Here is a 72,089-nt window from a genome sequence, read left to right as displayed (position 1 = left end):
TGGTATCTGACTAGGTGTTGTCTTGAGAAAACCCTAGAGGAAGAGAGGATGGAGTAGGACCTACCAACATTTGTTTCAAGCCAGACGTGGACTTGGAAGAAAGTGTTCACACATGATCTCCTTTAATCTTTACAGCATCCTTTTTTATGTACTAGTCAATGGCCTCGTTTTTTAGATATTGAATAGAGACTAATTACATTTTGCTAATTGCCCTATGTCTCCCACCTCAATAGAATATAAGGGAATTCTTGCTCAATTAGGTAAAACATTCAATGATACTGCTTGCCCAATCAAATATTTCTTAAAGAAATAAAACGCAAGTTTCTGAGTTGAGCTGGGCTGAGTGACCTAATGGATAACGTGTCTGGTTCCCAGTTTCTGTACAGTCAGCGTCCCTATCCTGATGTTGCCTCTCACTTTGTACCAATTTTCCTTTGGCAACTTGATGCAGTTCTGATGTTGGAGCACTGTAGGTTATTTTCTCCTGGCAGTGTCCAGAAGTCTCCGGTGGAAAACAGACATTGTGAAACCAAAACATTTACTTGAAAATAAGAAAAAACTCAAAATGACAAAAAAATTACCTATTATCCCTAATAAAGAATGTAAAGAAAGAGGCTGATGTTAGAGGGGAAAATACGGGATATTTGTACCTGAGTCTTGATGACTTTACTGCCATTTGCCTTCATTTTTCAGAATTCTAGATCCCCTCATAAATGTTCAACAGAATTTTTCATATATAAGTGTTTATTTTTCTTCTCTCCTTGAACAGAAACAGAGATTTGGAAATTCAGACAGGTGTGCAAGGCTGCTGGGATGTCTTATCAGCAAGAAAATTCAAGATGTTCTTAAAATCATTTAAAAATTCAATGATGTTCAACAGTTTTCCTTATTCCAGCAGTTTAATAATGGAGTGGACTCAAGACATAAACCCAGATTTTCTGATGGCAAAATTTTCCTTGTATACACCACACTCACATATATAGACTCATATCTTATAGTGATTCTTTTTGTACAAGACTTCGAAACAGTTCTTTTTATTAAAAACATCCCTCCTCTCCCATACATAACATGAAAGCAGAAATGAATCATAAGTGCAACTAAGACCCATTCCTGTTAAGTCAATTCTGACTCATAGTGACCCTATAAAAAAGGGTAGAACTGCTCCATAGGGTTTCTCCTACAGGCAAGGTAGAATCACCCCCATAGGATTTCCAAGGCTCCAGTCTTTAAGGAAGCAGACTACCACATCTTTCTCCCCCAGAGCTGCTGATGGGTTCAAACTACCAAGCTTTCGGTTGGCAATATCTAGCACTTTAACCACTGCGCCACCAGGGCTCCTTATAAGTGCAACATCATGTACCATACTGGAATTTCTTACCCCAGAATTCCTAGAGTAGAACTGTCCCAGAGGGGTTTCTAGACTGTAATCTTTACAAGAACAGATCGCCAGGTCTTTATCCTGCTGAGCAGCTGGATAGGTTGAACCACCAACATTTAGATTAGCAGGCTAGTGCGTAACCATTTTGCCACCAGGGCTCCTTGCCTGAATTTCAGTTTATTTGTTTCTTAATTTTTAAATACAATATACAAGCTGTCGTTAACACATCATGGAAGACTGGACAAAAAAAAAACCCATTGCCATGGAGTCTCACTCATAGCAACCCTATAGGACAGAAGAGAACTGCTCCATAGGGATTCCAAGGAGCAGCTGGTGGATTTGAAATGTCAATCTTTTGGTTAACAGGCAAACTTGCTTAACCACTGGACTACCAGGGCTCCATGGAAGACTGTAGAAATATGTAAATAAAGAAGAGAATGATAAAAATATGTATGCACACCACCTGGTTGGATTTGCTAAAATCAGTAAAAAAATGTAGTGAGCTATATAGAAATACCTATATCTTTAAAAAAAAAAAAACTCTCAAGGAAAGGACACACTTCCATTGAGCCACACCTCTCTCACAACAAAAAGGTCATGAAAATCCTCCTTGAAATATTAGCCATATTTCTCAGGGGTCTTTGCAGATATTAGTTGGCCAGAGAGAAACTCCAGTGTTTCAAATCCTACTGTACCTCTCAATTTGGTTGAATCAATTGTTATATAAGAAAAAGGATGATAATAATTATGCAAAGCTAAACAAAACTGCCAAGACCCAGGGCTGAACCAGGGACATTTAGATCTTCAGTCTAACACTCTCCCAGCTGAGCTATTTCAGCTGTTCTGAACCCTGGTTTTTAGTTATACCTTCAAAGTATTATTTAACCTTTTTATTTATAAGATTCATGTGTTTTAAAACACTTAATCTTATTCAATATTATCCACTTACCCAAAATTACATGGGCTCTGTTGCCATCCATGTCTGAAAAATATGATCCAATTTTTGGAGACGATAGATGGGCTGGTACAAGAGGAGTAGGAGGGAGTGAAAGTGTCAGAATAGGTAAAACAAGAAGCTTGTTTGCTTGGTAACCTCTGGCTGTTCCATGCTTCAAACACTGCTCAGAAAACTAAGCAAATTCCAAACAAAATGATCGAGACTGTTCTTTCTCTCCTCTTTCAATCCTTCTTTTTCTGTCATGCTTGTCAGTGACACTGGAAAGGGCAACAGAGGATGACTGAGCACATAAGGTGGTGGTGGGCTTCTTGCTTTGGAGTAGAAATGGAGAAACCTTTAAAGGTAATCCATCGAATAATGTGCTGATCTCCATATGAGTATGCAAAATGTGTTTTTAATAGAGAAGATGTTGGGAATTGTAAAAAGCAGATGAATGTGTATGGTTTCGAACTCTCTCAAGAGAAACTCCACTATTTCAAACCCCACTGTATCTCACAATCTGGTTGGATCATAACAAGCAAAACCAGAGGGAATGAGAAAAAATGAAAAGTTTCGGCTCACTTTGGTTCCATTTTATAGTTAACCTAGGAACACAAAAGAAATGGAAGGACTGAAAGAAAAGACATCCTCGGGCAACCTGTTAACGATCTTTGTTAACAGAACCATTTGTGTTCTCAGGTGTGCCTGTATCAATTAAAAGACTGAAGGTTGAGGACCTACTCATTGATTTCCTCCATCTCTTCCCCTCAGTTGGCAGTAATAGTTAGGATCAATCACGATATGTGGTGGCACTTTGTTCCCAACTTCTTCTGAGTGAGGAAAAAGGGAACCACACCTCTCAAGGAATGCTTTCCAAACACGAAAGCTGAGAAAATTATTAGCGTTGGTGAAAGTAAAGGTGTGACAGACAAAGCTCAGTTGGGAGAGTCCTAGACTAAGGTCTAAAAGTACTGGATCCTTTCCCAGGGTTGGAAAGGCCCTCAATTTACATAAAAACAATGTCTCCTTCCCACACCAAGTCACCCGACAACAAACACCCTCCAGCACTCACTTTCTCAAGTAATTTTTCTAAAGGTCTAAGGTGAGGTGAATTGGAATTGTGTGCATCCAACCATCTTTGCCTTCATCAGTGTTAAAAACAATAAGACTAACAGCTAAAGAGATCAACTATTTATTGAGAGAGAACGAGAGAGATATTTGCAAACTGGCAATCAGTTCTAGAGAAATTGCTTCAGCTATCAAAAAGTTGTTTTTTGCTTACATGCCAGTTATAATTTTGTGATAAAAGAAAGAATGTACAGTTGGTACAGTAGGGCAGAAGAACAAGTTGTATGGAATACACAAAATCCTAGGATACAGGTCTTGGGAAAAAGAAACTTTTAAGCTAAACATCTATCATCTGTTACTTCAAAGTGAGCCAGGTCCTTGGGAAAACAAGAAGGGGCGTTATTTAGAGATTAATGAGGTTGGTTTACAGGGGGATATTTCATGATAAAATGCCCGTAAGTCTTGGAGCATTGTCCAAGCTTCAGGGAAGTTATTTAATTTTAACATCAGTAAATACTTATGTTCAATATTTTAAGTATTTAAATAAAGACCTGCCTAGAATACTGTCCTCAATATTATATGGAGAATCTTGGATAAAGAGGCTTTAGACTCACTGTGGAGGTCATCAGCCATACACGCTAAGCTGAAAGCATACCAGTGAGAGAACAGCCCTTACTCTGGCTCTTCGCTCACCAATCCAACCCTATCTGTTTCCTATTATCCAGGATCTCCTCGTATTTTCCAATTCACCAATGGTACCTTTTGATGGTTTCCAGGGCTCTTTGACTTTATTCTTTCAAACATCTATATCTATAGCAAGCTTTACCGTTATGTCAGTGGGTTCTCAGAAAGAAGGGAGTTTGACAGTTTTTCTCTGTCGTTGCTCCACCATTCTGACTCTGCTTTTGACCCGTAGATTCGTCCAGCCTGGAAAAACGTCAGTTCATTTAAAGTTGATGGCGTTTTTAAGTTTCCCGCATAGCTAAAATCCTTTGTAGACATGGTCCTCAAGCGAGGGATAGAGATGTAGGTGTGGAACTAAAACTAAGGACAAGCTCAGAAGGTGTGACATGGCACGAATAATGAGAGTCAGCTGGAAAACATGCTGGCGGGGCGCTGACCCAACAGGATGTGAAGTTCAATTAGCCAGTTTGACTAAAGCCGGTGGCTGCCTGTGGTTTAAAGAGCACTCCATTCGGAGTCATTATCGCTGCAATATACCCTGGAGAAGTGTGATTTTCTTGGATCTTTCCTGGTGGGAAGATCCTAGAACCGGAAAGGATTATTCACACTACAATCCATTTACCCTTCTCCTCGTGAAGCCCCTGGACAGTATCCATTTTAGTGAATTCCGTAATAGTGGAATTTAAACCAGTGGTCTCTAGCCAGCTTTCAGGTTCTCTGAGGGGAAAAATAAACTCACAGTAAAAACGTCAGTATTCTTTTATGAAAAGAACAGTCATCCTGAAACCACTTGGTCATTAGAGGGTATAGCTCATTGGTAGAGCACATGCTTTGCATATACGAGGTCTCTGGTTCAATCCCTGGCATCTCCTCTTCACCTTTTACCAACCCTCATCCTCTTTTCTTTTTTCATGTTTTCTCTGTTCACAGGAAAAGGAAGCTAATGGTCCAACGGGTTGTTTTTAGTGTTCTTCGATTTCTACCTGTTGGGGCTTAGCATCTCCCAGGGTAGGGCATCAGCAGAAGGAAGACAAGAGGGAAGAGAAAGAAAAGTAACCAGGCCCTAGCTCAAAGCAAGAAGGCTGCCACTGCAACAACTACCCGTTAATGTTAGGTTTTAGTTAGCACATCATGTAAGATCAGGACAGAAAAAGAAGGACGGAGAGAAAGGAGAAAATGAAATAGCTTTACGGAAACTCTCTTTCGGTTCTTTCAGTTATCACTGCAATCATATCTGCTCAGTCAGACCACAGAAAAGCTTTCAGCTGGTTTCCCTGCCCCTAGTGGCCCAGTGGTTAAGATCTCAGCTGCTAACCAGAAAGTCAGCACTTCGAATTCACCAGCGGCTCCTTGGAAACCCCATAGCGCAGTTCTATGCCACCATGAGTCGGCACTGACTCCACCGCAACAGGTTGGGGCTGTTTTGTTTTTCAGACTTTCTCTTTTCCCTCCTCCTCCACCCACTCATTCTGCTGTTTAGAGGGAGCAGATCCCAAATCTGTTTGAGTGAGTGAATTTTTTTTTTTTAAATTATGCTTTAGGTGAAAGTTGGCAGAGCAAATTAGTTTCTCATTAAACAACTAATACACATATTGTTTTGTGACATTGGCTGCCAACCCTGTGATGTGTCAACATTCTCCTCTTCTCGACCTTGGATTCCCCATTTCCATTCGTCCAGCTTTCCTGTTTCCCCCCCCCCCCCCCCGTCTTCTCGTCCTTGCCCCTGGGCTGGTGTGCCTATTTACTCTCATATATGTGGCTGAACTACACTTGTTATTGTTTGTTCTATAGGCCTGTGTAATCTTTGGCTGAAGGGTGAACCTCAGGAATGACTTCAGTACTAAATTAAAAGGATGCTCAGGGGCCATCTCTTGGGGTTTCTCCAGTCTCTGTCAGACCAGTAAGTCTGGTCTTTTTTGTGTAAGTTTGAATTTTGTTCTACATTTTTTTCCTGCTCTGTCCAGGACCCTCTGTTGTGATCCCTGTCAGAGCAGTCGGTGGTGGGTTACTGATTAGAGGATGACGGACAACTCAAACCACAGTATTCAAGAAACACGGAGTCTTTCAACACAAACATCGAAACTATAATTTGGAAATTTGAGGGACTGACGCTATCAGCTGGCCAGAATAGTTCAATTTGGGAGGAGATTAGCCTTGAGGTTTTAAAGGTTTCTTGTGTGACTCCAGGTTTTGTCAGGGCGGTTATTCTAGTTGATTGTAAAATGACTTTCATTGGAAGTTTTCAAATACCACATGTAGAAAACATCCCACACCACACACACACCTAGCTAAACTGAAATCACAAGAGTACTGATGAGTGCCCGATTAAAATTCCTTGCCTTCTACATTTCTTACATTCGCTGACAGAATTCCAGTTTCTTGTCTTTAGAACTTTAAATAAAATCATAACTTTGTTATTTAAACTACACCGAAGATTCCTGAGGGAGATGCAGCCAAAGGGCTATGTGTGGGGGTGCAGAGAGGAAGGAAGAGAAGGGTAAGAATAGATAGATGCATCTAAATTGCTTATGTTTCCTAAAATAAACACTGGCAGTATCAACAAGGAGCCATTAAAAATTGTAGAACTGCTTCGCTTATAAACATTGTCCTACACTGATTGTATGAACCAAAAGTAGTTTCATTTTCGTTTCCTTTTGGATACTACTTTGTTTATCAAAGAGGTAGAAAAACTGTAAAAGTCTAATTTCACAAAAGAAAGCCAAGCTTGCATCATGTATAGAAACAAACAAGATCTCCCTTTAGCCTCCCAAAGGCTATGAGAGCCCTAGAGGGTAGGAGTCCACTACTCACAGAAGCCAAACAAAAAAACCTATTGCTGTTGAGTCGATTCCAATGCATAGTGACCTTTTATGACAGAGTAGAACTGCCTCATAGGGTTTCCAATGCTTTAATCTTTACAGAAGCCAACTGCCACATCTATCTCCTGGGGATCGGTAGCCGAGCACTTAATCACTGCACCACCAGGGCTACTTACAGAGGAAAATGAAAAAGACAAGACTCCGCAGACAGTGGAACCCAGGAAAACCTGTTTAATCAGCAGGTGCTTTAACCATCTAAAGCACCAGACCATCCAAGGGTTTTGGTTCCTTTTGGACTCAGCCAGTTGAGAAATGTTTTTACAAAGCGCTGTCTATTTCAGGACAGATGCCAAATGAAGACTGCTTTTAAATTCCTTTTTGAGTGAATTAACTGTTCCCTCCTTGATTTCCATTCCCTTGACTCCTGGCAGAGCCAGTGTGAGAGAGCACAAAAGCTTGCACATCCAGTTTTATGTTCCCCCAGTGCTGATGGTGTTTTTTTCTCTTGCTCTTCATAACGTCACTGGATTAAATATGGAGCCTCAAAAAGACCTCTAGTGAACAAAGTGAGTGGGCAGAAGCCATGAGCAATAGAAAGTCCCCAAAGAGCACTGGGACTCTGGCCACTGTAGCCCACAAGGAAATCAATATTCTGAACACTTTTCCCAGGGAAAGGAAGTCACTAATACCTAGGTCCTAGAAGTCTCAACCTCAACCCTCCCCCTCCTGGAGTGGCCAGCATACCTCACGCGCCTTCAGCTTGGACCTGTGGATTCGATGCTCCTTCTTCAGCCAGTCTCTGCCTTACCACCGGCTTCCCACGTCATCATATAAGGGTTCCTGCACCTTCATTGCTCCTGGTTGCCGGAGTTGCAGCAGAAAATGGTGATGAGGGGGTGAGGTACAAAGAAGAAAGTTCGAAAATGTACCTCTGGAAATTTAGTCTAGATGAAAAGAAAAGACAGTAAACCTTCAGCTACTGAATTTGAAAAGCAACACGTGTCTGCCACAGAGAAGCACTATTCTGGCACTGTGTGGACCTGATGAATTTGAAATGTCCGTGAAGCAAATTCATGAAGATGTCTGCTGAACAATGTCATGCCTGAGTCTGGAATCCTGTAGAGAGCGTGCATCTGGAGGTCTGGATTTTCATGTGGCAATGGAGGAGAGGGCCCCTGAAGTGAGGACCGAAAAAGATCCATTAGAATTGAGGATTGTGAGTCTTTTATATGTTTCTGGAAAACAAAAGAATGACTTGCCCCTAGGTTGATTTTGGACCCTGGGATTCATTTTCTGCTCCAGGTACTGCCAGCTTGCTCCAAGGTCGCTCCCCAGCTGGCTCTCTGCAGGGCACTTACGTTCCATCACTAGGGAGGGTCCCAGAGTAGAGCATTTTTCTTGCACCTTCAAATTCCCTCCTTCACCCAACTTCCTCTTCCTCCGCTTACAAAGCTGCCTAAAAGATGACAGAAGTAACGCGAGAGATACAAAGAAGAGAAACCAAGTACTGCCTTGGAGAATTTAGGGCCTTCCAGAGACAGAAGAAGAAAGAATTCACAAAACTTCACATGAAATGCAGTATGTAACACAGCAACCTGGAGCAGCAACAGTATCCGGACCCAGCAGACGCTTTCCTTGAGGACACAGAAGTTCTGATTTGAAAGACAGAAGGTGGCGTAGGAGGAGGAAGGAAAACACTACCGTTGAATATGTAGCCTTTTCAGATTAAATTCTATCAAGAATGAGGAAAGCGCAAGAGGAATGAAATGAACTAACACTTTGTAGGTCTACAAACGTCTCCAACCTCATCTGACACTGAGACGCAGAGGGTCGACGCTTTCCTACTTTGGCCACTATTTTGTGTGGTAGTCAACCCAGATTATGAGTTTTGGGTGAAGTCCGAATGCATATTCTGGGAGTGAGGTGTAGGGGTGGGGGGCAGCGGATAGTAATTAATTAGAAAGCTTCCCAGATGATTCCGACAATCTCGCAGGTTTAGAAAACACTGGCCTAGAAAGTCAAGAACCCGGATCCTGGGTGAAGTGAGCTGAGTTACTAGGAAGACCTCATCCAGGAGGAGGTGGAGAGGACCAGAGAGAAGGCAGGGAGAGGGGAAGGGAAGGCGGTAGGTGACTGGAGAGAAGGATGAGGCGAAGTTGAGATTAGAAAAGTGGTCGAAGAAGGCTTGAATATGGGTCTTTAAGCACGAATAGGATTTGGACCGACCAGCTGGTAGGACCTATCCAAACTCACTATCTCTTCTCTTTGTCCTCTAGGTACAAGGAACTATTAGAGTCCTGTGTGTTTTAAGGGAAAGGAAGATCTCATTCTTTTTTACCCAAACTTCCTTGACTTTGAAAGGGACTGTTTCCATAGCTGAGCTCTTAGGAGTGCACCCGTCTCGGTGGGTTTTTGTTGGAGGTGCAGTAGCGACTGGTATTGATGGCTTTCTAAAGAGCCACAAGGAAGGCCAGCTGTCCCAATCCCGTGCATGGTTGTGGTGGGAGTAGTTTGGAGACTGTAGAAATAGGATCCACTGGCTGTTATTGGCTTAAGCATGTGAGTTATATGTGCAAGTGACTGGTTTTTAACACGTCTTGAAATGCAAGACAAAGTTGACATTAACCTAATGTATTCACCTTTAATAGACTGTAGTAAGGCATGGACACCTGAGCCCAGATAGCTCAGTCGGTAGAGCATCAGACTTTTAATCTGAGGGTCTGGGGTTCAAGTTCCTATTCCAGTGGAAGGTAAAAAGTTTCCTTCTTATATACAAAAGATGATCAAAAAGTCAGCTTTCCTCTCATCTTGGCATTTGAGTGGTTGGCATGGGGATGCATAGTGATTTTTAGGATCAAAGATGAGTGATGAATTGAGAAAACAGACCCTAAGGTTTTGTTTGAGAAGCAGGAAAGGGGATGGATCCTCAAAAAATAAACTCAGTCTCTTGGCTCACGTAGATGGTGATGTCTTTTACGAAGCTACAGGAGAAGAATGCTCTTCTGCTTGTTGGTAGTTTGTCTTATTTTGCTTTGTGGGTGTTGGATAGGGCCATAAAGGGGAAGAGTTCAGGTTTGAACTTGACTGATACAAGATGCCTGCAAATTTAAGATGCAGTCTTAAAGCTACCTGGCAAGTGTAGTGATCCCTGGAACTGGAATTCTGCAGAGATCTCGGATTGTGAAAATTTTTTAAATTATGTAGCTGCGGAGGAGAAGAACAGTAGGTAGAGTGAGACCTGGGGATGGTTCATTGTGATTTGAAGATTTGGAGCTTATTAATGGTATTCATGGAAAAATCTTGCAATGAGCTTGAGTAATCTTGGGCTCTGGATTCATTCTGAATAGCATTATGAACTTCCTTAGAAATCCCAGGAAATATGAAATTCTGGAAATTTTTAGAAATCCAGGTGAGATTACTACTATCTCCTCATTGCCCTCTTCTGCCCATATAAGACTCTTTCTTATGTTCATGGAAAGTCCATGAAGAAGCACTACTTTGAACCACCACACATCTGTCAGTTTATCGTACTGTGGTGGCTTGTGTGTTGCTGTGATGCTGGAAGCTATACCACCAGTATTTCAAATACCAGCAGGATCACCCATGGCAGGCAAGTTTCAGCTGAGCTTCCAGACTAAAACAGACTAGGAAGAAGGACCCGGCAGTCTACTGAAAAAACTGGCCAGTGAAAACCTTATGGATAGCAGCAGACTATTGTCTGATATAGTGCCCAAAGATGAGCCCCTCAGGTTGGAAGTCACTCAAAATACAATTGGGGAAGAGCTGCCTCTTCAAAGTAGAGTTGACCTTAATGACATGGATAGAGTCAAGCTTTCAGGACCTTCATTTGCTGATGTGACATGACTCAAAATGAGAAGAAACAGTTGCAAACATCCATTAATAATTAGAGAGTGGAATGTACAAAGTATGAATTTAGGAAAATTGGAAGTCATCAAAAGTGAAATGGAATATATAACAATCAATATCCTAGGCATTACTGAGCTGAAAGGGACTGGTATCGGCCATTTTGAATTGGACGATCATATGGTCTACTATACCAGGAATGACAAATTGAAGAGAAATGGCATCACATTCATTGTCAGAAAGAACATTGCAAGATCTATCATGAAGTACAACACTGTCAGTATCTTACATTGGGTTATCTAGAGAAGCAAAACTAGTGAGGCATCTAAATATCTATATACAGAGAGAGAAAGTGAGATAGAGAAAGATACATATCAAGGAAATGGCTCACATGGTTGTAGAGGTTGGAAAGTCTCAAATCCATGGATCAGGCTGGAGGCTTCTCCTGTTTTATGTAGCTGCAGGGACTGGCAAACCCAAGATCCAGACCTTGTAGGCTAAAGAATCCCAAGACTGGCAGGTAAGCAGCTAGCACATGTCCCAAGAACTGGAGGTCAGATGAACAGGCGTCAGCTGCAGGATCCTGAGAGAACAAAATCCAGCAAGCCTTGCCAGAAAGTCCACCTATATTGGATGCAGGCCATGCCACACCCCCAAGGAAACTCCCTTTCAACTGATTGGCTATTCACAGAATATCCTATCATGGAGGTGATCACATTATATCAGATCTCATCATGGAGGTGATTGCATCATTATGCCACTGCTAAATTATATCATAACTGCCAAACCACTGAGAAATGAGACCGAGCCAAGTTGACACAGAACTTTAACCATTATACAGTGACAGAACAATATCCGTACACCTACAAGGAAGTCCAGTTAATATGACTATTTTTCAAATTTAAGCACCAACCACTAATGCCAAAGATGAGGAAATTGAACATTTTTACCAACTTCTGCAGTCTGAAATTGATCAAACATACAATCAAGATGCATTGATAATTACTGGTGAATGGAATGTGAAAACAGGAAACAAAGAAGGATCTTTAGTTGAAAAATATGGTGTTGGTGATAGAAATGATAGAATTTTGCAAGACCAATGAATTAATCATTACAAATACTGGGTTCAACGACATAAAAGACAACTACACACATAGATCTCACTGGATTAAAAACGCAGGAATCAAATTGACTACATCTGAGGAAAGAAACGATGGAAAAGCTCAATATCATCAGTCAGAACAAAGTCAAGGGCTGACTGTGGAACAGACCATTAATTGTTCCTATGCAAATTTAAGTTGAAGCAGAAGAAAATTTTAAAAAGTTCATGAGAACCAAAATATAACCTTTAGTATATCCCACCTGAATTTGGAGATCATCTCAAGAACAGATTTGATGCATTGAACACTAATGACCAAAGACCAGAGGAGATGTGGGATGACACCAAGGACATCATACATGAAGAAAGCAAAGGATCATTAAAAAGAAAGAAAAGACCAAAATGGATGTTAAAAGAGACTCTGAAAGTTGTTCTTGAACATAGAGTAGCTAAAGCGAAAGGAAGAAGTGATGAAGTAAAAGAGCTGAACAGAAGATTTCAAAGGGCAGCTTGAGAAGACAAACTAAAGTATTATAATGAAATGTTAAAGACCTGGAGTTAGAAAACCAAAAGGGAAGAACATACTTGGCATTTCTCAAGCTGAAAGAACTAAAGAAAAAAATTAAAATCTTGAGTTGCAATTTTGAAGGATTCTATGGGCAAAATATTGAATGACACAGGAAGCATCAAAAGCAGATGGAAGGAATACAGAGTCACTGTACCAAAAAGAATTGGTCTACATTCAACCATTTCAGGAGGTAGCATATGATCAAGAACTGATGTTACTGAAGGAAGAAGTCCAAGCTGCACTGAAGACTCTGGCAAAAAACAAGGCTCCAGGAATTATCAGAATACTAATTGAGATGTTTCAACAAACAGATGCAGTGCTGGAGATGTTTGCTTGTCTATGCCAAGAAATTTGGAAGACAGCTACCTGGCCAAATGACTGGAAGAAATCCATATTTGTACTCATTCCAAAGAAAGATGATCCAACAGAATGTGGGAATTATCAAACAACATCATTAACATCACACAAAAGTAAAATCTTGCTGAAGATCATTTAAAAGTGGTTGCAGCAATACATTGACAGGGAACTGTCAGAAATTCAATTCAGATTCAGAAGAGGATGTGGAACAAGGGATACCATTGCTGATGTCAGATGGATCCTGGCTGAAAGCAGAGAATATCAGAAAGATGTTTACCTGTGTTTTATTAACTATGCAAAGGCATTTGACTGTGTGGATCATAACAATTTATGGATAACATTGCAAAGAATGTGAATTCCAGAACACTTAGTTGTGCTCATGAGGAACCTGTACATAGACCAAGAGGCATTTGTTTGAACAGAACAAGGGGATACTGTGTGGTTTAAAATCAGGAAAAGTATGTGTCAGGGTTGTATTCTTTCAACATTGTCTCAGTTATCTAGTGCTGCTATAACAGAAATACCACAAGTGGATGGTTTTAACAAAGAGACATTTATTTCCTCACAGTCAAAGTAGGCTAAAAGTCCAAATTCAGGGCATCGGCTCCAGGGGAAGTCTTTTTCTTTCTGTTGGCCTTTTTCTCTTCGGTGTTCCCCCGGAATTGGAGCTTCTCTGCACAGGGACCCTGGTCCAAAGGACGCTCTCTGCTCCCGGCACTGCTTTCTTGATGGTATGAGGTCCCCCCTTCTCTGCTTGCTTCCCCTTCCTTTTATCTATTGTAAGGTAAAAGGTGGTGCAGGCCATACCCTAGGGAAACTCCCTTTACATTGGATCAGGGTTGTGACCTGGGTAAGGGTGGTGTTACAATCCCACCCTAATCCTCTTTAACATAAAATTACAATCACAAAATGGAGGCCAACCACACAATTCTGGGACTCGTGGCCCAGCCAAATTGATACACACATTTTTGGGGGGTCGTAATTCAAACCATGACAACCACACTTATTCAATCTGTATGCTGAGCAAATAATCTCAGAGAAGCTGGACTATGTGAAGGAGAACATGGCATCAGGATTGGAGGAAGACTCGTTACCAATCTGTGATATGCAGGTGACACAACCTTGCTTGCTGAAATTGAAGAGGGCTTGAAGCACTTACTGATGAAGATCAAAAACTACAGCCTTCAGTATGAATTACTCCTCAATATAAAGAAAACAAAAATCCTCACAACTGGGCCAATAAGCAAAATCATGGTAAATGGAGGAAATATTGAATTTGTCAAGGATTTCATTTTACTTGGATCCACAATCAACACCGATAGAAGCAGCAGTCAAGAAACCATATGACGTATTGCACTGGGCAAATCTGCCTCAAAAGACCTCTTAAAAGTGTTAAAAAGCAAAGATATTACTTTGAGGCCTAATGTGGGCCTGACCCAAGCCATGATATTTTCAATTGCCTCATTTCATATACATGCGAAAGCTGAACAATGAATAAGGAAGACCAAAGAAGAATTGATGTATTTGAATTACGGTGTCGGCAAAGAATAATGAATATACCACCGACCGCCAGAAGAATGAACAACTTCATGTTGGATGAAGTACAGCCAGCATGTTCCTTGGAAGAGAGGATGGTGAGACTTCATCTCATGCATGTACTTTGAACATATTATCAGAATGGACCAGGCCCTGGAGAAGGACTTCATGCTTGGTGTTATTAATTGTGTCAACTTGGCTAGGCCATGATTCCCAGTATTGTGTGGTTGTCTACCATTTTGTAATCTGAGGTAATCACAATCTATGTGTTGTAAATCCTAACCTCTATGATGTTAATGAGGCAGGACTCAATCTAGAAGATTAAGTTGTATCTTAAGTCAATCTCTTTTGAAATATAAAAAAGAGAACTGAGCAGAGAGGAGGGGGACCTTGTATCCCCAAGAAACAAGCACCAGGAGCGGCACTCATCCTTTGGACCCTGGGTCCCTGTGCTGAGAAGCTCCTAGACTGATGACCAGAACCAACAGACAGAAAAATCCTTCCCTGGAAGCTGGCGCCCTGAATTCGAACTTCTAGCCTCCTAAACTGTGAGAGAATAAACTTCTGTTTGTTAAAGCCATCCACTCGTGGTATTTCCCTTATAGCAGTGCTGGATAACTAAGACACTTTGTAAGGCAGAAGGTCAGCGAAAGAGAGGAAAACTCTTGGCAAGATGGATTGACACACTGGCTGCAACAATGGGCTCAAACATAGCAATGATTGTGAGGATGGCACAGGACCAGGCAGTGTATCATTCTGTTGTACATAAGGGCGTTATGAGTCAGAAGCAACTCGACAGCCCCTAACAATAACAAGTCTTTGGGTTTAGGAGTACCTCATTTGTCTGGCAAAACTTGTTTTTCAGTTGGCCCAGAAAAAGTCTTATCAGAGGTAGAATGTGAGAATAGGAAACAGAAAAGTGTCAGTTCTCAATGAGGAAGAGATTTCAGGAGGTGTCTCATCCAGAGGTGTGTAGGCATCTATGTGTGGGGTGGAGGGAATAGGACTGGTTTTAACCTGGCCCTGGGTCTTGATATGAAACACAACTAGGTTGGTAGTAGTGTCCCTGGTATATCATTACTCTACATTGTGAACAGAGAAAACTGGATTCAAAGTGGACATTTGTATATTCCTGGTATGGAGGGACTTTTTTTTTTTTTTTCTGTTTGCCTCTAGCTATACCTCAAAAATTATTTCTTTTTTTTTTTTTTTTTGTCAGAAGATCCAATCTTTCTTCGCACTGCATTGTTGCAACATGTATTTAATAAACAGCTATGGGATTAACTCTTAAATCACAGAATTTTCTGAGGAACTCAACATTTTACTCAGAAGACAGAACACGCCCGTGCCTAATATACCTTATTCACATACACATATCAAGTGTATGTCTGACCCATTCAAAAATCCCGATAGGTGAACGGAATGCTGCAGATGTACTTTGCTAAGTATGGTAGATCCTATCTGGCTCTCACTGGCTGTCCCGGTCGCTGGGGAGGCAGAAGAAGGGGGTCCCCGACGACGGTGGACGACTGCCTGTCCCACTGCACTCGCCTCAGGCAGGGACAGCGCAGACGCCGCCCCAGCCACCGAGTTTGATGCATTGCGAGGCCCTGCGAGGCCAGGGCGCCCTGTGCATTATCCGGTCTGAGACTGCTGCTTCTCCGGCGTTGACAGCCGCAGAGCGGTCTGGGCAGGGCTGGAAGAGTTTAAAGCCTAATAGGGGATCAGGGAAGGCAGGTAGGGAGAAGGTAGGGAAGGGAGTCTGCGGTACGCCTGGAGGTGTCCGCAGCCAAGGGGCCTGGGCGCAGCTCGGGCAGCCACCACGCACGACCAGCAGCGGCGAACCCAAAGTTTTCCCTCAGTCCCTCCTCTAACCTTCTGGGCGCCTCTCTTCTGTATATAATATGGTGTTTGCACAATGTCCCAATCACATAATGTCCTATTTCACAGAAGGTATTGTGGAGGTTAAGCACTGCATACCTGTATAAGTATACCTAGAATCGACCCAACGGCAAGCTAACAACAAAGACTACCTGATTTTTTTCTGATTTAGTGCACAATATTTCATATCCTTCTACCATCTTTTTTCTTTTTCTGTCTGAAGGCTAATATATTTTTTCAGCAGATGATTCTGTGAATGACATAGAATTGTCTTCTATCCAAATCGCTCACTCATAACATGAATATGTTAAGACTGAGAGGAAGTAACCATCTGACTTCCTGTCAATGGATATTCTTTCCATTACTTCCCTTATGCAGAAAGCCATATTTAAATTTTTCAAATCTGTGGTCCTATTTCCTCAATGCTCTGAACCCCTCAGCTTTCATGAAATTACTCTGGAATCCACTAGGAAGAAAGATTCTTGTGTTCACAAGAATCCAGTTTTAAAAGGTTGATAATATACTTTTTGAAAAGTGATTCAGTTACATGTATGCTTTGGAAATAGAATGGGTAACAGTAAAATGTCAAAATACATATCTGAAGAGAGATGCAGACATAGATATCAGCAAGGGGAGTGAGAGTAAACAAGGTAAAATTTACATTTGCAAGCAGATTAGATAGACATTTGAAAAGAAAGGGAGTCACAGTTTCTTTCAGGAGGAAAAAAGAGGAAGGAGGGCATAAAACTAAGAATTTTTAGTCTCACTTTAACCTCTTAGTATAATTGGCATAATGTTATTTTGATTGTGAGGGACCTCTGTTCTCATCTGACATTTTATGTATATCCATTAGATCAAACTTGTCAATTGTGCAATTCAAATATTCTATATCCATACATGTTTGTGTGTGTAGATCTGTAATTATGAGAGTGGTGGGTTATAATCACCCACTCTCGACAGCAACGGGTTTGTTTTTTATTTTTTGGTTTATGGGTAAATATGGACTGTTTAATAATTGATGTTACAAAATCTGGGTAATCATTTGGAAAACAGTTGATTCCATATTTTACAACAGACAACAGAGTGAATTCTAAATGGTATCAGAGATTTATAAAAGAAAAGCTTAGAAGTACTCCAAAAATACAAGTAATTTTTTTCATAACTTTGGAATGTGGAAGGCCATTTTAATTGCAATTCAAAATGCAAAGTTCTTTAAAAGAAAATATTGATAAATTTGACTTCAAGAAAACTTCTGAAAGAGTAATGAGAGTATATATAGGTAATTTTTCTTAATTTACCCTTTTTATAGTTTTCAAATTTTCTGCAATAAACACATTAATACTTGAATAATCAGAGAAAGAAAACAAAACAAAAACTTCTGTATGACAAAATAAAACTCCACAAGCAAAGTCAAGACAAATTTCAGACTGGGAAAATGTATTTACTGTTCATATCATTGTTAAATGACAGGTTTTGGAGTAAAGTTATAAAAAAAATTAACAAAGATTTTATTTGGGAGTAAACCAGCTTGTTGCAGCAAGTAAGCCTGGCACTCAGGAGGAGATACCAAAGACTTCAATTTGGGAAAGCCAGTGATCTTTTTTTTTTATAGAACCTTTGAGGAAATTAGATTGGGAAAAAAAAAAAAAAAAGGAATAGATTCATTTAAGCAAAGGTGGGTCCTTTTGAAGAGGGAGCAAAACTGTGATTGGGCCACGTGTCCTTTCTTGGACCCTAGGTGCAAGGTTTCTTGGCTTTACTATGATGAAGTCTCAAGAGAATGTGGGTTTGGAAAATACCAGTTAAGGAAGGTTTATAGGTGGAAGCACCTGGGGCTGGTTATAATCATTTCTTGTTGACATCACAAAGGGATGATTTTCCTTGGTCAATCAGTATAGGGTTGATTATGATACGAAAGAAAACATCTCCCAAATCTCAGTGGCTTAAACAATAAAAGCTTATTCCTAGTTCATTCTTTTTTTGTTTTTTTTTTTTTGATTGGTTGGCTAGTGACTTTGGTCTTCAATAATCTCAGTCTGGGATTTAGGGTGATAGACAAGCTTTTACTGGAATATTGTAAATTGCTATTTCAGAGGGAAGGAAAGCTATGGAGACTCGTGCATATGCCCTTAAAGTTCCCAGTGAGAATTAGCATGCATCAAGTCATTTACATTTTAGGGGCAAAGAACATTATATGGTCTCACCTAACTTCAAAGGGGTAGAGAACATGATCAAAATAGGAAAATGGACGTACAGTCCATCTCATTATTCAAGGTATCCATATTTTCAAATTTTCATACTTGCTAACATTTATTTGTAACTCCAAAATTAATACTCGCAGCGCTTTTGTGGTTATTCAATGACACATGAAGAGTGGTTAAAAATTTGAGTCACCTGACACACATGTTCCCAGCTGAGGCCAAACAAGGAGACAATGCTCTGCCTTTTTGTTTTAGGTCTCTTATTGTAAATGAGTGTCCTTTTTGTGACCTATTTAGTGCCACTTTTTTTCATTTTTTTTGGTGATTTCACTGTTTAAAACGGCCTCTAATCATAATGCTGCAGTGCTGTCTAGTGTTCCTGAGCACAAGAATGCTGTAATGTGCCTTACAGAGAATATACATTTGTCAGATAAACTTCATTCAGGCATAGTGCTGTTGGCCATGAGTTTATTGTTGATGAATCAATAATACAGTACATCCAGAAAAAGAAAAAGGAAATTCACTCATCTGTAGGTGAAGCCACTTTGGAAAGTGCTAAAGTAATATCTATAGTGTGTGAAGAAGCTATGGAAAAGCTGCTAAATTTGTGGATTCATGAGATGACAACTGATTTAAAAGAAAAAAAGCATAGTGGACAGCGTTCTTGTGAAGTTGAAAGCCAAAGAAATTTACAGACACGCTACCCAGGGTCAAGAAAATGTTAAACCCTTCTTGGTTAGTGTTTTATTATAAAAAAAAAAAAATGCATGTAATTATTTATAAGAAATATATATTAAATAAGGTGTCTTTAAACTTACATAAAACAAGGTTATGTATTAATTGGTTGATGAGATGTTCTGACCAGAGGCTCACAGGAACCTAACCCTGTATTTTCCCTAAGAGCAATGGCTCAGTATTCGCTAATTCAATGTTTGTAGCAACTTTATGAAACATAACTACTATGAAAAATACTAATGATTAACACACTTCCATAGGCTGTAAATCAATTAGAAAAATACCAAAGATTTAACAGAAAATTTGGCAAAGAATATGAAAGATAGTTCACAGAAAGAGAAATTCAAATGGCTATTAAATATATGAGAAATGCTGATATCCACTCACAAAAAGAGAATTGCACATTAAAAGTACACTGACAGAATGACGGATGAATAGAGAAACGAATCAATGAATGAATATATGACAGTGCAAACATAGTGATAAGTTAATTATAGAAGCTAGGAGGTGACTATGTAGGGGTTAACGGTATAATTCTTTCCATTTTTAGTATGTCTGAATATTTTCAAAATAAAACGCTTGGTTTCTGGATATTACAGAGTAGCTGTTTCTAGACTTGCCCTCTTACTTTGAAGGACTAGAAAATTGGGCAAAATATAGTTTTTCCACTAGACAACAGGCAGCACAAGACTGTGATCCCTGAGAAGAAAGAAACAACTAAGACGAGTTCTACAAACATCCATTACTCACTTTCTGCCTGCTAGCACTTTTAGGACTGCAGCACAGGGAAGAGAAATGCCAGCAGAGCAGTCTCACTGAGATGAAGAGCAAGAACTCAAAGTTCAGGGAGGACAAAGCAGCTGGAACATGAGAGTCAGAATATCAAAGAGGAAGGAGGTATTCAGAGAAAGAGCTCTAGGAATTCACATAGGGTTTCTCTTCAGTCTTTGGTTGAATATTAAATTATACGTGTGAAGGGAAAAACCAAACAAAGCCAGGCAAAAAACAACTACTGGGAGCTGAAAGTTAACGTGATCATTAAGATTACGTGTCAGCTTGGCTGAGCCATGATTCTTGGTGGTTTGGCAGTTATGATATAGCTTGGCAGTCGCATGATGACGTGATCACTTTCACGATGAGATTTGATATAATGTGATAACCTCCCTGATGGGATCTGCTGTGAGCAGCCAATCAGTTGAAAGGGAGTTTCCTTGGAGGTGTGGCCTGCATCTAATATATAAGTGGATTTTCTAGCAAGACTTGTGGGCTTTTGCTTGCTTTGAATCCTACAGCTGGCTCCTGTTCGTCCAACCTCTGGTACTTGGGACTTGAGCTAGCAGCTTACCTGCTGTCTTGCCTGCTGATCTTGGGATTCGTTGATCTTTGCAGCCTGTGAGCAAGAGCCCTGCTGTCTGACTTGATGATCTTGGGTTCGCCAGCCCCTTTGGCTACATGAATCAGAAGAAACCTCTATCCTGACCCACAGACTTGGGATGTTCCAGCCTCTACACTTGCATGAGCCATTTCCTTAATATAAATCTCTCTCTCTCTCTCTCTCTCTCTGTCTCTCTCTCTATATATATATATATTTATATGCTTTACTGGTTTTGCTTCTCTAGAGAACCCAACCTAAGAAAGTTAAAGAATTCCGATAGCTCACACAATGCTGGGAAACGTATAGTTTCTGATCCGCTAGAGTGGAGCGATCTTGCTGAATCCTGAGGTATTCAGGAGTGACCCCAATAGCAATAGTGCTGAACTACTCCTAGGGTAAAATCCATTCTAGATCTGCCCCAACCAAGATTTTTTGAAAAGCCTTGTAAAGATCAAGATGGTCAGCAAATAGCATAACTATGCCTGTTGCCAAAAATAAAATAAATCAATGTTTTTTAAAAAGGCACAAAATCACATGCTCAGATATGTAACATTCACAATAACCAGCATCAAATAATAAGATTACTAGACATAAGAAACAGGAGGATGTGACCCATAACTGGAGTAAAAATTGGTCAATAGAAACAGATCAGATATGAAGGAGATGATGAAATTAACAAAGACTTTAAAAATACAATCATACAGCCTAAGTGCCCATCAACAGAAAAATGGATAAACAAATTATGGTACATACACACAATGAAATACTATGCAATGATAAAGAACAATGATGACTCAGAGAAACATCTTACAACATGGATGAATCTGGAGGGCATTATGCTGAGTGAAACAAGTCAGTCACAAAAGGACAAATATTGTATGAGACCACTATTATAAAAACCCAAGAAAAGGTTTACACACAGAAAAAACAATGTTTGATGGTTATGAGGAAGAGAAGGGATGGGGAGGGGAAATCACTAAGTAGATAATAAACAAGTGTTAACTTTGGTGAAAGGGGTAGTCAGTATAGGGGAGGTCAGCACAACTTGACCAAGGCAAAGTCATCAAAGCTTCTAGATACATCCAAACACCTTAAGAGACTGAGTTACTGAGGGCTAGGGACCATAGTCTCAGGGAACACCTAGGTCAATTGTCATAACATAGTTCATAAAGAAAACATTCTACATCATACTTTGGTGAATAGCTTCTGTGAGCAGCCATCTAAGACACATCTATTGGTCCCATTCCATCTGGAGCAAAAGAGAATGAAAAAAACCAAAGACACAAGGAAAATACTAGTCCACAGAACTAATGGACCACATGAACCACAGCCTACACCAGCCTGAGCCCAGAAGAACTAGATGTTGCCCAGCTACCACTACCAACTGCTCTGACAGGTATCACAACAGAGGGTTCCAGACAGTGGGAGAAAAATGTAGAACAAAATTCAAATTCACAGAAAAAGACTATACTTACTGGTCTAACAGACATTGGAGGAACCCATGAGACTATGGCCCCTGGACACCCTGCTAACTCAGAACTGAAACCACTCCCAAAGTCCACCTTTCAGCCAAAGATTAGACAGCACTATAAAACAAACAATAACACATGTGAGGAGCTTGCTCCTTAGTTCAGTCAAATATACGAGACAAAATGGGCCACACCTGCCCAAAATCAAAGAGGAGAAGGCAAGAAAGGACAAGAAAACTGGATGAATGGACATAGGGAGCCTGGGATATAAACAGAAAATGGGGAGTGCTGACACATTGCAAGGATTGCAACCAATGTAACAAAATAATTTGTGTATAAATTTTTGAATGAGAAACTAATTTTTGCTGTAACTTTCACCTGGGATTACTGCTATACTTATATATATTTTTTTCTGTCATCTTACTTTGTGCTTTCTGTTTGTATTTTCTTATGTGTGTCAGTCTGCTACTTGTCCTCTCTCTCTACCAGATTCATAGGATTTTTGCCCAGCATATGGCTAATCAGCTAAAAGATCACATTTTTCACTATCCCTTGTACCTGAGTGTGGTATGTGACAAAATTCTAGCCAATACTATATGAGTGAAAGTGTTGTTTGCTACTTTACTATCTTGCACCTAAAATTATTGGAATTGCTCTCCTCTAGGCCCTTTCTTCCTTTATTCTGTCTAGGGTATGCTAATAACTAGAGCAACAGCCTTCAACTTACAAGTGGTAGCCATGTTTTGTGTATGATGAACTTGTCTGCTTACCAACCCTGAACCATGTGCCTTCCCAGAGCTGTTTCCTGAGAGAGAAACACTGGGGAAATTTTAACCTACTCATTTCTCTTATTTTTTCATATGAAGAATTTAGCTTGTACTCTAAAAACAGGTGATGATTCTTTTTCTAGTTATAATATCTTATTTTGGATTAATTTTTTTCTCAATCTGTTTTCCTTTTTTTTAAAATAGATTTTACTTTTTAGAAGTTTAGGTTTACAGAAAAACTGAGCAAAAAGTATAAAGATTTCCCATATAACTCCCTCATATTCACCTTGCACATAGTTTCTCCCATTATACGATATGAATCAAAGTGTTTTTTGCTACTTTAGTATTTTGCATCTAAAATTACTGGAATTTCTCTGCCCTAGACCCTTTCTAATACATTTGGTATTAGTGTGGTATGTTTCTTACAATGAACTAGTATTGATACATTATTATTAATTAAAATCTACATTAATTAAAACCACATTAGTGTTCACTGTTTGTATTGTACAGTTCTATGGGTTTTGATAACTGCATTATGTCACCATATAGAATAGTTTCACTGCCTTTAAACCGCCTGCACTTCACGTATTCAGCTGTCACACACACAGCCTAAACACCTGGCAACCAATGATGTTTTAACTGGCTTAATAGTTTTGCCTCTTCCAAAATGTCACATAGTTGGAATCATACAGTATATTGCCTTTTTCAGACTGTCTTCTTTCACTCAGCAATATACACTTAAGGGTCTTCCATGTCTATTCATAGCTTGATAACTAATGTTTTTTTGTCACTGAATAATACTCCATCGGACAATCATATCGTCTACTATGCCAGGAATGACAAATTGAAGAGGAATGGCATTGCAGTCTTCGTCAAAACGAACATTTCAAGATCTGAAGTACAATGCTGTCAGTGATAGGATAATATTCATATGCCTACAAGGAAGACCAGTTAATATGAATATTATTCAAATTTACGCACCAACCACTAAGGCCAAAGATGAAGAAATTGAAGATTTGTACCAACTTCTGCAGTCTGAAATTGATCAAACATGCAGTCAAGATGCATTGATAATTACTGGTGATTGGAATGTGAAAGTTGGAAACAAAGAAGTATCAGTAGTTGGAAAATATGGCCTTGGTGATTGGAAGAATGCCAGAGATTGCACGATAGAATTTTGCGAGAGCAACGACTTCTTCATTGCAAATACATTTTTTCAGCAACATAAATGGCGACTATACACGTGGACCTCACCACGTGGAATACACAGGAATCAAACTGACTACATCTGTGGAAAGAGATAATGGAAAAGCTCAATAATATCAGTCAGAACAAGGCCAGGGGCCGACTGTGGAACAGACCATCAACTGCTCATATGCAAGTTCAAGCTGAAACTGAAGAAAATTAGAAGCCCATGAGAGCCAAAGTACAACCTTGAGTATAACCTACCTGAATTTAGAGAGCATCTCCAGAATAGATTGAACACTAATGACCAAAGACCAGAGGAGTTATGGGATGACATTGTAACCTGACCCTATGAATGCAATAAATTTCCATTAGTCCTTAAACTAACCCAAGCCAGATTTGGCCTGCCCCGCATGTGCAGAAGGGCCAGCTGTGATTGACTTCAACAGCCTGGACGAAGCAACAGATGGAATGAATAAGAAGGGAAATCATCACTTGGACCCTATTTCCAAGCGAGAGGTCCAACAAGAGCCACGTCACCTCCTGTTTCCTGGCCGCCTTCTAGAATTTTCCCTCCCCAGTGTCTGAGGAACTGAGGAACTTCCTCCTGGCTCCTTGCTCTGTGCGTTGCAATGAAATTACTTTCTCTTTCTCAAAGACCGGTGTCCAGAGAATCAGCAGGACTGAGCATGCAGGACAAGGACCCACCTTTCCGGTAATAGCATCAAGGACCTCATACATGAAGAAAGCAAGAGGTCATTAAAAAGACAGGAAAGAAAGAAAAGGCCAAAATGAATGTCAGAAGAGACCCTGAAACTTGCTCTTGAACATCAAGTAGCTAAAGCAAAAGGAAGAAATGATGAAGTAAAAGAGCTGAACAGAAGATTTCTAAGGGCGGCTTGAGAAGACAAAGTATTATAGAGAAACGTACAAAGACCTGGAGCTACAAAACCAAAAGGGAAGAACACACTTGACACTTTCCAAGCTGAAAGAACTGAAGAGAAAATTCAAGCCATAAGTAGCAATATTGAATAATTCTATGGGGAAGATATTAAATAATGCAGGAAGCATCAAAAGAAGATGGAAGAAATACACAGTCACTGTACCAAAAAGAACTGGTCAATGTTCATCCATTTCAGTAGGTACCATATGATCAAGAACTGATGGTACTGAAGGAAGAAGTCCAAGCTGCACTGAAAGCATTGGCGAAAAACAAAGCTCCAGGAATTATTGGAATACTAATAGAGATGATTCAACAAATGGATGCAACGCTGGAGGTGCTCACTCATCTATACCAAGAAATTTGAAAGGCAGCTGCCTGACCTACTGACTGGAAAAGATCCATATTTGTGCTCATTCCAAAGAAAGATGATCCAACAAAATGCAGAAATTATTGAACAATTTCATTAATGTTACACACAAGTAACATTTTGTTGAAGATCATTGAAAAGAGGTTGCAGCAGTACAACAACAGGGTACTGCCAGAAATTCAAGCTGGATTCAGAAGAGGACATGGGACCAGGGATATCATTGCTGATGTCAGATGGATCATGGCTGAAAGCAGAGAATACCAGAAAAACTTTTACCTGTGTTTTATTGACTATACTAAGACATTTGACTGTGTGGATCATAAATTATGGATAACATTACAAAGAATGGTTATTCCAGAACACATAATCATGCTCACAAGGAACCTGTCCATAGACCAAGAAGCAGTCTTTCAAATAGAACAAGGGATACTGTGCGGTTTAAAGTTCAGAAAGGTGTGTGTCAGGGTTATGTTCTTTCAACATACTTATTCAATCTGTATGCTGAGCAGACAATTAGAGAAGCTGGACTATATAAAGAACGTGGCATCAGGTTTGAAGGAAGTCTCATTAACAACCTGTGATATGCAGATGACTCAACCTTGCTTGCTGAACTTGAAGAGGACTTGAAGCACTTACTGATGAAGATCAAAGTCCACAGCCTTCAGTATGGATTACACCTTAGCATAAAGAAAACAAAAAACCTCACAATTGGACTAATAAGCAACATCATGATAAACTGAGAGAATAATTGAAGTTGTAAAGGATTTAATTTTACTTGGATCCACAATCATTCCCATGGAAGCAGCAGTCAAGAAATCAAAGGACACATTGCATTAGGCAAATATGCTGCAAAAGTTCTCTTTAAAGTTTTAAAATCAAAGATGTCACTTTAAGGACGAAGGTTTGCCTGATCCAAGTCATGATGTTTTCAATCGCCTCATATGCATGTGAAAGCTGGACAATGAATAAGGAAGACCAAAGAAGAATTGATACCTTTGAATTATGGTGTTGGCAAAGAATATTGAATATGCCATGGACTGCCAGAAGAATGAACAAATCTGTCTTGGAAGGAGTATAGCTAGAATGCTCCTTCGAAGCAAGGATGACGAGTCTTCATCTCACATACTTTGGATGTGTTATGACAAGGGACCAGTCCCTGGAGAAGGACATCATGCTTGGTAATGAGATGGATTGACACAGTGGCTGCAACCAATGGCTCAAGCATAACAACACTGTGAGGATGGTGCAGGACCAGGCAGTGTTTCATTTGGTTGTACATAGGGTGGCTATTAGTGGGAACTGACTTGACGGCCCCTAACAACAACAGAGCTACAATATAGCCATTTTGAAAAGTCCCTGGCCATTTTTTATAGTCTATATCCTTGCCTTTTAAAATTACATCTTTATTTTCTGTAGTCACCTGAAAGATTGCTATACTGCATTCCACTTCATATATTCTGTAGCTAATTATCTCTGTATTTGAACCTCTCAGTGGTCTAAATCTGCTTTTCTTCTTTACCTTTTGTTATGGATTGTGTTGTGTCTCTCCAAAATGTGCATTGGAATCGTAACCCTTATACCTGTGGATGTAATCCTGCTTGGAAATAGTGTTTCTTTGTTATGCTGACTAGGTCATACCTGAGTACAGTGGGTTCTACGTCTAATCACTTCTAGTTGTAAAAAGAGCAGATTACATACAGAGATACACGTGCACTGAGGAAGGCAGACACTAGGTGAAGATGGACAAGGAACCAAGAGGCTAACGACGAGGAAGGAATCCACATTGCCAAGACCCAAATTTGGTCTTTTAACCTCCAGAACTGAGAAAATAAATTTTTGCTCTTTAAAGCAACCTACTTGTAGTCTTTGTGTTATAGCAATGTTAGGAAACTAAGACACCTTTACACATAGCTACCTTTATTCATTCATTCCTTCTGTGTCCAGTAATTTTTCTTTTGAGTTCATATTTAGTTTAAAAAAAAACCATAGGTAACCTGAGGTCATAAATTAGAGATGCCTTCCTCCATCATGGATAAATATTTACTCTTCTGGGTTCAGAAACCTGATCTTCTTCTTGGAAGTTCTAGCCCACCTTATCATCTTGAGTGTAGCTGCTGTTGCGGTTCTGGCTTAATGCAGGCAATAGTTATCTTCCTCACTTTGTATGGGCTAAGGCTTAGTCTTTTGGTCCCCTAACTGTCTTTGGCATTTGCACTGAAGGTAGCTCAGTCTTCTGAATTAGATTGCTATTAAATTTACCTTCAGGTTTTTTTTTTATTTCTTTCTTCCTGGATGAAAAAGTGCATCAAAATATTTGTTGTAGATTATTCAGGATTTAGGTTTATTATAGTGAAAGTGTGTTTGTGTTTTTAAAGTAGTATCTAGTCAGCCTATCACCCAAAGCAGTTTATTCCTTATTTATTTATACTACATAACCACGAAATATAACTGAGAATTTTGTCACCTGTGATATTAACAGTCCAAGATGAGTAGGTAACTCCACTTTACAAGGTCATCCAGGGAACCAGGTTGCTGGGGTGGCTCTGCCATCTACATATATATTGTATTTCTGTAAGACACTGCTCCATTTCTACTTGCCTGCACAGTGTAATACAGCTCATCACCATCATATGCACATCCCGGCTGCAGGTAGGGATAAAGAGCTAAAGGCCAGGGTAAGTGACATTTTTTTAAGTCAGAAATGACCTGCTATTTGCACCCATCATTCCTACTAATATAAAATTGTCCTGAACTAGCCTTATGGTCACATTTAGCTGTAAGGAAGATTGTAAAATGTAACCTTTATCTGGACAGTCATGTGGCCAGGAGAAAGAAGAGAATGGACTGACAGAGCAATTAGTAGCCTGCCATGCCAGCCTTGCAGCAGGAGAGAAAGAGGATGCAAGAATTTTTAAGGAGTGTGTTTTGTAAGGAGAAGAGGTTAGGCCTGTCTGGTGTGGCTCTGGAATGGTATTACTTTTCTTCAGACACCTGGAGATCAAATTCTTCCAAGTGTTTTCCTTCTAATATAACTTCTGATACATGGTTAGTCTCTTTGCCTTTATCTCTGCCGCATAACTTCTGAACGAGAGACAAACACTTGTGCAGCAGCGGTCGGAGACGCGCTTCCAGCCGAGCGGAGAGTTCTGGCAGCGGCGCGCTCCGGCCCGACGCAGGTCCCGGGAGGCAGGTCTCGGTCAAGTTCACGATTCAGCCCTGCAGCCTGCGCAGACTCAGAACCAGAAAAGCCGAGGGAGTTGCTGAACTATGGGACAAGGGAAGGGAGAAACAAGGAAAAGCGCGTTGTTAAATCCAGGGCTCTCCATACAGCCAAAGTTCAGTGATGACCGCTCCGGGTGTCAGGTCAGCCAGATGGTCTGCGTGGGGCGAGCCATTGCCTGTGGGGACAAAGAGGAGAGCAGAATCTTCACGTTTTCATCTGTCTGGACAGTTTCTTCTCAGAGTGGGATCAAAGGGATCGGCAGCTCCAAGAATGCATCTGACCATTCAACCTACTCAGCTGCAAGGAATTTTAGTCTCATTTTACAGGCTCTTTTGGCTAGCAGAACATTTTCCAAAGGGTCTTAAAACAGTCCTGAATTCTTTCCGCCTGGGATTCGGTTTGGCTAACGGAAGACGAATATGAGGGCCTTGGAGAAGGAACAATGGTACTGTTTTCAGTAACGATAAGATCTGCATGTTATCGGTGTATCCCAGACTAGGGAGGGTCAGGGCTACTTGAATGTAATTCGGAGGAAGCTTTAAGTGGAATTCATCCTCAGAGGTGGTCACTCCCTGCGTGAACACAAAATAAGATAAAATAATTATACGAAACGTTTCCAGCTATTAAAAGGACAGGTTTCCTATCTGACTCCCTATTTCTGTCAGGGGATGTAGCTCAGTGGTAGAGCGCATGCTTCGCATGTATGAGGCCCCGGGTTCGATCCCCGGCATCTCCAATGTGGCATTGCCTGTTTCGCTTTTTGTTTAATTCATTCTCTAGCTTAGAATTATTAAATAAAATATTTTAGTCCGTTCTCATCTTGTTTCTATCATTTTCTTTAAACTGAGTTATTTCTTGTCTTTGTTTATTTTTCTTCTGTTTAGTTCATTAAAACTCGCCATATTCCCTACTTCTGAAAACTCCTTGGGGTGGATGTTTTATTACGTAGTGAGTTGTACAAAGCCAGAGAGACAGTTCAAAAATAAATTAATACCATGAATGCATCCAGGAAGAAGGAATACAGCTGTCTTAGGATCTTTTAAATGAGGCTGTATTCTCACTCTCCAGTAGAGGAAAAATCAGTAAAAATAAACCGTCTCTTTTAGTAATTTTTGAGGGGGGAGGTAGCTTGCCATTTTAGTATTTAGGTGAGAGTTGCATATCAGTCAGTCCTCAAGGGTTCCCCTAGGACCGTAATAGGGATTTCTTGATGTGCTGTAATTACTAACCTAGTTACCATTTCTCACTGCATCTTTGGCCCTACTCAAGGATTCTGTGCAGGAGAGCTGGTCATGGTCCTCTGCAGGAGGTTTGAGAAAGTAGTAAAGGTTAGAAACAGCCTGTGGAAATGGAAAGCAAAGTTGGTTAGAAGCTCACAAAAGATTGCCTGACGGCCCTGAGGACCCAACTGAGGTTGCTTTCTGGGTAATTGTAGTTAAATGACTTTTTAGGTGTATGTGATTTCTGCATTGCGTTTATGTTCATGCCTTGATTCAGTTGAGTGCCTTGGCATATTGATAATGAATTTATTGTTTTTGTTCACTTTTAAAAAACGCGCTAAAATGGAAAAATGTATTTTTTTGTTATTTTTAAGAGAAAATTCAATCATTTATTCCATAAATATTATTAAGTGACTCATCTATGTTACCATGTAACTGTGCTAAATGTATACAACCGAAAGTCCAGTGAGGGAGAGCCAATATGTAAGCAAATATTTGCAATTCTGTATCATAGTTACCATATTGAAGGTTTGTAAAAGATACACTGAGATACAGAAGAGGGTAAGATTAACTCTTCTTGAGTAGGTAGGTCAGGGAAAGCTCCACAAAAGAAGAGACATCTATGCTTTGTATTAAAGAATGAGTGGAAGTGTTACAGCTGGAAATGAGGGTCATAGTGTTATTCTAGTCATAATAAATAGCATGCATGTGGCATGAAGACCTGACACAAAATGCTGGAAAATTTAGGTATTACGTACGGCTACATCATAGGACGTGATGGGGAAAGGTGAGAGATGATGCAGGAATAGATAGCTCATCAAGGGTCTTGAATTCTGTATCAGCCATGGTTCTTGGTGGCAAAAACAAAACACTGAATATAGTTGAAAAAAATGGAAAAGAATATCTAACTGGATGAGCTTAGATCAATGCCAGCAGCCTGGGAAAACAAGTATCTGGCTCTAAAAATGTCAGATTTCCTAAACATAATAAAGGAGTTGAGCTACCAAAAAAAAAAAAAACCAACAGCGGCTAAAGTTTCCAATGACATCTCTATGTATGCCTTCCTAGGGGACTCAATAGGCAATGACGAGACAATGAAGTATTTTAAAACAAAAATCATATTAAGCCAGTAATAGAAATTGATTGAAGTTTATTTAATGTGTGACTTGCAAATCAGGGTAACATTTCAACTAGGGAGTGAAAGATGTTACAAAGAAGAAAGAACTTTCGAAGATTCTCATACCCAATCTTATGACGAGTAACTACACATTCCCATGGAAAACGGGCTAGAATAGAACTGGTAAAACAACTTATGGTCATGAAGGATTCCAACAGCATTATCTTGAAGAACAATGAAAATAATTACTGATTTACCCTAAAACATAGTTCTAGTCTGACTTTTGGAGTTTCTGTTGAAACTGCACATAGATAATTCTTTTAAAAGAGCACAATGCCTAAGGCAAAATATTCTGTACTAACTAATCTAGTCCACTTTTGAGTTAAAGGTGACTTTTAGGAGATCAGCATTCTCAAAGCTCAAGGTTCAAAGGTCATCTTAGGGTGATAGCTTGGGTGAGTCACCTCAACTCTGTTCCTCAGGCGTTACAATCAAGAGACAATCACAATCAGATTTTAATTTTCCAAAGTCAATTCTATAAATAATGTGGAAAATAGATTGGGAATGACAGTGAAATGACACTAAAACAAAGAGATTAGTTAAGATATTGTTACAAGAGTCCAGATGAGCTGTGGTGGGACCTTCACTGAGGAGTATGTTTCAGTATATAAAGACTTGTCCTATGATCATTCTTTAGGAACCAGAGTAAGAGCAGTCAGAGACTTGAAACCTGTCTCAGGGGGGCTAAACAGTAGGTACAGCTGAATTTTTTTTCCAAGAGATTGACATCCAGCAAGGCTGGAACCACCTCAAGGTTGAAGCTAAATTCTAAGAACCCTGTCTGTCCCAATCTCTTAATTTCACAATTAACCACTTTTTCCCACCCATTTTTCACTTACAAGGGGATCTTTTAGACTGTGAGGAATATGTAATTTACTGCTCCAGACATTGTTGCTGCTAGTTGTCATCCAGTTGGTTCCAACTCCTGGCAACTGTCTAGAAACAAAGTCAACTATATAGAAACAATAATTTAAAGTTGTTCATCCCAAATCTGTGCATTATACGGATTACTTTTATAAAAATAAATAATTTTTTGTTGTTATTGAGAATAAACAAAAATGTACACCAATTCAAGTTTCTACATGTACATTTCAATGGCATTGATTACATTCTTTGAGTTGTGCAACCATTCTCACCCTCCTTTTCTGAGTTGTTCCTCCTCCATTAGCATAAACTCACTGTGCCCTAAAGTTCCTATCTAGTCTTTCGAGTTGGTATTGTCAGTTTGATCCTTTATAGATAGATTTAAAAGTGCATCATGTTCAAGGCAGACATTCTTTTCTAGTTAAGCTAAACTACTGTTTGGTTTAAAGAAGACTTCAGGGGATATTTTTGGTTTAAGTTTTAAAGATTATCTTAGGGCAATAGTTTTGGGTGTTCATTCAGCCTCCATGGCTGTAGAAAATATGGATTCCATGAGAATTTGAAATTCTGTTCTGCATTTTCCCTTTTGATGAGAATTCTTCTACAGAATCTTTGATCAAAATGTTCAGTAATGGTGGCCATACACCGTCCATTTCTGGTCTCATAGCAGAGGAGGCAGTTGTTCAAGAAGGCAAGTAGCCACGTATTCCATTTCCTCCTCCTGTTCCTGACTCTCTTCTTCCTCTGTTGCTCCAGGTGAAAAGAGACTAATTGTTATGCCTTCAATGGCTGCTTGCAAGCTTTTAAGACTTCAGTAACTACACAATGAATTAGGAGGTAGAACAGAGGCACTAAACCTGTTATTAGGCCAATTAACTGGGATGTCCCATGAAACCATGACTCTAAACCTCCAAACCAAGGAACTGAATCCCATGAGGAGTTTGGTTGTACACAAGCAACCTTAGCAGCTTTTTTTTTTCATTGTTGTAAATATATCTATGACACAACTTTTGCCAATTAAACTTTTCACACGTGTACAACTTATTGACAGCAATTGCATTAACCTGCTGTGCAACCCATAAGCAATCACCCCCTTTTTCCTCTTCCCTCCAACCCCTGGTAACCACTAATAAACTTTGGTCTCTATAGATTTGCCTTTTCTTGTCTTTTTATATAAGTGAGGTCATATATTTGTCCTTTTGTGATTTACTTATTTTACTCAACGTAATGTCTCCCAGCTCCATCCATGTTATAGCATGTATCAAAACTTCATTTTTTCTACTGACTGAGTAGTATTCCATTGTATGTACGTACCACATTTTGTTTATCCATTCATCTGTTGATGGGCATTTAGGTTGTTTCCGCCTTTTGGCTATTGTGCATATTGCTGAAATGAACATTAAAGTACAACTCTCTGTTTGAGTCTCTGTTTTCAGGTGTTTTGGTTGTATACCTAGGAGTGGAATTGCTGAGTCATATGATAGTTCTATTTTTAGTTTTTTGAGGAACAGCTGCACTGTTTTCCACAATGGCTGTACTATTTTGCATTTCCACCAGCAGTAGATAAGTGTTCCAATTTCCACACATTCTCGCAAACATTTATTATTTTCTTTTCTTTTTTTTTGTAATCTTAGCCATATGTGGATTACTTTTTAAGTATAACGAAAACAAAAATATTTCACAGGAGCCCCAACATTGACTTTTATTATAATTTAATATAAATATGCGCGAATGTAACTTGATCACGTCCTTCTGCTCAAAATCCTACAATGGCTCCGCATTTCTTTCAGCGAAAAGCCAAAATCCTTACAAGGTCCTGCAAGATCCTACATGACCTGGCTACCTTTCACTTCTCAGACTTCACTTCCTGTGTCTCCCTCTCTTGCTTACTCCACATAGTAAGACAAACTAGTCTATCTTCACTTACTCAAATACAGAAAACTTCCCAACTAATTGCCTTTGTTCTGACTGTTTCCTCTGCCTGAAACTCTTTTAGATATCCCCTTGACAATTCTGTCACCTTCTTTACATATTTGCTCAAATATCATATTCTCAATGATGCCTACTTGGACTATTCTCTTTAATAATAAAATCTGTTCTTTCTACCCATAGTACTCTTGATCTCATTTATCCTGCTGTAATTTCGCTTTATTTTACATCACTTATCACCTTCTAACATTCAACATCATTTATTTATGTGGTTACTTACGTGAGTGCCCATGGGGACAAGACAACAGTCAGATAAGTTTGGGTAGTGGTAAGCAGGGAAGTATAAGTCAGAGCTAAGTGAAGTTAGGGGTGGCGGACCAGGAGTAGCCACCTGCTGGTTATTACCTTACAGGGGGTTAAGGATTAACTGAGATACCACACATGGAATTGATTTACGCACTGGACTTGGAAGCCACATGGCCAGTTGGAGTCACCCCTCTGCCACTAACTAGCCATACGACCTTGAGTAAATGACTTAACCTCTCTGGGTCTTCATTTTCTCATATTAAAGTCAGGATAATAATCACTGCTATCTCTTCGGTTGTTGTGAGGATTAAACGACTTTAATAAAAGCTTTTACAGCAGAGGCAGGCACATTATAAGTTTTATATCAATATTGGCTACTATTATAATAATGTGTTTTTATTGTTGTTGTTGTAAAAATAGATATAGAAACATTTGCCAATTCAACATTTTTCAGGCATACAATCTAGTGATATTAATTATATTAATCATGATGTGCAACCATCGCCCATAATCATTGACAAATTTCCCATCACCATAAACACAAATTCACTACTTCCTCCCTCCCACCCCTGGTAACCACTAATAAACTTTGGTCTTTATACATTTACCTATTCTTGTTATTTTATATAAGTGAAATCATAAATATTTGTACAAGTTTTTATATATGTTGGCTATTAGACCTTTATTGGATATATGGTTCCCAAATATTTTCTCCCAATCTGTAGGTTGTCTTTTCACTTTTTTGAAAAACTCAGTTGCTAAACAATAGTACTTAATTTTTCTGAGGTCTCATTTATCTATTTTGTCTTTTGCTGCTCATGCTTTTGTTAATTTTATTTTTTTTAATTAACTTTACCATGAAACAATAAAAAATTTAATTCTATTAGAGAACTTTAGGACCTTTAATTTGAGAAACACTGCCTTAAAATAAAGTATAAGCAGACATTATCTGGTGACCAATGTTTAGGTTTCCATGAAAGGACCTTAAAATGTTTCAATAAACACATAATTTTAAACCTTGTGTCAATTCCTTTTTTTTCTGACACATATTTTTGAGTGTCTATGTGTGAGCACAGAAATCCTGGTGGTGTAGTGGTTAAGAGTTAGGGCTGCTCACCAAAACGTAGCAGTTCCAATCCACCAGGCACTCCTTGAAACCCTATGGGGGCAGTTCTACCCTATCCTATAAGGTTATGAGTCAGTATTCACTCAATGGCAACGGTCTGGTTTTTGGTATATATGGGCACAAGAAAAAGGAAATGGAACAGAGAACTCGGAGCTATGGCAAGAAGAGTAGAAAACTCTTCCTGAAAAACAAGGATAGGAGACATTACCTCAGAGTCAGTACAGCCTTGTATGAGCTTATGGAACTTGCTATGAGCTGTAGCTGTTGATGGTGAGAACTGTGTTTTGCATTTTTACAACTAAAAGAGGAGTCTATTATTATTCTACTGACTACCACCTTATTCTACATCCAAGAGCAATTGCAACTTTTATACAACCAATTTTTTATTGGATGCCAGACTTTGTGAGTTTTACATTGTTGGGTGTTGAATACTTTGGTATTCCTATTAATCTTCTTCAGCTTTACTCTGGGATGTTGTTAACTTATTTAGAAACAGTTTGATCCTTTTAGGCCTTGCTTTTAAGATTTGTTAGGTGGGGTGAGTCAAATTCTCCACTTCGGAGGCAAGACCTTTCTTAGTACTCTACCCAGTGCCCCTTGAAAAATGAGGTTTTCCAACCTGGCTGGTGGGAATAGGCAGTATTCCTGGCTGGCTCTGTTTGAGTGTTCAGTATTATCCCCCTCTGTGAGGATATAAAACATTCCCACTTTTTCACTTTTCTGCTCAGTCCTGACACCAGCTGTCCTTGAAGCACTTTTTTCTTTGACCCTAGCCATCGGGAGCTAGGTAAGATCTCACAAGTTAAAAGGACACCATCCTTCAGAATGTCAAGTTGATCTAAGACTTGAATTACCATCTACAAGCTTGGGAATACCCTGGGTTCTCTCACTTCTGATCTGCTAGCTCCCACTACTCCTTTGGGTTCAATAATTTGCTGAAATGATTCATAGAACCCATGGAAAGTGCTATACTTAATGACTACAGTTTTATTGTAGGAAAAAAGAATACAAACAAAGAGACACATAGGGCAAGGTCTGGGAGGGTTCCCAAAAGGAAGCTTCCATGTGCCACAGGTTGCACTACCATCCTACATGCATGGATGTCTTTCACCAATCAGGAAGCTCATGGAGCTTCAGTGTCCAGAGCTTTTTATGTGAGGTCTCATTGCATAATGCAAACTCCAAGTCAGTCGATATCATGAGGCAATCACAAGGTGGGTTCTTCTGGCTTGGTTAGCCCCCATCCCTGAGTCACCTCACCTCCTCACCTAAACTGTAGTTTAGGTGTGGCCTACAGTCCTGATTGAAGACACTTAAATTCCAAGGCTTTTTTTTTTAAAAAAAAAAAAAGAGGTTATGTCTCAGCAGCCGGAGGCAAAGACCAAATACTTTGGGTAAAGTTAATGTAAACCCCACACTCCTATTCCTCTCAGATTGTTCTTTCCCTCGTCTTGAATACTTTCCCCACATGCACAATGAATAGTACTCTGCTGAATACTGGAGGGGGACCATCTGTAGATCTCCTGGGTTCTTTCTCTGTATAACTCCTTTGTCTCTGGTATTGAATTGTGTGGGCATCCTGGGGAGCATTGGTCTCCCCAGACTCTCAGCTTCATTGCCTGAATTTAGAGATTCCATAGGGCTCTACCTGAATCTCCTGTTCCTGTGCCAGGATCTGGAAACACTCTCAAGGCAGTAAGCTGAGGCAGCTCATCTTGTTTCCTATTTCTCAGAAAGCACTGTCCTTCATTGCTTGATGTTCAGTGTCTTGAAAAACATAGTTTCATGTATTTTGCCTGTTTTTTAAAAAATATTTTTGGTTGATTCAGGTGGGAAAGTATTTGTGGTCCTTGTTACTCTGTCCTGGCCAGAAGTGAAAGTCCCCCATTTACCAATTTTAAAGTTGAAAATGAATCATGCCTGAAGAAATAAGACAAAGCTATGGCTCCAAAAACATCATGCTCCAATGAATATGTGTTAATAGTCATTTTGGGCTTTTGTAGGGTTTGCTGCTTATCCTCTAAGTAACTATTAAGGTTTAGAGTAGACCATGGTTAATTATCTGAATATAAGAGCTCCAAGACACATTTAATGCTATTACTTTTTTTTCTTAGCAATGAGAAAACTTTTCTCAAAGTGTTGAGATTATTACATGATTTTTCCTCTCTAATTCCCTAATGGGTTGAATTAGACTAATACATTTTGTAATGCATTCCTTTACTAAAACCCACTGCACAGTAATACATTTAAAACTATAATTCTATTTCTGTTTGCAAGGGTTTTTTTTAAATTATAATTTTGCCTCTGTGTTCATTAATAAAAATGTCCTGTGATTTTTCTTTCCTGTATCGTCTCCATTGTGTGTTGGTATTATCACCCAATGGAGTGTCCTAAAATAATTTACAAAACTTTTCTATTATCTGAAATATTTTGTATAACATAGGGGTTATCACTTTCTTTATGATGTCATAGAACTTGTCAGTAAATTTCTCTCAGATTGGAAATTATATTTTGTGCAAACTTTGTTTAAATTCTTCATTCAATTTTTTAAATGGCTATGTATTGATTTGAGTTTTTTTTTTAATAACTTCCTAGTTTAGTTTTGATAATTTACATATTTTTATGAATGTTCCATTTTTTTCCTAATGGAATTGAGAGAATTCAAGGCAAATTTTATGATTTCTTACATTGAAAATCTTCTAAGTACTGAAAAGGATTTTCCTGATTATTCATTTATAGAAGCATCTATCCCTCTATACATCTACTTATTTACTATTTTTATAATATTTCAAATATTTACTTATGCCAGGTGTCTTAGTTATCTACTGATACTATAAGAGAAATACCACAAGTGGATGGCTTTAACAAACAGAAATTTATTTTCTCACAGTTTAGGAGGCTAGCCTCAAATCCAAATTCAGGGCACCAGCTCTAGGGGAAGGCTTTCTTTCTCTGTTGGCTCTGGAGGAAGTTCCTTGTCTGTTCTGTGCTTTTGCTCCTGGGCAATCTTCATGTACTTGGCATCTCTCTTCCCCCATCTCTCCTTGATAGCTTGCATTTAACCTCTTTAATATCTCAAAAGAGATTGACTCAAGATACACCCCACACTACTCCTGCCTCATTAACACAACAAAGACAACCCATTCCCAAATGGGAATATAACCACAGGCATAAAACCAAAAAACCAAACCTTTTACCCTTGAGTCAATTCCAGCGCATAGTCAATTCCAACTCATAGTGACCCTATAGGATAGGGTAGAACTGCCCCACGGGGTTTCCAAAGAGCGCCTGGTGGATTCAAACTGCCAAACTTTTGGTTAGCAGCCAAACTCTTAACCACTATGCCACCAGGTTATCCACCACAGACATAGAGGTTAGGATTTACTATACATATTTTTTGGGGACACAATTCAATCCATAACACCAGGTATTGTAATAAGCACTGATGCTACAATTAAGGGTAACACAGTGTAACAGCTAACCTCCAAGAGGGCCCCCAATGATCCTTGCCTTCTAGTAATCACTCCTCCCCCATGCAGTCCCCTCCCACTTGAAAAAGGACTGGACTGTGTGACCCGTATAATATGGCAGAAGTGACAATGTGTGACTTCCCAGGCTAAGTCATAAAACGCATTGCAACTTCTTTCTTGCTTTCTCTTGGATTCTTCTTCTGAGGGAAGTCAGTCACCATGTCCTAAGTGGGGAAGAACTGAAGTGTCCTACCAATATGAGTAAGCCACCTTGGAAGCAGGTCCTTCAGACACAGTCAAGCCTTCAGAGGACCCTGGGTCAGAACTACCCACCTAAACCACTCCTGAATTCCTGACCTACAGAGGCTGTGAAATAATAAATGTGTATTTTTTTTAACCTACTAGATTTTGGAGTATTAGTCAGTATTACAATATTGCTGTGATAAGTAATATTCACAGCAAGCCTTCTTTTTTTTAATTTACGTTTTTGGAAGGAAAGATATGGTCAGACAATGAAGCGGCCTTGGTTCTGTACCTATCAATTGTTTTGTGATTAGAAAAAGTTGTTTTATTCTTAGTCTTAATTTTTTTTTTTTTACACTTCTCTTAGGTAAGTAATTATTAGTTACGAAAAAAAATTGGGAGAGTGTCATGGATTGAATTATGTCCCCCAAAAAACGTGTCTATCAATTTGGCTGGGCCATGATTCCTGGTATTGTGTGATTTTCCTATATGTTGTAAATCCTGCCTCTATGATGTTTACGAGGGAGGATGGGTGGCAGTTGTGTTAGTAAGGCAGGACTCAATCTACAAGATTGGATTGAGTCCTGAGGCAATCTTCTGAGATATAAAAGAGAGAAGTGAGCAGAGAGACAGGGGGACCTCATACCGCCAAGAAAGCAGTGCCAGGAGCAGAGTGTGCCCTTTGGACCCAGGGTCCCTGCACAGAGAAGCTCCTAGTCTGGGGGAACATTGATGAGAAGGCAGACAGAGAGAGAAAGCCTTCGCCTGGAGCTGACGCCCTGAATTTGGACTTTTAGCCTACTTTACAGTGAAGAAATAAATTTCTCTTTGTTAAAGCCATCTGCTTGTGGTATTTCTATTGTAGCAGCACTAGATGACTAAAACAGTTAGATAACTTTTTATCTGGCTTTCTCAAGATTCCAGACTATTATCACAGACCACAGACCTTGAAAATCAAATAGTAATGCTGGAATGAGATGTTCAACTCTCCTGTCATGTTTCTTTTTTTATCCTGAAGAAAAAAAAAACTGAAGTTCCATAGGCAGTCTTCTCTGTATTTTTTTATTGTGCATTAGATGAAAGTTTACAGAGCAAATTAGTTTCCCATTCAATAGTTTATACATAAAGTGTTCCATGACATTAGTCTCATTCCCCACAACCTGTCAACACTCTCCCCATTTCTGTCCTGGTTTCCCTGTTTCCTTTTGTCCTGCTTTTCTACCCCTTTTTGCCTTCTCCTCTTTGCATGTGCGCAAATGTTCCCCTTTTGATCTCATATAATTGACTGTTCTAAGAAGCATGTTTTTCTCAGATGTTATTGTTTATTTTAGGGGCCTATCTATGGTTTGGTTAAAAGATGGTCTATAGGAATGGCTTCAGTTCCAGTTCAGAAAAGTGTCTTAAGGCCATAGTCTCAGGGCTTCCTCCAGTCTCTGTCAGACCAGTAAGCATGGTCTTTTACTTCTCTGTATGTTTTATCTGCCAGATATAGACCCACCATTAAAACAATCACTGGCAATAGCCCTTAAAAAAACAAAATACTTGGGAATAAATCTAACCAAGGATGTAAAAGACCTACATAAAGAAAACTGCAAAACACTATAGCAAGAAACCAAAAGAGACCTACATAAATGGAAAAACACACCATGCTCATGGATAGGAAAGCTAAACATTGTGAAAATGTCAATTCTACCCAAAGTGATCTACAGATATAACACAATCCCAATCCAAATACCAACAGCATTCTTTAACGAGATGGAAAAACTAATCACCAAATTTATATGAAAAGGAAAGAGGCCCTGATGAACAAAGCATTATGAAGTAAAAGAACAAAGTAGGAGGCCTCACACTACCTGATTTCAGAACCTACTATACAGCGACGGTAGTCAAAACAGCTTGGTACTGGTTACGACAACAGGCATGTAGACCAATGGAATAGAATTGAGAACCCAGATGTAAATCCATCCACCTGTGGTCAGCTGGGGCCCTGGTGGTGCAGTGGTTAAAGAGCTTAACCAAAAAAGGTCAGCAGGTCGAGTCTACCAGGTGCTTTTTGGAAACCATATGGGGCAGTCCTACTCTGTCCTATAGAGTTGCTATGAGTTGGAATTGACTCGACGGCAATAGGTTTGGTTTTTGGTTTTTATGATCAGCTGATCTTTGACAAAGGACCAAAGTCCATTAAATGGAGGAAAGACAGTCTTTTTAACAAATAGTGCTGGCAAAACTGAATGTCCATCTGTAGAAAAATGAAACAGGACTCATACCTCACACCACACCCCAAAATAACTCAAAATGGATCAAAGATCTAAATATAAAACCTAAAACAATAAAGATCATGGAAGAAAAAATAGGGACAATGCTAGAGGCTCTAATATAAAGCATAAATAGAATACAAGCCATAACTAACAGTGCACAAACACCAGAAGATAAACTAGATAACTGGGAGCTCCTAAAACTTAAAACACTTACGCTCATCAAAAGACTTCACCAAAAGAGTAAAAAGTAGAACCTACAGACTTGGGAAAAAAAATTTGGCTATGACAAACCCGACAAGGGTCTAATCTCTAAAATCTATAGAATACTTCAACACCTCAACAACAAAAAGACAAATAATCCAATTAAAAAATAGGTAAAGGATATGAACAGCCATTTCAACAAAGAAGACATTCAGGCACCTAACAGACATATGAGGAAATGCTCGCAGTCATTAGCCATTAGAGAAATGCAAATCAAAACTACAATGAGATACCATCTCACCTCAACATTACTGGCACTATTAAAAAAATAAATTTAAAAAACCAGAAAGTAATAAATGTCTGAGAGGTTTCGGGGAGATCAGAGCTCTTATGCACTGCTGGTAAGAATGTAACATGGTACACCACTATGGAAAACAATATGGCCCCTCCTTAAAAAGCTAGGAATAGAAATACCATATGATCCAGCAACCCCACTCCTAGGAATATATCGTAGAGAAATAAGAGCTGGCACACGAATAGACATATGCACACCCATATTCGTTGCAGCATTATTCACAGCAGCAGAAAGATGGAAACAACCTAAGTGCCCATCAACAGATGAATGGATAAACAAACTATGGTACATACACACAATGGAATACTATGCGAAGATAAAGAACAATGATGAATCAGCAAAGCATTTCACAACATGTATGAATCTGGAGGGCATTATGCTGTGTGAAATAAGTTAATCACAAAAGGACATATTATATGAGACCACTATTATAAAAACTCAAGAAAAGGTTTACACACAGAAAAAACAATATTTGATGGTTATGAGGAAGAGGAGGGATGGGAGAGGAAATCACTAACTAGATGGTAGACAACTGTTAACTTTGATGAAGGGAAAGACAACACATAATATAATGGAAGTCAACACAACTTCAACAAGGCAAAGTCATAGACTTTGCCAAACACCTTGAGGGACTAAGTCACTGGGGCTAAGGGCTGGGGACCATGGTTTCAGAGGACATCTAGGTCAACCGGCATAGCATAGTTCATAAAGAAAATGTTCTACATCCTACTTTGGTGAGTAGGGTCTGGGGTCTTAAAAGCTTGCGAGAGACCATCTAAAATACATCGACTAGTCCTATCACATTCGGAGCAAAGGAGAAAGAAGAAAACCAAAGACTCAAGGAGTAATGAACCACATGAACCATACCCTCCACCAGATTGAGCCCAAAAGAACTAGATGGTGCCCAGCTACCACCATCAACTGCTCTAACAGGGATCACAGTAGAGGGTCCCAGACAGAGCAGGAGAAAAATGTAGAACAAAATTCAAATATACACACACAGTCACACACACACACACAAAGACCAGACTTACTGGTCTGACAGAGACTGGAGGAACCCCTGATACTATGGCCCCTGGACACCCTGTTAACTCAGAACTGAAGTCACTGCCAAGTCCACCTTTCAGCCAAAGATTAGACAGGCCTATAAAACAAATAGTAACACATATGAGGAACATGCTTCTTAGCTCAATCAAGTAAAGGAGACAAAATGTGCAACACCTGCCCAAAATCAAAGAGGAGAAGGCAGAAAGGGACAGGAAAACTGGACAAATGGACAAGGAGAACCTGGGGTGTAAAGGGAAAGGGGGAGAGTGCTGACACGTTACAGGGATTGCAACCAATGTCACAAAACAGTTTGTGTATAAATTTTTGAAGGAGCAACTAATTTGCATTGTAAACTTTGACCTAAACTACAATTAAAAAAAAAAAAATCGCTGGCAAAAGGAAATGGAATAACCATAATTTAGTTTAGACTACTCATGATTTTTGCAAGCTCTCTGCTATTTGAACAAAATTCAGGTTCTCTCACCAAGCAATAAGGGTGAGAAATGCTGGTGTAACCTTGTCAGGCCAGCTTTTCTAGCATCATGGCACCTTGCTCCTCCTCCCAACTTCAACGTTCTGAACTACGTGCAAGTCCATGTCTTAACACATGCTTGTAAACTCTCCTCTCAATTCTGCTTGGCATTCCTACCCATCTTTCCAGATTCGCTCCCCAGTTCACTATATTTGAGGACTTCACTGACCTCTCTAGGCAGGCCCAAAACCTCAGTTTGCACCTATTGGTGAGAAAGGGGTTCCAATGTCCAGAGAACCATTCTCTGCAAAAAATAAAGCACCGCGAAAGCAGAAGTTTAGCCTTAATCTCAGGAGAAGTAACGCATTTCTAACTTCATTCGTTCCAAAGAGTCTGAGGATTCGTATGTGCTGGATATGATTTGTATTCTCTGGCTGGGTAAAATGCAGACCGAAAGGCCGGAAGAGGCAATCCTACATCTTTACCCTTTAAGCCTCCCAGTTACTAAGAGAGTGGAAAGAGTTTACTTTTGTAACAGAAATCCTTCCCTTGGCAACTTGCTTTTTAAGAAAAGATACATAGCGTCTTCTGGAGTCAGGGAATAAGGTGCGGAGACAGGGGAGGGGAATGAGGAGCAGTTTAGCAGTTTACATAATTAAAGACAGTCATTGGCAAAGCATTTTTTACCTTCCTGGAAGGATCTTTCCTTTGTCCAGGATTTCTTTTGAAAAAAGAGAAAATCACTCAGAAGAGGATAATCTAGCAGAATGTTACTTACTGAAATTTCCCACCCCAGTTACATACGCTTCATTTTCCTTGTTCTGTTTTCATCAGTGACAAGATGTTTGTAGAATACAGTTAGTCAGAATTTCTTAGTGGATTCCTGTAAAACATGGGGACGAAAATTGTAACCCTTGTTGACGAAAGAGCAAATAAAATTTTTTTTTTAAATTTTAAAGGAAATAAATTTCTGCTTTATTTCATGATATTAATTTGGAAAGAGTAACGGTCGTGCAGAGGGGATGTAGCTCAGTGGTAGAGCGCATGCTTAGCATGCATGAGGTCCCGGGTTCGATCCCCAGCATCTCCACTCTTTTGTGTTCCTACTTGTGAACCATCTTTCTATGTTACTTTCACAGTCCATTAATATAGAATCAGAAAATTAGGCATTTTGCCACCAAGTGCTTATGTTTTGCTCCAGCCATGTTTGTAACCCTTTCGCTTTTTGCTTTTATTCCTCTCCGTCCTCAGCAGCGTTTACATATGGTCACACACAAAGTGAAACCGAGTGACTTCGGTTCCTGTTCCATTTTTTTTAAAAAGGTCGTTCATGCATATAAACACAAATTAGAAAATCTGCCAACAAATTAATATTTTCACTTAGTCTTGGTGCTGGAGGCTTTGGTAGGGGATGGGACGGTCAGTTGAGCTCGTCTCAGGTTTCACGTTTTAGGGCTCAATGAGAGAAAGATGGATGTCGCCCGAAGCTCACTGGAAAGAAAATGCAATCTTCCCAGACCCGGGGTTATGAAAGAATTGGGTAAATTTAGCTTTTCAAAACATGGCAATTCTCTCGGAAAACGAATACAAAGGGGTGAAATAGCAGCATTTCGACATAGACGTGTTTTTCCTTCAGTGATTGCATTTTGCCGGTAAATTCACGGCGTTCACATCGCTGTGTGCATTTGATCCCTTCTACACTGATCACTTCATATCGACTCGATGGCAAATTGGTTAACGGGTCTTTTGAAATCTCTAAATTTGCCTCAGTGATTCTAAAACTGCTCACTTCAATTGTCTTTAAAAAATCCTCTTCTCTCTCTAAAGCTGACCCTTTTATACCATTTATGTGGGTTAGGACTTTCTTTGGCTAGTTCCTATGTGTATTTTGCTGAAGGTCTGGCTCCCTTTTGGAATGCAACATCTATTGTATCTTGGTGCTTTAATGTAAACTTCCAACTTGTGACACCCTGTCACATTAGCCAGTGAAGGAGCTTTAGCAAATAATTTTTATGTGATTTTATTTTTTCTCAGTCTGGTCTCCAGCAGCCCCAGAGTCGTGGACAGTCCCTGCCTGGCTATGATTAATAAGTCAGGGGCTCATTGATATGACTAGGGGAAATGTACCAAATTCTTACAAGTACAGGAAACTATCTTAAAAAATAATAATGACTGCCATCCTTTTTGTCGCTTTTTAATGTTTCAGATTGTCAAACATGGGTAGATCCAGTTCTTGTGCCACCTAACCAGCTAAGAAAAAATACAAAATTTAGGTCTGGGTGTTAGAAAGGGCCTGTGAAAGTATGGTGCTTTGAAGCTTAACTTCTATTAGCTTCAGGATAGATCACCCTACCTATGCTGTCATTTAATGAGTAATATTGCTCTTGCCAATATTTATTACAGGTCCACAATAGTGTAGCTCTGATGTGGCTTTAAAGATATTAGAATACACTGAACTTTTTTGCTTCAAAGGGCAAAATCAAAAAAGTGAAAAGACAACCCATAGAATAGAAATGGGAGAAAATATTTGCAAATCATATATCTAATAAGGGACTTGTGTCCAGAATACATAAAGAACTTTTACAACTCCGTAGTAAAAAGACAAATGTCCCAATTTAAAAGCAGGCAAAGGTAAGGTATTTCTCCAAAGAAGGTATACAAATGGCCAAAAACAACGTGAAATGATGCTGAATATCATTGGTCCTTCCAAAAACCAACCCTTTGTCGTGGAGTTGACTCACAGAGACCCTATAGAAGCCCTCTGGCACAAAGTAGAGTTGGAACTGCCTAGCTTTTATTTAGCAGTCAAACGTTTAACCACTTGCGCCACCTGGTATAGTCTGAGTAGACGAGGATCAGACCTACTGTTTTGAGTACCTGGAGCAGAGGATTCAAGGAAACCCCTAAGAGCCGAGGAGGATGGGTTTCGAACCCACGCGCGCAAAGCACAATGGATTAGTAACCCATCGCCTTAACCACTCGGCCACCTCGTCAGATACCTTTCGGGTCTAGGAAATGCAAATCAAAACCACATTGCGATACCACTTCACAAAAACCAAACCCTTGCGGTCGAGTCAATTTCGACTCATAGCGGCCATTTCACAGTATACCATATACCAGTATAATAGTTATTATCCAAAAGACAGTGTTGCAAGAGTGGGAGAAGATGTGGAGTAATTGAAACTCACACACGTTACCAGTAGGAATGTAAAATAGTAAGATCACTTTGGAAAATAGTTTGGCAGTTTCTCAAAACGTTAAACATAGCTTTTCCTTCTGACTCAGCAATTTCACTTTTAGGTATATATCCAAGAGAAATGAAAATACATGTCCACACAAAAACTTGTACACCAATGTTCATTTCAGTATTTTTTTTAATAGGCAAAAAGGTGGAATCAATTCAACTGTCCATCAATGGATGAATGGATAAACAAAATGTGGCATATCCATACAATAGAATATTATTCAGCCATAAAACAACTGAAATACTGATACATGCTACAGCATTGATGAACGTTGCAAATATGCTAAGTGAAAATAGTCAAATGCAGAAAGCCACATATTGTATGATTTCATTTATATGAAATGTCCAGAATAGTCAAATTGACAAAGACAGAAAGTAGATTAGTGGTTGCCAGGGGGTGGGGGTTATAGGAGTGATTTCTAATGGATACGGGACTTTTTGGGGGAGTAACGAAGATATTCTGAAATTAGATAGTGGTGATAGATACACAACTCCAAATACCCTAAAAACCACTGAATTGTACACTTTAAAAGGGTGAAGTTTATGTCATATGAATCTTATTTCAATAAAACTGTTATTTAAAATGTGCTAGAGCTATATGAAGAAACTTTAAAATGCTACTGAAGAACCCCAAAGAGGAACAAATGGAAAGGCATACCATATTCATTGGTAGAAAGACTCAACATCAATTCTCCTCAAGTTAATCTGTAAATGTAATCCAGTCTCATCAATTGATGGATATTTTTTTGGGGGGGGGGAGGAGGAGAGACATGCTAACTCTAAAATTCACATAAAAAACGTAAAAACAATGAAATTTCAGATAAAGAGGGTAATAAAGGGGAAATGAACTTATAGGATCTCTTTTTCTCTGGCTCTGTCGAGAGAGAGAGAGAGAGAGAGAGAGAGAGAGAGAGAGAGAGAGAGAGAGAGAGAGAGAGAGAGAAATTTTAACCTGAATGTTATTGTCTCTCAGCACTGTAATCATATTATTTCATGGTTTTTTGTTTGTAGTTTCTAGTGCTGCTGATGAGAAACCCACTATAAATCTAGTAATTTTTTTTTTTATAAAAAGCTCATCTTAACTCAAGGAAAAATAAGATCAGACTTATGAGATTGTCCCATAAAGTATGATGACGGTTTATAAGCAAACTAGTTTTTACCAGCAAGAGGAAACATAAAAAAAATTCATAGCAAATATATCTTCACAGTTTCCCTATACTAGAAACAATTTTTCACTGAGCCATTAACTTTAAAATAATATAAAAGGTTTATTTTTCAATGCTAAAACGACACAATATGTTTCTTTTCTCTTCATGGACACTAATTATTTTTACCTTTTAGCTGTTAAAAATGCTTTGAGACATTTTTCAGACAATTTTAAAATTCAAAATTCAATGATTGAAGTAAAATAACTTTTAAAAATACTGTTTAAAAGCTGTATCTCCCAATTAAAACATGTCAAATAGGTTGTGTTTAAAACTCACAACACCTTGATTTATCTAAACAGTGTTAAAGTAATTCATTTAAGATTCATTTCCTACTGTAGTAGAAATTAAGCACAATTATAATTGTTCTACTGAATCTTTTTGTTCTGTGTGTCTTTTAGAATTTATCTTTGTTTTACTTCAGTACTATTACAAGGCATAAATTAAGGAAGACACTTTAATCTCTTGCATTTCTTTATATCTGGAAAAATCTCAGCAATTATTTACTCATATTTGCCTCTCCTTCAATGCTCTTCTGCAAAAATTATTAGTAGACAGATATAAGGCTTTTTCACTTCACCCTTCATATTTGTGTCTCATTTTTCCTTTGTATTATGGGCAAGTTTCACAAGTCATCACTAGTTTACTAATTTTCTCTGCAACTTTGCCAAGTTGCTGTTTAATCTATTCTTTGACTTAATTTCAATTATTATATTCTTCATTTCTAGAAGTTCTATTTAGTTCTTTTTCTAGTTTTACTTTTCTTTTTTACATTGTCCTGTTTTTAATTATAGTTTCCTTTCACATTTTCATTAATCTTCTTAGTGTTTTTAAGTTTACTTTTATATGTTCTTTTTTTATTGTTGTTGAAAATACACATAGCAAAACATACACAAGTTCAACAATTTCTACGTGTGCAATAGGGTGACATTGATTACATTCTTCAAATTGTGCAGCCTTTCTCAACCCCATTTTCAATTTGTTAGTCTCCTGTTGACATAAGCTCACTTCCCCCTAAGCTTCCTATCTAACCTTCCAAGTTGCTGTTATCGATTTGATCCCATGTACACATGCTAAGTTCTTTAAAAGAGCACAGTGCTTGTAGCAGACATTCTTTACTAGTTAAGCTAGACTGTTGTTTGGTTTAAAGTAGGCTTCAGGGGACATTTTTGGTTTATGGTTTCAGGGTTAAAGATTATCTCAGGGCAATAATTAAGGGGGTTAATCCAGCCTCAATGGCTCCATAAAGTCTGGATTCCAGCAGAATTGAAGTTCTGTACCATGTTTTATTTTACGATAGCTTTTAAAATGTTTTATTATCTTCAGTTTTATGGTGCTAATTTCAATATTAGTATGTGTATTCTCCCTCATGTTGATTTCATTTGCATAATTTTTATTATAACATACTTAGTGGGGTTGCTTTTTATTCTGGGGAACGTTCTCAGCTGTTAATTAAATGGTCTTCAGTTCAAACCCACCAGCCGCTCCTTGGAAACCCTATAGGTCAGTTCTACTCTGTCCTACAGGGTTGTGATGAATCAGAACCCACTGGGAAGCACCTAACAACACAACAACAATGTTCTGTCAAACTTACCCCAAAGACTTTTTTTTTTTTCGCCGCTTCTTCTGTCAGGTTCCCTGAGATTCCAGTACTATACCAGTTTTGACATTAATTTCTAGTCTGATATTCCTGAGCCTTGTAGGTGGTATAAATTTAGGCCGTGCATCCTGGATTGGTGCAGTTTGGATTTTGATTTCTCATCAGAGACATTGCTTAATTGTTATCTTCACTAAAAGCTCCTGACAGAAGACAACCTTCCTCGCCATTTTACACTACTAGTTGGTTGAATTTTTCTAGTCTTCCTCCCAGGGTAGGAAAAGCCTTTGGAGCCTCAGTTCCACATCTCTGCCCCTAAACAGGCCCAAGGCCGTGTTTTCTGACTCTGAGAGCAATAAGGTTGAGCTGCTATCATTCTATAGAGCTTATGTCTGCTTCTCTAGATTAAAAGGTGTCAGTTCACGTACTTACTATGCTGGACTTGGACTTCCTTTGTTTTTTTACCTAGACATTTCCTTACCTTTCTCCTCCCTGTTTTTCTTTTGATATTGCATATGTATTTATGGTTCCACTTACATTTTAAATATTTTATAAAAAGTAGACTTTATTTTTTAGAGTAGTTTTAGGTTTACAGAAAAACTGCAGAAAGTACAGAGTTGCCATATACACCCTCCTCCCAACAACAGTTTCCCCTATTGTTAACATCTTGCCTCATTGTGATACATTTCTTACAACTGATGAACCAGCCAATGCTGATACATAAACTAAATTCATAATTTGCATTAAAGTTCTATGGGTTTTGACTAATGTACAATGTCATGTTATCTACCATTGCGGGATCACACAGAATAGTTTTATTGTCCTAAAAATGCCTTATGCTCCAACTATTCATCCTTTCCTCCTTTCCCCTGAGCTCCTGGCAATCACTGATCTTTTTACTGTCTCTGTAGCCTTTCCTTTTCCAGAATGACATATAGTTGGACTCGTACAGGATGTTTTTCCAGATTGCTTGTTTCTCTCAGCAATATGCACTTAAGATTCCTCCATGTCTTTTCATGGCTTCATAGCTCTTTTTTTAATCACTGAATAACATTTCGTTGTATGACTGTACCACAGTTTCTTTATCCACTCACCTATAGAAGGACGTCTTGGTTGATTCTAATTTGGGGCCATTATGAATACGTTGTTATAAACACTTGTGTGCAGGATTTTGAGTGCACGTAAGTTTTCATCTCATTTAGGTAAATACCTAGGAGCATGATTGCTAGATTGTATGGTAAGCTTATGTTTAACTTCATAAAAAACTGCCAAATTGTCTTCCAAAGTGGCTGTACCATTTTGCATTCCCATAAGTAGTAAATGAGTTTCCATCACTCCACATCCTCACCGGCATTTGGTGTTGTCAGTGTTTTGAAATTTAACTATTCTAATAAGTGTGTAGTGGTATTTCATGGTTATTTTAATTTGTGACTCTCTAATGCTCAGCATTTCTCAAGCTGAAAAAAACTGAAGAGAAAATTCAAGCCCTGAGTTGCGATACTGAAGGATTCCATAGGCAAAATATTAAATGACACAGAAGCATCAAAAGAAGATGGAAGGAATACAGAGTCATGGTGCAAAAAAGAATTAGTTGACATTCAACTATTTTAAGAGGTAGTATATGATCAAGAAGAGATGGTATTGAATGAAGAAGTCCAAGCTGCACTGAAGGCATTGGCAAAAAACAAGGCTTCATGAATTGATGGAATACCAATTGAGATGTTTCAACAAATGGATGCAACTCTGGAAGCGCTCACTCCTCTAGGCCAAGAAATTTGGAAGACAGCTACCTAGCCAACTGACTGGAAGAGATCCATATTTGTGCTCATTCCAAAGAAAGACGATCCAACAGAATGTGGAAATTATCGAACAATATCATTAATATCACACACAAGTAAAATTTTGCTGAAGATCATTCAAAAATGGTTGCACCAGTACATCCACAGGGAACTTCCAGAAATTCAAGCTGGATTCAGAAGAGGACGTGGATGGAGGGATATCTTTGCTAATATCAGATGGATCCTGGCTGCAGGTAGAGAATACAAGAAAGATGTTTACCAGTGTTTTATTGACAATGCAAAGGCATTTGACTGTGTGGATCATAACAAATTATGGATAACAGTGCAAAGAATGGAAATTCCAGAATACTTAATTATGCTCATGAGGAACCTGTACATAGACCAAGAGGCAGTCATTTGAACAGAACAAGGGGATACTACGTGGTTTAATATCAGGAAAGGTGTGTGTCAGGTTTGTATCCTTTCACCATACTTAATCTGTATGCTAAACAAATAATCTGAGAAGCTGGACTACGTGAAGAAGAACTCGGCATCAGGATTGGAGGAAGACTCATTAACAACCTTTGTAATGCAGATGACACAACCTTGCTTGCTGAAAGAGGACTAGAAGCACTTACTGATGAAGATCAAAAACTACAGCCTTCAGTATGGATTACACCTCAACATAAAGAAAACAAAAATCCTCACAACTGGACCAATAAACAACATCACGATAAATGGAGAAAAGATTAAAGTTGTCAAGGATTTCATTTTACTTTTATTCACAATCAATGCCCGTGGAATCAGCAGTAAAGAAATCAAAAGATGTTTTGTGTTGGGCAAATCTGCTGCAAAAGACCTCTTTAAAGTGTTAAAAAGTAAAGATGTCACTTTCAGGACTAAGGGGTGCCTGACCCAAGCCATGGTATTTTCAATTGCCTCACATGCGTGCAAAAGCATGAATAAGGAAGACTGAAGAAGAATTAGTGCCTTTGAATTACGGTGTTGCGAAGAATATTGAATATACCATGGACTGCCAGAAGAATGAACAAATCTGTCTTGGAAGAAGTACAGCCAGAATTCTCCTTAGAAGCAAGGATGGGAAGACTTTGTCTCACATACTTTGGACATGTTATCAGGTGGAATCAATCCCTGGAGAAGGATACCATGCTTGGTAAATTAGAGGATCAGCAAAAAAGAGGAAGACCCTCAACAGTGTGGGTTGACACAGTGGCTGCAACAATCAGCTCAAGCCTAACAGCGATTGTGAAGATGGGGCAGGACTGGGCAGTGTTTCTTTCTGTTGTACATAGGGTCACTATGAGTCAGAACGGACTCTACGGCACCTCACGACAACAACGATATATGATGTAGAGCATCTCTTTAATATGCTTATTTGCCATTTGTGTATCGTCTTTGGTGAGGTGCTGTTTAGATCCTTTACATATTTTTTAGTTGGGTTGTTTTGGAAGGTTATTAATTGTTGCTTTAATGTCTTTAATAGATGTAGGCCATAAGTTGGGGGCCGACTTAACAGCAACAATAATAATGTAATTTATGAAAAATTCAAGTTGGATATTCTATCATCTGTAGCCGTCTTGTACCCAGTAGTATCCACAGAACTTATTTCAGCACCTGACACACAGTAAATACTCACTATTGTCACTTTTATTGAACACTACCAAAATAAAAAAAAAAAACTGTATTGCTATTAAGTCAATTCCAACTTATAGAAACCCCCTGTGTTAAAAAGTAGAACTGCTCCATAGGGTTTTCTTAGCTGTAATTTTTATGGAAGCAGATCGCCAGGACAGCGCCTCTGGGTGAGTTCAAACCACCAACCTTTAGGCTAGTAGTCTAGCACAAACCATTTGTGCCACCTGAACATCTACTTGAACAATACTTCACTGCAAATACTGTCATCTCAATTGTACTTTTGTGCCTAAAATTTATACAATCCTGATTATAGACAATTTGACTAATCAGATTTCAAAATGGCATGATTTCTGGTCCTTTATGATTTTTGAGGTGCTTTCCAAACTTGGTAAATATACAGTAATTGTAACTGGAGTAATAATGGTAGTCCTAAACCTAGCATTTTGCTAATATATACTAAATTAAAAAGTGACCATCCTGGTTAATGAGAAAATAAGTTTATATTCACCAAAAAAACATTCTGAGTGGGATTGAAAATGGTAATGCCAAACGTTTGACTCAAGACAGGAATTAAGAAAGACTTTAAGATTCAAGGGCTCTGCCAGCCCCAGAGCAGTCCCTGGGTCATGCAAATGGTCAACCGCTCGGCTACTAACCAAAAGGTTGGCTGTGCAAACCCACTCAGAGGTCCCTCAGAAGACAGGTCTGGTGATCTGCTTTCAAAAGGTCACAGCCTTGAAAACCCTATGGAGCAGTTCTACTCTGCACACATGTGGTCGCCGTGAGTGGGAACAGACTCAATGGCAACTGGTTTTTTTTTGGGTTTTGGGCCAGTTCCAGAGGCCCTTTCAGCCTTAGTTTGGTTAAAGAAATAATTTTGGACTCCTCCTTGTTGTCTTTTTAACAAGGCCATGAAAGCTGGATAGATGTGCGGTGGTACTTGCATATTCGGTGAACTCTCTTCCTTTTCAGCATCACCCTCAATTCTAATTAAAGGCGGAAAACTAGGACCCAAACTTTAACAGTTTAAGAATGGATTCCTGATTTTGTGATTTTTCAATCATTTAATGTTTATTTAACTTCCAAATAAAGTGAAGAAGGTACTAAAAAGCATCCTCTTGTAGTCTCAAAATGAGGAAGGCAGAACAGAAAATGAGGAATTTTCCTATGACATCTCCACAACCCCTGCAAGCTGTGGTTTCCATCTGTTCACCTCCAAAGAGCAAGAGGTCATTTCCCTGCCTCGGGCAAGGAACAAGTCTTGGAATTTGAACCGTAAAACTGTTAAGAGAGCCCTGATCAAGCCCGGTCCTGGGAGTATCAAGCGGAGTAAGATCTGACAGCTCTTAGGAGAGCCTGAACGTGTTCTGCGTTTTTGTTTGTTTTTCAAAGCACACGCGTGCCATCTCCTAACGGCCAGGAATGTCATTAATTTGATAAAAGTTGTACCTGATTTATTTTAATAGAAGAGCCTTTCACTTAACTTTTGGAATATTCAATTACTTGACAGTTCTCAATTACTGCAATCCAGTGGAATATAAAAAAGGTTCTGGTCTCACTCAGGGAGGCCCCCTCTTCCCTCACTGAGCACTCGGCTCGTCTCTGCTCTCGCCGGTTCTGTGCTTTCATCTGCCCTCGGGGGACACGCTGACGTTGTTCTAGTACATTTTCTAAGCGATTGTGTTAGTGCATGTATGCATGTGTGTGTGTGTGTTGTTAAGCTTGAAGAGAGTCTAAGTTCCAGAATTCCTTTCCAAGAGTGGCTTTAGTACGAAGTCAGATCTATTCGAAAAGTGCGTGCAGTAAGACAAGATAGCTCTTCACCTGATCAAGTACGATTTGTTCACAAAAGATGCCATACCTTTGGTGTCTCCGGCTCTGTGGCTTAGTTGGCTAAAGCGCCTGTCTCGTAAACAGGAGATCCTGGGTTCGAATCCCAGCAGGGCCTTATTTTTTGCCAGGTTTTAAATTGGTCCCTTGACTTAGGAGAAAATATTTGAAAATATGTTTTAATTTTTAGTCTGAAATTACCTTAAATCACAATGTCAAATCCACTTCTCGGACCTGTGATCTCTCCAAACTTCCCTCATTCCACCTACGTACTCAAAAACTCAAGTTCTGTACTGATGATCTATCACACAAATATATTGGGATTTAATTGTTCCTGGGGGTTTAAAATCAGTCATGGATCAACAATTTCTAAAATAAAATGAAAAGTCTTAAATACAACCCATTTAAAAATATATTCCGCTGGTTTCTCAAACTCTAAGCACTCTTACTTAAATCATGGATGAAAAATGATTACCATTTCTTGAACACTTACTGTGTTGTGTTTTGTATTTTCTCTCATACTTTTAATACCAAGAAATACTCTCAAAAGCAAGCCTTACTATGTACATTTTACAGATGAGGAAACTGAAAATTGGAGAGAAGTGAAGTAACTTGTCCAAATTGCACAGCTAGGAAATAATCAAGCTAGAATTTAAAGTTGGTATTTCTCAGTTAAAAGTCCTGATCTTAAATACCAAATAATCTTATTTATAAAAGCAAACAGTATCCAGTATGGTTTAGGAATAATAATACCTAAACTTGTATGAGCCATAAACTTATTTCATTATCTGATGAAAACTTTGGCCCATGACCAAAAAAAAGGCATATCAATAAATTTTGCATATACTTTCAAGGTGTTCACTGACCTCCTTAGTCCCTTGGGTGTCCATGGAGTACTGAAAGAAATCCTTGACTTTTGTAAATCACGAATTGGTGTTAAGGAAATGAGTTGTTTTAGGAACCGATTTTATTTCTTGATGTTTGTCTTAGTTTCTTAGTGCTGCCATAACAGAGATGTGGAGCACTGGTGGTGTAGTAAAGAGCTTGCCTGCTAACCAAAAGGTCCGCAGTTCGAATTCACATGCAATGGGTTTGGGTTTGGTTTTAACAGAGATACAAGTGGGAGATACAAGAGATACAAATTTAGCAAGCAGAAATGTATTTTCTCGCAGTTAAGAGGCTAGAAGTCTGAATTGAGGGCGTTGACTCTAGGAGTAGGTTTTCTCTGTCTTCTCTAGAGGAAGGTCTTTGTCTCTTTTCAGCTTCTGTTCCTCCATTCCTTGGCGACCTTCATGTGGTGTGGCATCTATCAGTGGTGTCACTAGGGGAATGTGGCGGTGCGGAATGCACAGGATAACACTGTCAGAGGAGGTGACACCAAAATGACTGTCTATAAAATTTTTGTGCAGTGTTTCAGCAGAAATTTTTTTTATAAAAATGTCCCTGTAGTTACTCATAACAGCAAAATTACAATGACGCTTCCAATAACGTGATTTCATCTGCACGCTAAAAGCACCCGCTGTCGTTTTCGTTGCTGTAGGTGTTTTTATAGTCACTGATTTTGTCAAATTTTCTGGTGTTTTAGCTACAATATTGTGGTAATTTGTGAACCTATATCAATAACTTTTTTGAGAATGAAGTAGTAATTAAAGGAAAAGAAGGAATGATATAAGGGAATAGGATTTATGAGTAATATTAGTACAAAAAACATTACTAAAGATTCTGTATGGTCTGGTACCCGAGGAGGTCCATGGGGGGTGGGGAGGGGGAGGTGGCACCATAAGTTACTGCACGGGGTAATATTAACCCTAGTGATGCCACTGGCAGCTCTCTTCTCTCATCTGCGCTTGCTTGCTTCTGTGCCTAGTCTACTCTTTTATAAAGTGATTAGTTTAAAATACACTCTACACTGATAGTGGCCTTATCAGCATAACATGGAAACCTCTATCCCAAGTGGGATTACATCCACAGGTATAGGGGTTAGAATTTACAACGCATATTTTGGGGGGACACAATTCAATCCATAATGGTGCTGATTTTTGTATGACTGTCATTCCCTTTCCTTAGTTTTTTTAAAATTCAGCCATTAGAGGCAGATGGTTGGACTGCGGGATCATGAATCTGGGCCAGTATGTCAATTCCAAGAAATTATATTTCTCTTTTTGCTTCTGGACGTAAAATCACTGAAATGAATTTTGGAAGGGATTCTGTGGATAGACAAGTTCCTCTTAAAGCTAATACCAAGCAGTTGAAGATGTCTTTATCTATTTTAGTTGATGGTTATGGAGCTCATTCATTCATTCAATCATTCATCCAAAAATTATATATTGAATGCCTACTTATGCTAGCTTGTGGAAATGTGAATTAAATAGGTCTGGTCTACCAAAGAGAGGATAAGAGCTTAGTTGGGAGGACAGACATTAATCAAATAATTACAAACATAAATAAAACATTGTGGATGTGATAAGTGCTACAAAACGTAATTAGTGAGATTTAGAACAAGTAAGAGGAATTTGGTTAAGTCAAGGAGATCAGGGGGGAGACTTGAGTTGCAAAGAAAGGAAAGAACAGTATAGGAAAGAGGCAGAGCATAGAATATTTCGGGCAGAGGAAGTCAGGCAAAGTGCATAAGACTGAAGGAAAGCCAATACGGCTACAGTGGAAGGATGTAGGTGAACAGCATGAGATATGAAGCTAGAGGAGGATGGGCCTAAACCATGTCAGGCTTTTAGAGGCTATAGTTGGGAGTTTTAATTTTATCTTAAAAGCAATCAGGGAATCCATGTGGAGGCAGATATGAACATATACTCATTTCAAAATATTGCTAGTCAAGAAATAAAAATATGAAGTTTGGGATTTGTTCTCCAAAATTGTTTCCTTTTTGGCAAATAGCTTTAAAATAAAAAAAGAAAGAGGAGATTTTAAGCAACATAAATAGAGGTGCAGAAAGTGTAAATACAAGAAATAATCAAAGGGAATGTCATCGCATTTTCAGGGGGAAACCACAAAATTGAGAAAGAGCCTATTTCTGCAACCCCAAGGAAGTTATTACTCACAGGTGACTACTTTCGAAAACGTTAAAGAGTAAAAATTTGACAGAAAAATTAAGTTGATGCATCCATTGCCTTTGCCTAATTATAGATCAATAAGGAAAGAATCCTATCTTCTTTCTCTCTTTACTTAATGGTGATGAGCTTGCTAATATTTTAATGAGCATTCTATTGGGCTACCTGGGAGTTCTCTTTGGAAATTTTAGCCCTCCATTCTGTTTCTTATTGGAAATGCTTAGCTGCCGAAGTAAGAGAAATTGGAGGTCAAATCCTCTAAGGTCTTTTGATCCTCAAGAGAGGTTGTCTAAAGGGCCTTAAGCGAGCTCTGCAGTTTCCTCAAATTCAGCAAACAGCTGAGTCAGTCTCATTACAGTGCAAACTCAACAAGGAACTGCTAGGATCCTGCAGTGGGGCACACATTGAAAAATGAAGCATCTCCCAATTCAATACTGGGTTGCTTTCCTTCCTCTGGGAAAATCAATCCTCATTCAATGGATCAAATTTTTTTGTAAATAATCTATGCACAAATAAGTGCATAAAAAAGACAGTTAATCAAGTGACTAATCATGCACAGAAGGGAAAGGAACATGTAATTTTGAGTGACAAAGTCTATGTACGTCCTGTATCTGCCATTAGCCAGATGTGGACTTTTATTGAGTGTCTTGAGTACCCCGGCCTATGTTTCATTCTTTTCTTTTTAATTTTTACGTTTTGAAATAACTTCATTTTACAGAAAAGTTGCAAGAATAGGAATTCCTATATATCCTTCACTTAAATTCCCAAAGATGAACTTTTTACCTTAAGTGAGAGAATAAACTAAACGGTTTATTCTATATTATATAGAACCATTTAAGAGTAAGTTGTAGATATGATAGCCCTTTATCCCTAAATACTTCAGTATATGTTCCCTAATAACAAGAACATTCTGTTACATCACCACAGTACAATGACCAAAATCATTAAATTAATATTGACACAATACTACTATCTAATACACACGTCTTATTCAGATTTTGCTAATTGTTCCTATAATGTCCTTTATAACAGAAGAAAATCTTTCATAATGTGTTGAGTTCAGTTGCCATGTCTCTTTCATCTCCTTTAATCTGTAGGCTTTCTTTTTCTTTGGTGACATTGGCATTTTTGAAGATTATAGGACAGTTATTTTGTAATATATTCCTCAGTTTGGGTTTGTCTCTTGTTTCTTCACGATTAGATTCAGACTGAGTATTTTAAGCAGCAATATCAAAGAACTGATATTGTGTCCTTTCCAGTGTATCATATCAGGAGACACAGTTGTCTCATTATCAGTGATGTTATGGTGGAATCTGCCAGATTTTTCCACTGTAAAATTACTACTTTTTCCTCTTAATTAAAAATCAGTAAATATCTATGAGGAGATAGTTTGAGACTATGTAAATATCTCATCATTCAACTTTTACCCACCTGATTTAACACCCATTGACTATTCTTACCTGAAGTATTAATATGATGATCACCAAATGATGATTTTCTAAATCCATCATTCACTCTACATGTACTAGTTGACTTTCTACTATAAATGGAAGAACATTTCCTTCTCCTCCACTTATTTGTTTATTTACATGGACTCATGGATTCTTATTTTATTCATAGGTTATAACTCATTACTAGCATATATTTTCAGATTTCTTAATCTGAAAAATCAGAGTTTGGTGAAGGAAACAGGAATCACTCTAAGCATTTTAAACAGTAAGTCATCAAATACAGGAAATTGTATTATTATGTAATCATTAGAAGTGGCTGAGAAATAGACATTAGACCTTCAAGTATGACTCCCCCACCCAAAAAAAAATCTATAGAACTAATCTATAGAGGAGACTACTAATCAAATTGCTGAAACTCAGAACATACCACTGCAGCTGGAAACACAAAGTTAGGGTTAGGAGACTATTTTCTCTCTAACTACTTCCCAAACTCATGAAGCTGTGACTGGGCACTGTAACACGGACTATGTCTACTTTCTCTGCCACTACCCTAGTCCTATAAAGTTAGAGACTAGACTCTATAACACTGCTGCAGACAAACCATGAGTCCACGATCTTGTTTGCTAGCTGAAAATATCCAAATATCCTGCCTTCTAAATCTCAGAGATGTGTATCTACTAATTGGTTAGACCTCATTTGCATCAAAATCCTTAGCTTGAAGGAAGTCTGGGAAATGTATTTTTTGGCTTTCCCGGCTCTCCAGTGTAGAAAGTCAACAGAATAAAGTAGAAATGGATGCTGAATACCAATCAACCATATTCAACAAATGTAAACTCTTCTATTTTTCACTGGGTTGTGAAAAGAACAGGAAACAAAATTAATAAAATACTTTTTGTAAACTATAAAAAAAAAGTTATTTAAAAAAAAATTTCCTAAACAGCATTTAGAATTAAACACATATTGAAGGCTTTACTAAGTAAATTTCTTGTCCCAATCTACCTCCCTTCCTCTCTCCCTTCCTTCATTTATCAGAAACTTTCAATGAAGATTCGAACTGAAACTTTCAGTCTGAGTTTATTGATATGGGCCCACTAAGCACACATTCCTCATTCAGTGTTTCAGCTTGAAAGGTTAGGAAAGGATCTAACAGCTTATATGGTTGGCATGCTGAAGCATGGATTATGCGGTGGCCTACACTAAATCAAACTGAAGTACCAGACCTGCCTTAGTATACCATAGAAGAAAGAGTCCAAAGGCTTAGGGAAATTGGCTTTTTGGAATGGATTTATGAGGCTGGACCCACAGACTCACACATGGATGCCCAGAGGATACACCACAACTGTGAAGAACAGATTTGTGAAAGGAGCCCCAGCATCCTTGAAAACTCCTGTGATTGCTATTTTATGTAAGTCAGATTTGACAGTGGGAACTGCCTTAACTGAAGTAAGACACCTAACTACAGTGGAGTTGATTGGACCCTGTGGCGGTAGGGGCCAACTGGTGGCATTCAATCAACAAAGACAAGGTGGGCATGGTTACTGTAATGGATAGCAGAGTCAAAGCAGTAATCAGAATAGTCTGACTTTTCCTAAGTAGGAAATACATGGGAAATCTGTGAAGTATTTACTTGATCTGTACAAGCAGAAGAATTCTAGGTCAAGTGAACAGCAGTCTATCTCAAAGTGCCAGAATAGAGTCACAGCCCCTCAATCAATTCCTGGACTTGAGCCAGTTCACAAACCCACACCCCCTTGAATGAAGGCTGGATCCACTTGAGGAGGGACCTCACTGCAGTGCAAAAAACTTGTAGTGTTAATCTTTATTCCAGCCTTCCCCAAAGGAATCCATCGCCTTTTACAAGAGCGAGTGTTCATTGAGGAAAAGGAAATAATCAGATTTTTCCGGGATTACTGGATACTGGCTCTTAACTGACACTAATTCCAGGAGACCCAAAACATCACTGGGGCCCTCCAGTTAGAGTAGGGGTGTATGGAGGTCAGGTTATTAATGAAGACTTAGCTCACGTTCATCTCACAGGGGGTCCAGTGGGTCCTGGAACCCATCCTGTAATGATTTCCCCAGTTCCAGAATGCATAATTGGAATAGATATACTCAGCAACTGGCAGAAGCCCTACTTTGGTCACTGACAAGTAGAGTAAGGCCTATTATGGTAGGAAAAGCCAAGTGGAAGCCATTAGAACTGCCCCTACCTAGGAAAATAGTAAACCAAAAGCAATATCACATTCCTAGAGGGATTGCAGAGATTACTTCTACCATCAAGGACTTGAAGGATGCAAGGGTGGTAATTCCCACCACACCCCCATTCAACTCACCTATTTGGCAGATGCAAAAAATGGATGGATCTTGGAGAGTGACAGTGGATTCTCATAAACTTAATCAGGTGGTGACTCTAATTACAGATGCTGTTCCAGATGTGGTTTCATTGCTTGAGCAAATTAACACATCTCCTGCCTGGTATGCAGCTATTGATCTGCCAATGTCTTTTTCTCAATTCTGGTTTTGAAGGAACACCAGAAGCAGTTTGCCTTCAGCTGTCAAGACCAGCAATTCACTTTCAGTGTCCTACCTCAGGGATATATCAACTCTCCAGCCCTATGTCATAATTTAGTCTACAGTGATCTTGATCACCTTTCCCTTCAACAAGCTGTCACACTGGCCCATTACATTGATGACATTATGCTGATTGGACCTAGTAAGGAAGAAGTTCAATGACTCTGGACTTATGGGTAAAACATTTGCATGCTAGAGGGTGGGAAACTAATCCCACAAAAAATACAGACACTTTCCCTCTCAGTGAAATTTCTAGAGGAGGGGTCCAGTGGTGTGGGGCACGTCAAGATATTTTTTCTAAAGTGAAGGATAAGTTATTGCATCTGGTCCCTCCCACAACTAAAAAGTAGACACAATGCCTGGGGGGTCTTTTTGGATTTTGGAGGCAATATATCCCTCATTTGTGTGCTACTCCAGCCTGTTTATCAAGTGACTTGAAAAACTGCCAGTTTTGAGTTGGGCCCAGAACAAAAGAAGGATCTGCAACAGGTTCAAGCTGTCGTGCAAGCCACGCTGCCACTTGGGCCATATGATCTGGCTGATCCAATGGTGCTTCGAGTGTCAGTGGCAGATAGAGATACTGTTTGGAGTCTTTGCAGGCCCCTATTGGTGAATCACAGCACAGACCCTTAAGATTCTGGAGCAAAGCCGTGACATCCTCTGCAGATAACTACTCTCCTTTTGAGAAACAACTTTTGGTTTGTTACTGGGCCTTAGTACAGACTGAATGCTTAACCATGGGCCACCAAGTCACCATGTGGCCTGAGCTGTCTATCATGAACTGGATGTTGTCTGTCCCACAGAGCCATAAAATTTGACATGAACAGCAGCACTCCATCATTAAATGGAAGTGGTATATACAAGATCAAGCCTGAGAAGGACAAAGGCACAAGTAAGTTGCATGAGGAAGTGGCCAGATGCCCATGATCTTCACTCCTGTCACATTATCTGCCCTCTCCCAGTCTGCACCTATGGCCTCTTGGGGAGTTCCTATGATCAGTTGACTGAGAAAAAGAAAACTCGTGCCTGGTTTACAGATAGTTCCACACGATATGCAGGCACCACTCTAAAGTGGACAGCGACAGCACTACAGCCCCTTTCTGGGACCTCCCTGAAGGACAGTGGCGAAGGGAAATCCCCCCAATGGACAGAAGTTCAAGCAGTGCACCTGGTTGTTCACTTTGCTTGAAAGGAATAATGGCCAGATGTGCAATCGTATGCTGATTCATAGGCTGTGTCCAATGCTTTGGCTGAATGGTCAGGGACTTAGAAGGAATACAACTGGAAAATTGGAGACAAGCAGCTATGGGGAAGAGGTATGTGGATAGACCTCTGAATGGGCAAAAGAAGTGAAGATATTTGTGTCTCATGTGAATGCTCACTGTCTTGGTTATCTAGTGCTGCTATAACAGAAATACCACAAGCAGACAGCGTTGACAGAGAAATTTATTGTCTCACAGTTTAGGAGGCTAGAAGTCCGAATTCAGGGTGCCAGCTTCAGAGGAAGGCTTTCTCTTTCTGCCAGCTTTGGGAGAAGGTCCTTATTATTATTTCTCCCCTAGTCTAGGAGCTTCTCAGTGCAAAGACTCCAGGTACAAAAGGTGCACTCTGCTCTTGGTTCTGCTTTCTTGGTGGTAGAAGGTTCCCCTGTCTCTCTGCTTGCTTCTCTCTTTTACATCTCAAAAGAGATTGACTCAAGATATAACCTAATCTTGTAGATTGAGTCCTGCCCCATTAACATAACTGCCTCTAATCTTGCCTCTTTAACATCATAGAGGTAGGATTTACAACACATAGGAAAATAACATCAGATGACAAAATGGTGGACAATCACACAATACTAAGAATCATGGCTTAGCCAAGTTGATGCATATTTTATGGGGACACGATTCAATCCATAACACTCACCAAAGGGTGACCTCACAGAGGATAATTTTAACAATCAAGTGGATAGAATGATGTGTTCTGTGGAAACCAGTCATCCTCTTTCTGCAGCCACTCCCGTCATTGCCCAGTGAACAAAGTGGCCACGGTGGCAGGGATGGAGGTTACGCATAAGCTCAGCAACATGTACTTCCACTCACCAAGGCTGACTTGACTACAGCCATGGTTGAATGCCCAATCTGTCAGCAGCAGAAACCAACACTGAGTCCCTGATATGGCACCATTCCTCGAGGTGATCAGCCAGCAACCTGGTGGCAGGTTGATTACATTGGACTGCTTCCATTATGCAGAGGGCACCATTATGTTCTTACTGGAATAGACACTTCCTCTGGATATGGATTTTCTTTCCCTGCATGCAGTGCTTCTGCCAAAACTACCATCCATGGACTTACAGAATGCCTTTCACCATCATGGTATCCCAGACAGCATTGCCTTGGATCAAGGGACTCGCTTTACACCAAATGAAGTGTGGCAATGCGCCCATGCTCATGGGATTCACTGGTCTTATCATGTTCCCCATCATCTGAAGTAGCTGCCTTGATAGAATGATGGAATGGCCTTCTAAAGACACAATTATGGCACCAGCTAGGTGGCTACACCTTGCGGGATTGGGGCAGTGTTCTCCAGGAGGCTATATGTGCTCTAAACCAGCGTCCGATATATTGTGTTGCTTCTTCCATAGCCAGAATTCATGGGTCCAGGAATCAAGGGGTGTAAATGGTAGTGGCGCCACTCACTATTACCCCTACTGACCCACTCGTAAATTTTTGCTTCATGTCCCCGGGACCCTATGCTCCATGGGTCTAGAGGTCTTAGTTCCAAAGAGAGGAATGCTCTCACCAGAAGACACAACACTCATTGCATTGAACTGGAAATTAAGAATGCAATCCAGCCACTTTGGGCTCCTTATGCCTCTGGATTAACAGGCAAAGAAGGAACTTACTGTATTGGCTTGTGTGAGTGAATCTAATTACCAAGGAGAAATTAGATTGATATTATGTAACGGAAGTAAAGAAGAGTGTCTTGAATATAGGTGATCCCTTAAGATGTCTCTTAGTACTGCCATGTCGTATAATTAAAGTAAATGGAAAACTACAACACCTCAATTGTGACATGACTACTAATGACAGATCCTTCAGGAATGAAGGTTTGAGTCACCCCACCAGGAAAAGAACCGAACCAGCTGAAGTGCTCGCTAGTGCAAAAGGAATACTGAATGGGTGGTGGAAGAAGGTAGTTCTAAATACCAGTTACAACCAGGTAACCAATTGCAGAAACAAGAACTGTAATTATTATGAGTATTCCTGCCTTATATCAAAAAAATTTTTTTTCTTCACTTGTAAAATATAGGATGTAAACAGGATTAATGTGTTTTTGATTGTTTGCATGTGAGTCGTATCATGTTAGGAGTAAGTATGACTTTGTAGTTGTCTTTATTTAGAGATTGTGTATGGTTTAAGGAGATGTGCACAGGTGCCAGGTTGACAAGGGGTGGTCCGTGATGGTTAAGATTGTGTGTCAACTTGGCTGGGCCATGATTCTCAGTGGTTTTGCAGTTATGGGATGATGTAGTTTGGCAGTTATGTAATGATATAATAATCCTCCATTTTATGATATAATCACCTCCATGATGTGATCAGCCAATCTCTTGTAAGGGGAGTTTCCTTGGGGGTGTGATCTGTATCCAATATATATGGACTTCCTGGCAAACCTCGCTGACTTTTGCTTGCTCTGGATCCTGCTTCTGGTTCCTCATCATCTGATCTCCAGTTCTTGGGAGTTGAGCCATTGGCCTGTTGTATCGCCTGCTGATCTTGGGATTCAGCAGCCTCCACAGCCTGTGAGCCAGCAGCCTGCTGTCTGACCTACCTATCTTGAGTTCTTCAGCTCCTGCAGCTACGTGAGTCAGGAGAAGCTTCCAGCCTGATGCCTGACCCAAGGACTTGGGACTTGTCACCCTCTACAACTGCGTGAGCCATTTCCTTGAGGTAAATTTCTGTCTCTACATCTATATGTATATATACACACTTCACTGTTTTTGCTTCTCTAGAGAACCCAGCCTAAGACAGTCATCATGAGTCAGAGTCCAATATATTTATTTACGTAGTTGGTTCTTTATGTCTTAAGCAGATCTTTACTAAGTTCATGAACTTTAATTTTTATTTTTATCAAAAGACAAGCTTCTGTTTATTAACCTCTTACCTTCAGAATATCCATTTTTAGTTTCCATGTTCAAAATGTTAACTAAATTAAAATTGCTCAACCTTAACACATAAAAGCTTAATTCAATTCTTGCTTAGACAAGGGAAAAATGCAAATAGACGTGTTGGCTTTCACCAAATCAAATAGAACAAAAGCAAAGCAGGGCTATGGGTAAAGTGGTTAGCATCAGGCCTTGGCTGAGACAAGGACTCAGTATTCTGTTTTCTTGAAACTACAGAGTTAAAATAAATATTAAAAGATGTGCCTGAAACTTTGGCGTTGGTTGGAAATCAAGGCTGAATTTCTATGTCAAAGTGATCCACATGGCTCAGATAATCGAGGCACTAGTAGGATGTTCCATTCTTCCTGACATGATTTCCAAGAGTAAACTTTCTCAGCTCATGATTTTAGAGAACATTGTAACCTTTGTCCTTATGTTAACTGACAAAAGCAGTTTTTGCCAGTTTAAAAAAGAACTAAGGAGCAGCTGATAAAAGCCCTTCCTCTCTTGCAGCCATTTCTAACCAACTCTGTCCTTTTACCTGAGAGACTGTTCTTTGCCTATAATTTCTCCTCTTTGCCTTCTTTGCTTCAGTCGGCCAACTAATTACAAATTAGTCATACTTTTATACATTTATACTATTACTGTACTTTCTATTCAGCAATTTACTTAAAATATGATCTCTTCCAAAATATAAGGAATAAGAAATAAAATATTGTTTATGGCCTTGGGGCATAGAAGTAGTTGTGACAAAGATCAGAGTTGTGGGAGAAAAAAGCATAGGAATGGAAATCAATCTATTTTCTCAGCTTAACCTCCTCTCTTAACTACTTCCCCTCAAAGAAAGATTATAGATAGCATCAGGGTCTGAGAGGCCTTGGTATTATCAGCTCAGAAAACTCTTTTCAGCAGCATCATTTTTGTCTTTTGAACTAGGATGCAAGATGAAATTTCACTTAGTTATTTAAAGTTTAAAATGCTTAGGAATATCAAAAGTGCTAAAACCAAATATATGTGTTCATCAATATTTGCCACCTAACAGCCTTAAATGAGTCCCAGGAGCAACAGAAGCTGGAGATGATGGCAGTCGAATCCAGGACCTCTGGCATGCAAAGGAAATGCTTTAGTGCTGAGCTATCTCCCCACAGAATGCTCAATGGTACAGTCCCTGTCACATACACAATTTTCTTTATGTTTGATCAAATTTTCTTAAAATATATTTTGTGTAGTTTGTTGTGCAAGAAGTATGTGACTATTACAGTCTTGAGTGTCAGAAAGAAGCTCTAGTTTGTGTGAACCATGTCACTAAAGACTTTAGATTCATCTGAATCTGACCAGCTCTGAATAAGCAGTTTCAAAATTGGTTTTTATCTGAATAGGACCATACACATAAGTCATTCAGATCAAGAGCCTTTTGGAAAGCCTGGCATCAGAAAATATAGAAACATAGATGGTTGCAGCAAGCCACTGGGAAATTTCTCGATGTATACTACAAAGTCTTACCATAAACAGAGCCAATCCAGCTGCATAAAGCCTCAGATACAACCATCTTGCAAGGTGCCCCTAAGTGTCATGCTCAGGGCCCGAATTATCCACAATCAAAGTGAATCTAAATCTCAGCCTGGTGTAAGAAGGAAAATCCCCCTCTGTAGATTGGGTGAGTAAACCTGTATCCTGGGAAATAGAAAGTGTAAGAGACATGCTGAAGATTGAAATATAAATTAAGAATATAACACTTTTGAAATGGATTTTAGTATAAGATGATGGTCCTCAAAGTGTGGTCTTTGGACCAACAGTATCAGCATCACCTGGATCTTGTTAAAAACACAAATTCTTGTCCTCCCCCCCCCCCCGCCGCCCAGACCTAATGAATCAGAAACTCTGGGGGTGGCCCCCAGCAATTTGTGTTTTAATAAGCCCTGCAGATGGTTCTAAACTTCAAGAACCATTGGTGTAAGGTATTGATAAAGATAGCATTTCTTGTATCATTTTTTAAACAATAACACAGTATTAAGGTGTTTGCAGAAGGAGCCCTAGTGGCATAATGGTTAAACGCTGCTAACCGAAAATTGTCGGTATGAGTTGGAATTCACTCGTCGGCAACGGGTTTGGTTTTTGGTTTTGGGTTTTTGGTAAGGTGTTTCCAGCACTTAAAGATAAAATGATTTGACATTTCAAGCCTGAATTTTTTACAGCTGTTTATTAAAATAAACATTTAAATATGTGGGAGGAAATCTAAGTTTTTTAATTTTATAAAATAGCATATAAATATTTGGTGAAAAATATTAATTTTTAAAAATAAGTGAATAAGTACAAACAGCAGTGGACATTTCTCTTGACACTTCTAAGTCCCTGAACGTTAAAGAAACTACCCACTAGCCATAGGAAAAGAAGGAAAGAGGAAAATAAAGACGAGTAAAAGCAGGCTAAGAAAAGCAGAAAGCCAGGATAGAGCACATCTACAGATAACATGCCGTAGCCAGACTCCCCAAGAATCGAACTGAAGACGTGATATGTGCAAAGCAAATACGCTACCACTGAACTACAGCGAAGGAAACGAAACACAAAAAAAAAAAAGGAGGAAGAAAGATCTGTTCTCTCATCAACCTCAGGTGACTGGACCTCTAAGAATTTGAGAACGTCGACCGTTTGTGGGTCGTGTAATAGTTAACCTGTCCGAGTCTCGTTTGGTATCGGAATTCACCAGACAAATCCCTCCCCTACTAAAAATGGCCATGCACCATCGCTCCCTGATTCGACAAAGAGCTACCAACGGATCGGTTCTGTCCGCATCCGGGCCCTGGCAGTTTTCCCACGATGCATCCAACCAAGCCGCAGGCTCCACTCCTGGTCAGTTCTTTAAGTTTCAGCTTTGTGAGCTGAAACTTTTCTCCTACCAGAATCTAAAGACTTTGCTTTCCCAGGGCGGGTCAACGCACCAGTCAATCTCACTTATGGTGGCAAAGAAGAAGCGGAATGGAGGTCTTTGATTCTCCGACCTTCGTTGTTAATTGATGAAAACGTCCTTGGCTTTTGCTCTGATGTATTTTGCGCGGGTCCAACAAAGTCACCGCTGGCAGTATTATAGAACACCAGGCCGCGTCTCTTAATCATGGCCTCAGTTAGAAAATCCATAAGGTAGAATGCAGTCCTCTTCGACTGGACCCAAACAGGGGCCCGCGGTTCGTCTGCAACAGGAAATCCGAGAGAGGAGCAAAGGTGCCGGCAACGTCCACCCCACAGTACGCCCGGCCTCCCGCCCTCGGCCTGCGCAGAAACCACTTGCGACCCCGAGGAGCTGCGTTTGGTGGGTTGGGAAAAGTGAGCTCTGTGATGGGGAGATGCCAGAGCGGGAGACCCTGGGAAGTTCTACGGTCGGGGCTCGGAAAGAGGGAAGGGGTACCTGGCCATGCTGTTACCCACTACACTTGGCGGTAAACTCGAGTTGCTCTATGGTCGCGCCACATACGTCACTGCGTGAAAATCCTGTGGAGCACAGTTCTACTCTGACACACATGGAGTCGCCATGAGTCGGAATCCACTAGAGGGCAACTGGTTTACGGACTCCTGCTCAAATTAAAAGGAGCCCTGGCGGCGCAATGGTTAAGTGCTCGACTGCTAACCGAAAGGTCAGCGGTTGGAATCGAGCAGCCGCTCCGAGGGGAGAAAGATGTGGCAGTCTGCTTCCGTAAAGATTGCAGCCTTAGAAACCCTATGGGGCAGTTCTACTTTGTCATATAGGGTCGCCATGACTCGGAATCACTCGATAGCAGTGAGTGGGTAGCTCATATTAAGGGGAATTTTGGTAAGACCACCTTGCTGGAGGGTAAAATCATTCGCTTTATTGCTTATTTTTAGAGATTTACATTTATCTGTTTGTTGTGCCCCTCTCCCTCTATTCCAAACGTTTCATGTTGGCGTTTGCCTTTTTTTTTTTTTTTTTTTTTTTTTTACTCCCCTGCTGTTTTCCCTCTCTCTCCTTCCTTCCCAACAGGCTGTGCCCATAGCGGTCTGGGAAAGGGCAGGGCTCCTGGGCATTTTCTGGGAGACCCGAAGTGCTCCAGAGGCCCCGTCAGCAGCCCGACTGGCGACAGGGCAAGGCTTGTTCCAACCATGGAGAAGGACCTTCACCGGCACAAGAACAGGGGGAGGTCAAGAAATCTGCAACCAGGAAGAAAGGGCTTGGTGGAGGGTGAGGAATAGGATCCCTGCCCTCCACACTTGCCCGGCAGGACGAGAGCAGGAGTGCGAGGCAGGCGGGGCACAGGCTGCAGCGTGATGTGGCCCCAAAAGCTAGAAATGACACCTGGAAGTAAACAGAGCATTCCAGCTAAGTCCTAAAGGAGAAAAGAGGCTTGGCCTGCGAGGAACATTAGACTGCCCAACCCGTTGTCTGAAGGCTGAAATTAAACCGCGAGAGCGGGAGCGAGAATATTTTTGTCGCTGAAGGGATCGGAGAACAGATGCCGGGAGCTGGGACTGTGAATGGTTCTGGAAGATACTCAACGGTCCACTCCAGTGAGCACAATGGTCATCCGCACCAGGGAGGGGCGGTTCAAGAGCTCGGGTGTCAGCGCTGGACATTGGTAGCCCTTACCCCTCCTGTCACCAGCACAATTATCAAATACACCACCCCAGCCCCATGTCCGTACAATAGGGTCACGCGGAGCCAGAACAGTCCCACCCAGCGGCAAACCGAGTCTCATTTTTCTGTCTATCCCTGCCCAAAGTAAATTGCCTTCCGCCTGCTGGTCAACAAGACTCCGCTATGAGCCTGGGCAAATCACTGCCTGGTACTTACTGGGGGCATCAATGTTCCACCGCCACCCAGAATTTTGGCCGAAATTTTGGCACAGCCACCCGCAGCTGCAAGCCTAAGTTGGCCCTTCTGTGCAACTCTTGGCCTTTATTTACTTGGCCAAGTTTTGTCCTTTAAGACTGCTGGAGGGGTCAACTGTTGCGCAAGAATGTAGTATACTTCCTGTGTGCTATTGTAGTTACATACGCTTATCTTGGTCAGAACACTTGCCATATTGTATTGAAATTATCAGTTTATATATTTGTGATTTTCCCCCAACACACGCGCTTCACTGCAAGATTCTCTGTACCGTAGCATAGCACATACACAGAACAGGGTACACTTGTAATTTTTTTTTCTCATCGCTCTTTATTGATTGGCTGCTGCGCGCCAGGCTCTATACTAGGGGCTTGGGATAGAGTGATGGTATAGATACAGTCTCAGCTCTGCCATCTGAAGCTACCTTGCTAGAGAAGGAAACAAACTTAATCAAATTACATAAATATGCAATTAATAAACTCTGCTAAATTATATTAAGGAATAGTATAGGGGACTTACGGACTGTATTGTTTAATAAGCTTTTGTTAAATCGACCTGATTATACTTCTGTGAATGTGATCGAAAAAACTCACGGAATTGTGCATGATTGAATCGTACCATTTAGGAAAAACTATTAGCCAACAATCAAAAGGAAGAAAACTGGCTTGTCTTTGGGGATGTAGCTCAGTGGTAGAGCGCATGCTTTGCATGTATGAGGTCCCGGGTTCGATCCCCGGCATCTCCACTTTAGCTAACTTTCCTCAGGCGAGGAATTTGAAGTCCATATTCAAGCACTACTTAAATTAATAGATTACTGGAAGATTCTAAAATAGATGTATCGAATTACTCGGAACATATAAATATTAACCAAATGCTTCCAGTTAATAAAATTTATAAATTTAATATATCAAAATCATAAATATTTCAAAACACTTTTAAACGTCATCACAGGACGATAAAATGACTATCAAGGCTTTCTCTGAAACAAGTTATGAGTGGTGATAGTTTGGATTTGTTTCTTTATCATCTTTTCTTCCCATAGATACTATTTTAATCCCTCAGTTTACAGAGTTGTGCTTACATTGTTGTGCAGGAAGACAGTGATGGACTGACTGAAGGTGGATAACTTGTGACCAGAAATGTAATTCTCTGGAGCACAGTTCAAGATGATTCTTCTCTCTCTTCTTAGCCATTTGTGTCATCCCCTCTTTTAAGACAGACTCGGTGCTTTATTTTAGAAAAGTCTGAGCTATTTACTCTAACATACTTTTTTTTTTTTTTAAACTCTAGTCTTCCCAGAAATGTGATGCTTTTTTTGAATGTCATATATACAACCCACTGTAAGCTAATTTTTCAACTGCTTGTTGAATGAGGTCTGGTATGGTTCAACTAGGTGACCTAAAGACTTTTTTTTTCCCCCTCATAAAACAAGATTTATTGACACAGTCATCACAAGGAGCTATACAAATCAGGTTAAAGAATTTTTTTTTTTTGACCAAATACTGGGGTGAGAACAGGATAGGTGCAAGGATATAAGAAGTGGCAGGGCTTATAATTTGCATACATGAGGTTCTCAGTTCTATT

At 39.6% G+C, this 72,089-nt stretch overlaps 5 non-coding genes across 5 annotated transcripts; 4 read left to right on the top strand and 1 right to left on the bottom strand.

Moving 5' to 3' along the window:
• The first annotated feature begins 29,120 nt into the window (after positions 1–29,120).
• TRNAA-CGC (transfer RNA alanine (anticodon CGC)) lies at positions 29,121–29,192 on the top strand. The gene has a single exon. It is a non-coding gene; the product is annotated as a tRNA-Ala (tRNA).
• A 14,950-nt stretch (positions 29,193–44,142) lies between these two features.
• On the top strand, positions 44,143–44,214 carry TRNAA-AGC (transfer RNA alanine (anticodon AGC)). The gene has a single exon. It is a non-coding gene; the product is annotated as a tRNA-Ala (tRNA).
• Positions 44,215–46,035: 1,821 nt separating this feature from the next.
• Positions 46,036–46,117, bottom strand: TRNAS-ACU (transfer RNA serine (anticodon ACU)). Its single transcript has one exon. It is a non-coding gene; the product is annotated as a tRNA-Ser (tRNA).
• An 8,361-nt stretch (positions 46,118–54,478) lies between these two features.
• On the top strand, positions 54,479–54,552 carry TRNAT-CGU (transfer RNA threonine (anticodon CGU)). The gene has a single exon. It is a non-coding gene; the product is annotated as a tRNA-Thr (tRNA).
• Positions 54,553–71,178: 16,626 nt separating this feature from the next.
• On the top strand, positions 71,179–71,250 carry TRNAA-UGC (transfer RNA alanine (anticodon UGC)). The gene has a single exon. It is a non-coding gene; the product is annotated as a tRNA-Ala (tRNA).
• The last annotated feature ends 839 nt before the right edge of the window (positions 71,251–72,089 follow it).

Source organism: Trichechus manatus, unplaced genomic scaffold (genome assembly GCF_000243295.1).
Source record: "Trichechus manatus latirostris isolate Lorelei unplaced genomic scaffold, TriManLat1.0 scaffold00180, whole genome shotgun sequence".
Taxonomy (NCBI): domain Eukaryota; kingdom Metazoa; phylum Chordata; class Mammalia; order Sirenia; family Trichechidae; genus Trichechus; species Trichechus manatus.
Note: the sequence above shows the minus strand (reverse complement) of the source record. Positions and strands in the feature narration are given on the sequence as shown.